This window comes from Drosophila nasuta, unplaced genomic scaffold, assembly GCF_023558535.2.
Source record: "Drosophila nasuta strain 15112-1781.00 unplaced genomic scaffold, ASM2355853v1 ctg14_pilon, whole genome shotgun sequence".
In the NCBI taxonomy this organism is placed as follows: Eukaryota; Metazoa; Arthropoda; class Insecta; order Diptera; family Drosophilidae; genus Drosophila; species Drosophila nasuta.
In genome coordinates, this window is record NW_026869386.1 from 1,046,436 (window position 1) to 1,102,983 (window position 56,548).

At 35.5% G+C, this 56,548-nt stretch overlaps 9 protein-coding genes and 1 long non-coding RNA gene across 15 annotated transcripts; 4 read left to right on the forward strand and 6 right to left on the reverse strand.

Moving 5' to 3' along the window:
- The first annotated feature begins 11,338 nt into the window (after window positions 1-11,338).
- On the forward strand, window positions 11,339-24,310 carry LOC132797547 (alpha-2A adrenergic receptor). 2 transcript variants are annotated; one of them, XM_060809299.1, is made up of 5 exons: window positions 11,339-11,848; window positions 16,050-16,676; window positions 18,575-19,239; window positions 19,297-19,550; window positions 23,906-24,310. In XM_060809299.1, exons 2-5 carry the CDS (start codon window positions 16,149-16,151, stop codon window positions 24,157-24,159), a joined length of 1,701 nt encoding a protein of 566 aa, XP_060665282.1. In that variant the 5' UTR covers window positions 11,339-11,848; window positions 16,050-16,148; the 3' UTR covers window positions 24,160-24,310. The 2 variants fall into 2 exon arrangements, with proteins under 2 accessions (XP_060665282.1, XP_060665283.1); XM_060809300.1 differs by lacking the exon at window positions 11,339-11,848 and adding an exon at window positions 12,601-12,749.
- Window positions 14,921-16,596, reverse strand: LOC132797551 (uncharacterized). Of its 3 annotated transcripts, none has more exons than XR_009633705.1 (3): window positions 16,505-16,596; window positions 16,191-16,450; window positions 14,921-15,200 (listed from the first exon to the last, which is right to left on the reverse strand). It is a non-coding gene; the product is annotated as an uncharacterized LOC132797551 (long non-coding RNA). The 3 variants fall into 3 exon arrangements; XR_009633706.1 differs by having other exon boundaries at window positions 16,191-16,436; window positions 16,505-16,594; XR_009633707.1 differs by having other exon boundaries at window positions 16,191-16,323; window positions 16,505-16,593.
- A 3,172-nt stretch (window positions 24,311-27,482) lies between the features above and the next one.
- On the reverse strand, window positions 27,483-29,416 carry LOC132797578 (NADH dehydrogenase [ubiquinone] flavoprotein 1, mitochondrial). Its single transcript, XM_060809342.1, has 4 exons — window positions 29,300-29,416; window positions 28,726-29,079; window positions 27,837-28,671; window positions 27,483-27,773 (listed from the first exon to the last, which is right to left on the reverse strand). Exons 1-4 carry the CDS (start codon window positions 29,343-29,345, stop codon window positions 27,578-27,580), a joined length of 1,431 nt encoding a protein of 476 aa, XP_060665325.1. The 5' UTR covers window positions 29,346-29,416; the 3' UTR covers window positions 27,483-27,577.
- Window positions 29,417-31,388: 1,972 nt separating this feature from the next.
- On the forward strand, window positions 31,389-32,147 carry LOC132797540 (uncharacterized protein ZK945.8). Its single transcript, XM_060809287.1, has 2 exons — window positions 31,389-31,751; window positions 31,827-32,147. The coding sequence occupies exons 1-2, from the start codon at window positions 31,550-31,552 to the stop codon at window positions 32,093-32,095; spliced, it is 471 nt and encodes a 156-aa protein (XP_060665270.1). The 5' UTR covers window positions 31,389-31,549; the 3' UTR covers window positions 32,096-32,147.
- LOC132797536 (F-box/WD repeat-containing protein 5) lies at window positions 31,484-34,539 on the reverse strand. The gene is given in 4 exon segments (XM_060809277.1): window positions 31,484-32,272; window positions 32,334-33,784; window positions 33,840-33,921; window positions 33,923-34,539. Coding segments are annotated over 4 exon segments (2,067 nt in total). The 5' UTR covers window positions 34,349-34,539; the 3' UTR covers window positions 31,484-32,164.
- Window positions 34,540-34,606: 67 nt separating this feature from the next.
- On the forward strand, window positions 34,607-35,717 carry LOC132797541 (uncharacterized). Its single transcript, XM_060809288.1, has 2 exons — window positions 34,607-35,110; window positions 35,254-35,717. The coding sequence occupies exons 1-2, from the start codon at window positions 34,907-34,909 to the stop codon at window positions 35,410-35,412; spliced, it is 363 nt and encodes a 120-aa protein (XP_060665271.1). The 5' UTR covers window positions 34,607-34,906; the 3' UTR covers window positions 35,413-35,717.
- Window positions 35,714-36,728, reverse strand: LOC132797539 (farnesol dehydrogenase). Of its 2 annotated transcripts, XM_060809286.1 has the most exons (3): window positions 36,388-36,728; window positions 35,884-36,080; window positions 35,714-35,829 (listed from the first exon to the last, which is right to left on the reverse strand). In XM_060809286.1, the coding sequence occupies exons 1-3, from the start codon at window positions 36,595-36,597 to the stop codon at window positions 35,784-35,786; spliced, it is 453 nt and encodes a 150-aa protein (XP_060665269.1). In that variant the 5' UTR covers window positions 36,598-36,728; the 3' UTR covers window positions 35,714-35,783. The 2 variants fall into 2 exon arrangements, with proteins under 2 accessions (XP_060665269.1, XP_060665267.1); XM_060809284.1 differs by having other exon boundaries at window positions 35,884-36,699.
- Window positions 36,729-38,825: 2,097 nt separating this feature from the next.
- On the reverse strand, window positions 38,826-42,419 carry LOC132797552 (Krueppel homolog 2). 2 transcript variants are annotated; one of them, XM_060809307.1, is made up of 5 exons: window positions 42,280-42,419; window positions 40,052-40,329; window positions 39,722-39,971; window positions 39,526-39,659; window positions 38,826-39,459 (listed from the first exon to the last, which is right to left on the reverse strand). In XM_060809307.1, exons 2-5 carry the CDS (start codon window positions 40,300-40,302, stop codon window positions 39,237-39,239), a joined length of 858 nt encoding a protein of 285 aa, XP_060665290.1. In that variant the 5' UTR covers window positions 40,303-40,329; window positions 42,280-42,419; the 3' UTR covers window positions 38,826-39,236. The 2 variants fall into 2 exon arrangements, with proteins under 2 accessions (XP_060665290.1, XP_060665292.1); XM_060809309.1 differs by lacking the exon at window positions 42,280-42,419 and adding an exon at window positions 41,739-41,893.
- Window positions 42,420-43,916, forward strand: LOC132797553 (protein-lysine N-methyltransferase CG9154). Its single transcript, XM_060809310.1, has 3 exons — window positions 42,420-42,666; window positions 42,724-42,880; window positions 42,937-43,916. The coding sequence occupies exons 1-3, from the start codon at window positions 42,523-42,525 to the stop codon at window positions 43,302-43,304; spliced, it is 669 nt and encodes a 222-aa protein (XP_060665293.1). The 5' UTR covers window positions 42,420-42,522; the 3' UTR covers window positions 43,305-43,916.
- On the reverse strand, window positions 43,254-43,989 carry LOC132797554 (prefoldin subunit 1). The gene is made up of 3 exons (XM_060809311.1): window positions 43,825-43,989; window positions 43,619-43,761; window positions 43,254-43,550 (listed from the first exon to the last, which is right to left on the reverse strand). The coding sequence occupies exons 1-3, from the start codon at window positions 43,852-43,854 to the stop codon at window positions 43,343-43,345; spliced, it is 381 nt and encodes a 126-aa protein (XP_060665294.1). The 5' UTR covers window positions 43,855-43,989; the 3' UTR covers window positions 43,254-43,342.
- Between the last annotated feature and the right edge of the window lie 12,559 nt (window positions 43,990-56,548).

Consider the following 56,548-nt stretch of genomic DNA (forward strand, 5'->3'; position numbering starts at 1 on the left):
ACTTGCAAGCCCTTGCTGCTTTTAAGCTGATACGTGTAAAAGTTCTTTTTATTATCGGTAAGATATTTCGATAATACTCTGTAATTGTCTTCAGACTTTATTTGAACTTTTGTTTCGTGAATGTTGCCCTTTACATGGGGTATTATGTGAAAGTTATCCTTGCCAATAAGCTCAATAATTTTGTTGACGAGAACATTGGAACTTTTTTCTCGAATATAAATAGGCGGAGGCTTTGGCTTCCTTTTCTCGACTTCAGTAGATTCGGCCGCCTCGACCTCATAGGCGTCTGCCAAGATTTTGAATCGGTTCGAGTTCATGTTCGTTTCTATTGCAGCTAGGCTAGCATTGCCACGGGTTATTTTGTGTTGAGAATTTAGAGGGCTCGTCTTCCTTTTAATTTAAATGTAGCGATCCATACCAGTCTGCACAGCCGGCTTAATATGTTCATTGTTTTTGTTCTGTTTTTCGGGCAGCGCAGCGACAGACGTAGTAATGTTTGCACTGCTAGCTGATGATGTCATTAAACGCGCTATCGATTGTTATGGTTGACGTTGTCAGCGAAATTGCGGTTCTGGTTACTGCGCTCTTAGGCTGCAGAGACATCGATGGTAGCGAGGGAGAGCATGAGCGCGCTCTATTACTCTCTACGTTTAAGAATTCGGTCGAGTTGGGGTAATTGACCGCACTTGATCAGAGCTTGCATTATTTTCGGTCGCTTTAAAGAGAAGTACGCGTTGTTTATTTGTTGTGAGAGCCGTCTCTCGTCTTGCTCACGGAGACGTTGTGCACGAATGTCGTTTTGACTCATTGTAATCGGGATTGATTAGTTAGAATTTTATTATTATTATTATTATCATGAAATTACCAGCAATTATAAAGTGCGGATAATTTTTGTTTGTGTAAAGCAATAGCTACAAAGGCCTTCTTCTTAAAATCTATTTTATAATATGAGATAACTTAAATAATGTGAGATAACTTAAATAGGTATTTACATATAATATATACAAATGTGTGCACTTATTCTAGTTATGTACAGTAAGGATAAACTTATATGCTGTTGTAAAGGTTTATGGATTTAAGGAATTGGATAGTTGTGGTTATATTCATAGGATCTAATATTTCTTCTAAAGTTTTTTGAAGGAATTTATGTCTGTGTTCAATGTAGGTTGGGCATTCAAGGAATATGTGAGATATGGTGAGGTTAAGGTTACATTGTTGGCATATGGGTGGAGGTGTTTTATCAAATAGGTGGCTGAGTGTCAGTTTAGTGTGTCCTATTCGGAGTCTCATAAATTTGATGGTCTCTAATCGAGAAATAGTTGGTTTTAAAAGTTCGTTATTGCTCTGTTTTTGTGTTAATAAGTTTGTAGTGTATAGATGTGTTGTTCCATATAAGGTAATTTTGGTCTTTCATGTGATTGTTGATGTATTTAAGGGTAGTAGTCTTTTACTGATATTAAAGGTAGTGCGGTTGCTTGCTTAGCAGCTAGGTCTGCAAGCTCGTTGCCTATGATGCCGGAGTGGCCTGGGACCCATATCAGAGTGAATTTGTATTTGTATTTATAGATAATTTTTTTGATTTCTAATGTATAGTATGTAGAGTTATTTGGGTTTTCAAGAGCTGTAAGGGCTGAGAGTGAGTCGGTGCATATAGCGAATTTTTCTGTTTGTTTTTCGGCATATCTACATGCGTGAAGAATGAATGCTCCGAAGGCTATTCTAATAGCTGAGTGGTATATCGTTTTTATTTTATTTAGTTTTGACTTGGGCGCCCTTCCGTATAGAAATAACCCATAATCAATTTTTGACATGATTATTGAGTTGATTACACAAATAATAGATTTAATGTGGCAGTTAAAGCTAGTGCTAGAGAGGCATTTTATAATATTTAGTCTTTTAAAAATTTGTATTACTAAATGATCTATGTGTGCGTCCCACTTATAATTATTAGTTATAGTAATACCCAATATTTTTAACGATTTTTCGTTTTTTAGATGGAAAGTGCTAAGTACTTTGAAGTTACATTTCTTCTTACGACAAACGTGTAAATATTTGGATTTAGGGATGGAGAGGCTGGCTCCAGAGTAATTGCACCATTCTTGAATGTCTGTGAGGAGGGTGGTTAAATTTATTGACGTGTCTCTTCTTTTGTGTCTATTTATAATTGTGTAGTCGTCTGCGTATGCCGTAAATTCGAATGATTTGGTAAGACCTATGATTCTATTGAGTTTGTTATAGGCAATTGCAAAAACGATTACGGATAATGGTGGTACGGTCGCTTGCAGCCACTGCAATGTTGGGTCGTCCTTGCATGTCAGGATCTTGACACCATTCATCCAGCCAGTGCCTTCGAATGTAGGCATTGGACTGTCTGGGACATTCTCCATCCTGACAAACAGTGCGTCGACCAGTTTACTATGGGTCAACGGCCACCGCTCTGCAGACATTTTCCCGTTAGGGTCCCCTCTGTCTATGAGAGCAACGGCGAGATGCCGCCTGGCAGTTTCAGCAACCGTTGCTCTCTGTCTCGTCTTGTTCGAGTCAGTGTTGGTGGAGCCAGGTGCTCGCAGCCTCTTGCTCACTGGGGCCCCTTGCTTGGGACTCTCAGCGGACCGTTGGCGCTTGCTTGCCATGGACTCCACCTTGTTGTTGGCAGGGCCGGTAGAACCGGTCTGCACTTTAGTGTCTTTTTGGAAGGGGGCTAAGTTGGTTTTCCCGCATCCACGTGTTGGCCCAGGCAAGCCTCTCCTGGTCCTTGACGGACAGGTTAGCTACGCCACTAAGCCTTGCGTGAATACGGGTCGCCGCCTTATTTTTGGCCTTCTCCTTCAGCCCCCCGTCCCCCGCTGCACAACCTTGGAGGTGCTGGCGATAGGCAGGGGTGACTGAAGAGGAAGACGTTCCCCCTCCACCGTAGAAATTGGCGCAGCGCTCTTTTGGTCCGTGTCGGTTAAGACCACAGCACCCGCGCGCACCAACCTCGAATTTTTGGTGGCAGTGTTGTTGTTGTTGATACGGCCTGCTCCCGCCGCCTCAGAGGTGTGACCGCTGGCGACACGCAGAGAGGATCTCTCCCCCCGTGCCCGCCGGTGGTAGCAGTCACGCGTTCCACCGACGTTTGGGCTGACATCCCAGCCCGGGTTGAATAGTTTAATGAGTCCATTCTGAGACCATTTTGGCTAATTTTGTTCTTGGGAGCCCCCCCATAGCGTTTTCAGTCTGACCGCCAGACACCTCGTACCATGGATTCTGCTACTTATCTTCAGACAGATGCCCGAAAGATAAGGAACAGAGTCCTCAGCTAGGATCTGCAGTTCCTGAAATATCGACGTATAGTAGAGATCTGCTACCCGTTGACAATGAGGTAATACAGATCCTACCCAGCCAGCACGCTCGGGGAGGGTTCAGCAGAGGATTTTGCCAGCCAAAAATCTGACAGAAAAAAATCACAAATTTTTCCGCCAATTTTTTTTTTTTTTAGAGGGTTCAGACCATAAATATGGGCGAATAACAAATTACCAACGAAGTCTAAAATGTTTTAAAAATATGTTTCAGTATTCTTGAAGTATTTTAATTAAAAAATAAAGTCAATTTAATGATACCGTACAAAAAAATGTAAAAATGCCGCACCTTGCGACTTTTTGCCCATAGTGCAGTGTGTTAAGACTGCATTCTGGTTGCGCATCCCTGGGTAGGTAGTCATTACGACGAAGACGTGATTGGTTGCTCAACCTTGTTAGACCTCTCGCCAGGTGGTTAGGGTGCAACAGTAGCTTGGTAAAGTACTTTTCCTTCTGTTCTGCGATCACTTCTTTGACTGGTAGGATGTTTAAGTCGCGTTGTATGTTTTCGTTGCGAACGTACCACGGTGCCCCGGTGATGGTTCTCAAGATCTTCGACTGAGCTCGCTGGACTACATATGTCAATATTACTATTGCTGGCATTCCCCCATAACTGGGAGCCGTATATCCATATAGGTTTTAGTACCGAGTTATACAGCAGGACTTTATATTCAAGGCTAAGGGGAGACCGAGCGTTGATAAGCCAATGAAGGCTGCTGGCTTTTAGCTTTAGGTGTGTTCTTTTGGCTTCAATGTGCCGACGCCATGTGAGTCTTCTGTCGAGGTGTACTCCTAGATATGTCACTTCGTTTGCTTGCGGGAGTAGAGTGTTGTTTAACGTTAGTGGCGGGCAGTTTTGCCTGTTCAGGGTGAATGTAACGTGCTTGCATTTTTGTTCGTTCACTCTAATTCGCCAATCCATTTTTCAACATCGACCATATGAAGAGCTAGCTGCGCAGTTGCTTGCCTCGGGCATTTTAATAAGCGCTTGGCATTGTAGTCTCCTGCTGCTATGAAGTGGTCTCCTAGTGAGTTGAAAAAACTGCATAAACTCATCTTCAGCTATAGTGAAGCGAGGGGGGCAGTATACAGCGGCTAGTGTAAGTTGGTTGCCAGTATTTAGTTTTATATTTATAGATGTGGCCTGTAGGTAGTTTTTAGCAAATTTGTTATGATAGTAGTGCTCAATACGGCTTCTGATTAGAATTCCAGTCCCACCATGTGGTTTACCGTCTGGATGATTTGTTGCATCGAAAGTATATCCTCGTAGTTGAAAATTATATTTGTTTGTAAGGTATGTTTCTGAAAGCAGCATTACGTCGATTTGATTGTCGAGTAGGAATTGAGCTAACTCAAGTTTATGCTGCGAAACGCCGTTAGCGTTCCACGTAGATATCCGTAGGGGACTCATTATTTGGATTGTTGTGAAACCAGCATTTGAATCAATAGATTTTGGTTTTGCTTTTTGGCTGCTCCGGCGATTGATGCTGCTGAGCCATGTTCGGTTCTTGGTATGCTGATTGCAGAAATTAACTTTTTGAGGCAAGGGTAGCCGGTCCTGATTTTAAAGCGCTTGCGTATGTCACACTTTTGTCAGGGTTAATAGGTCCTAGTGAGGATCTGGCTACAGTCGAGAAGAAAACTTCAGGGTTTGATCGGAGACTTTCAACGTTTTATTTTGGGTGCGGGCGGTAATTCTTTTTTGATGGATGCGGCTTTTCAGATCCTTATAAACTGGGCAACCTCTATAGTTAGCAGTGTGATTGCCACCGCAGTTGCCGCACTTTTTCGAGTTGCAGTCATCTTTGCTCGCTGGGCAGTGTGCGGAGTCATGAAGCTCTCCACAAACTACACACACCGGGCGCAGTTTACAGTATGACCTTGTATGACCATATTTTTGGCAGTTCGCACATTGTACCGGACCATTGCGTTTGTGCGGTTCCTCAACTGTAATTCGGCGGTGCAGCAGGAACTGAAGATTATATATAGGGTGCACTTCGTATTTCTTCAGGGGCCTATTTTCTGGCTCGAGCTCAACCTTAAAGAGTGGCTGCGGCTTTTTATCCCTGTTAAGGATATTGAAAACTGTCTTTGCGCTGAATCCCTTCTCTTGTAGTGCCTTTGTTATCTCTGCAGGCGTTACTTCGGATTCTATACCCTTAAGTACGACTTGCAAGCCCTTGCTGCTTTTAAGCTGATACGTGTAAAAGTTCTTTTTATTATCGGTAAGATATTTCGATAATACTCTGTAATTGTCTTCAGACTTTATTTGAACTTTTGTTTCGTGAATGTTGCCCTTTACATGGGGTATTATGTGAAAGTTATCCTTGCCAATAAGCTCAATAATTTTGTTGACGAGAACATTGGAACTTTTTTCTCGAATATAAATAGGCGGAGGCTTTGGCTTCCTTTTCTCGACTTCAGTAGATTCGGCCGCCTCGACCTCATAGGCGTCTGCCAAGATTTTGAATCGGTTCGAGTTCATGTTCGTTTCTATTGCAGCTAGGCTAGCATTGCCACGGGTTATTTTGTGTTGAGAATTTAGAGGGCTCGTCTTCCTTTTAATTTAGATGTAGCGATCCATACCAGTCTGCACAGCCGGCTTAATATGTTCATTGTTTTTGTTCTGTTTTTCGGGCAGCGCAGCGACAGACGTAGTAATGTTTGCACTGCTAGCTGATGATGTCATTAAACGCGCTATCGATTGTTATGGTTGACGTTGTCAGCGAAATTGCGGTTCTGGTTACTGCGCTCTTAGGCTGCAGAGACATCGATGGTAGCGAGGGAGAGCATGAGCGCGCTCTATTACTCTCTACGTTTAAGAATTCGGTCGAGTTGGGGGTAATTGACCGCACTTGATCAGAGCTTGCATTATTTTCGGTCGCTTTAAAAGAGAAGTACGCGTTGTTTATTTGTTGTGAGAGCCGTCTCTCGTCTTGCTCACGGTGACGTTGTGCACGAATGTCGTTTTGACTCATTGTAATCGGGATTGATTAGTTAGAATTTTATTATTATTATTATTATCAAGAAATTACCAGCAATTATAAAGTGCGGATAATTTTTGTTTGTGTAAAGCAATAGCTACAAAGGCAATAGCTACAAAGGACGTTGTGCACGAATGTCGTTTTGACTCATTGTAATCGGGATTGATTAGTTAGAATTTTATTATTATTATTATTATCAAGAAATTACCAGCAATTATAAAGTGCGGATAATTTTTGTTTGTGTAAAGCAATAGCTACAAAGGCCTTCTTCTTAAAATCTATTTTATAATATGAGATAACTTAAATAATGTGAGATAACTTAAATAGGTATTTACATATAATATATACAAATGTGTGCACTTATTCTAGTTATGTACAGTAAGGATAAACTTATATGCTGTTGTAAAGGTTTATGGATTTAAGGAATTGGATAGTTGTGGTTATATTCATAGGATCTAATATTTCTTCTAAAGTTTTTTGAAGGAATTTATGTCTGTGTTCAATGTAGGTTGGGCATTCAAGGAATATGTGAGATATGGTGAGGTTAAGGTTACATTGTTGGCATATGGGTGGAGGTGTTTTATCAAATAGGTGGCTGAGTGTCAGTTTAGTGTGTCCTATTCGAGTCTCATAAATTTGATGGTCTCTAATCGAGAAATAGTTGGTTTTAAAAGTTCGTTATTGCTCTGTTTTTGTGTTAATAAGTTTGTAGTGTATAGATGTGTTGTTCCATATAAGGTAATTTTGGTCTTTCATGTGATTGTTGATGTATTTAAGGGTAGTAGTCTTTTACTGATATTAAAGGTAGTGCGGTTGCTTGCTTAGCAGCTAGGTCTGCAAGCTCGTTGCCTATGATGCCGGAGTGGCCTGGGACCCATATCAGAGTGAATTTGTATTTGTATTTATAGATAATTTTTTTGATTTCTAATGTATAGTATGTAGAGTTATTTGGGTTTTCAAGAGCTGTAAGGGCTGAGAGTGAGTCGGTGCATATAGCGAATTTTTCTGTTTGTTTTTCGGCATATCTACATGCGTGAAGAATGAATGCTCCGAAGGCTATTCTAATAGCTGAGTGGTATATCGTTTTTATTTTATTTAGTTTTGACTTGGGCGCCCTTCCGTATAGAAATAACCCATAATCAATTTTTGACATGATTATTGAGTTGATTACACAAATAATAGATTTAATGTGGCAGTTAAAGCTAGTGCTAGAGAGGCATTTTATAATATTTAGTCTTTTAAAAATTTGTATTACTAAATGATCTATGTGTGCGTCCCACTTATAATTATTAGTTATAGTAATACCCAATATTTTTAACGATTTTTCGTTTTTTAGATGGAAAGTGCTAAGTACTTTGAAGTTACATTTCTTCTTACGACAAACGTGTAAATATTTGGATTTAGGGATGGAGAGGCTGGCTCCAGAGTAATTGCACCATTCTTGAATGTCTGTGAGGAGGGTGGTTAAATTTATTGACGTGTCTCTTCTTTTGTGTCTATTTATAATTGTGTAGTCGTCTGCGTATGCCGTAAATTCGAATGATTTGGTAAGACCTATGATTCTATTGAGTTTGTTATAGGCAATTGCAAAAAACGATTACGGATAATGGTGATCCTTGTGGGATTCCATTCTCAAGTGGTAAAGGTTGGGATTGTGTGTTTTGAATTTGTACGCAGATTTTTCGATTAGTTAGGAAGTTTATTATATATTTGATCATTTTTGGTCCTAACTTTTAATCAACAAGTTCATCTATGATAGTGTGAATTCCTATTTTGTCAAATGCTTTTGAGAAGTCTAGCGAAATTATAGAAAGGTGACTTTTTGTAGATAGTGTGGTGATAGTCAGATAATCTAGCGTTGCTAGAGAGTCAGATGCCAATTTACCCTTTCTGAAGCCCATTTGACGACTATCGAGTAGCTGGCTGTTGTTAACTAGCCACCATAGTCTTTTAGAAATAATTTTATCAAGGACTTTGGATAGACAACTATTTAGAGATATAGGACGATATGAAGGTATTTTTGCTTTGCTTGAATCTGGTTTTAATATTGGGATGATGTTGCTTATTTTAAATTGTTGAGGGATGTGTGCATTGAAGATATTGTTGTAGAGCTTGAGTAGCCTTAGCATTACCGAATCTGGTAGATTTTTTATACCCGCTACCCATAGGGTAGAAGGGTATTATAACTTTGTGCCGGCAGGAAATGTATGTAACAGGTAGAAGGAGGCATCTCCGACCCTATAAAGTATATTCTTGATCAGCGTCAACAGCCGAGACGATCGAGCCATGTCCGTCTGTCCGTCTGTGTGTCTGTCCGTCTGTCCATCCGTCCGTATGAACACCTAGATCTCAGAGACTATAAGAGATAGAGCTATAATTTTTTTTCAACAGCATTTGTTATGTTTGCACGCAGATCAAGTTTGTTTCAAATTTTTGACACGCCCACTTCCGCCCCCGCAAATCAAAAAATCGAATAACAAGCGTAATTGTAAAGCTAGAATTGCGAATTTTGGTATATATAATATCTATTATAGTAGTTATGATTCCTGATTTGGTTGCGATCAGATAAAAATCGTGGAAGTTATTAAAGAAATACTTTTGTATGGGCAAAAACGCCTACTTACTAGGGGTCTAATTTGCTTTGGCCGACAATCTGGTATATTGTGCCGTCTATGGTATATTTTGAATGCGGTACTATATCGATATACCAAATATACCATTTGGTCTATTTTTTAGTGTTTTTAGTATATTTTGTATTTTTTTATAATAATACCCCAAAATACATTTTTCGTATTTTTGTAGTATAATTGGTATGTTTTGAGAATAATACCGCAAAATATATTGCTTTTATTCAAAATGGGTAGCGGGTATCTCACAGTCGAGCACACTCGACTGTAGCTTTCTTACTTGTTTATCATTGGGTAACTGATTCGGTCTCTACCTGGTGTTTTGACTTTAAGTTGGTTTATGGCGCTTTTCAATTCAATAATAGAGAAATCACATTTTAAGGGTTGGGTTAGGAAGGAGGTACTGTGGGAAAAATTGTAGCTTATGTTTTCTTTGGGTGATCTGAAGGTAGGATGGAAGTTATTGTTGAGTGAAGCATTTGACCAGAATTCACATAGGGCTTTGGAGATATCATATTTGTTTGTATAAGTGTCGGATGTATTACTAAGGTTAATGAGACACTGAATCTGGAAGTTGGTTTTGAGGCCACAGAATCTATTGATTTTTTTCCAAATTGTTGGAATTGGAGTATGTGGATTTATGTCTGAGGTAAATTCGTGCAAGGCTTTACGTTTTTTTGTTTTATTTCACGTTTAAGTATTGCGTGTGCTTTTTTGTAAGTTATTATATTGGCAGTGTTTATATTATTACGTAAGTTTTTTTTTTTTGGTTTTAGTGTTTGAAGGTCAGTGTCCCATTATGGGACCAGTTTGGAAGAGATTGGATGATGTTGTGGAATGGATAAATGCCTTATGATGGAGCAAATGTGGGCGTTTCTTGGTTTATTTGTTAGCTGGGAGGCCTGTTGTCGGAAAGTTGTTTACTGAGTTTTTGATAGAGAGACCAGTTAGCTTTATCAATGTTGAATTTAGGCTTAATGGTGGAGGAGTCGGTTGGTTCATTTTCAAAGAGTTGGATTAGGATCGGGAAGTGGTCACTAGTGTCGATATGATTATAAGTATCTTGCAGTGAATGGAATGTAACTGGAGATTATAGTGAATTTGATTTTAGATTGTACGGTAACGGCGATTGAGTCAAAGCTTTTATTGCGAATTTGGGTTTGTTGTTGTTGTAAGGAGTTGTGAAGCCTAAGGATGGTTAGAGTTATTTATGTGGTAGAGAGTGAAGTTTATTGGGATGGGAATACTATTATTAGAGTGGAGGTGTGTATCTTGGATGGATATTATTTTGGGGTGGTGTTTTTTTATTAGTATTTGTAGGTGGTTATAATTATTAAGGTATCCATTTAAATTTAATTGTAATATTTTTAGCATTTTGAGAATAGGAGTATAGGTGGTAGCACAATAAATACACATCTGCATGCGACGACGGTTCTTTTTTTTTAAATCTAAACTGAAACTAAACTCTCCCACACCCAGCTGTTCACCCACCACAGGAATTTGTTATTGGTCAAATGCACACCAAATTCTACTTTTATCTAATTTTGGGTTGTTCGAATATTTTTGAATTCAGCACTGAGACAGTCGTAGCACATTTCATATTCAACGTAACGCTTGTTATCGGGTTGAGCTGATTTCTTGTTTTGATTTCGATTATTAAATTTTTTAGTTTTTAAATGTTTTTATATTGCATTTTAACAGACTGCTATTGATAGCCTTCGTAAAGAACAGTTGGCGGTGGAAAAGTTCAAGAGAAGGTGTTTTAGAGACGCATCAAATTCCTGCTACTGCTGATTCCATATACAAACATTCTAAATGTATAGTTCTGTACTACATACTTTTTATATAACGGTGTTTCGTAGTTTTAACAGATTTCTATTAAATTATTGTGTAGACAAACACACATGCAGTATCTTTTAATCTTAAGTTATCTGATAAATTCAGATTAATGATGTTTTACATTTATAATGGTATAAAATAAAATAAAAATAAATTATATGAAAGGTAATTTTTTTTAATGTATTAAAAATTATTTAAAATTTTGGCGCGTGACATACATATGTATATATTTTTTTTTTAGATTGCCATCATACGAAAGCTAAGATACGAAGAGTTGGCAATACTGCTTCACCTAAAAAAAGTTACTTGCCTTTAAATGTGAGATATAGCTCATATTCATAGCTTAGCCTATGAAATTAAAATCAAATTTTAATCATTATATAATATATAATATATATTATATTAATTTTTTTAAAAGACAAAAGTAGTTTTTTTGTTTTATTTACTTCATATTTTTAGATTTCAGATATTTAAGTCGTAACGAATGATAGCGAAAGTTTATCGGTTGGTCGCCCGAAAAAAGCTTTGCATTTCCTCGTAAAAGCTCTGTAATTTCCGATTCCTTGGCGCTCTCTCGCTATGGGTCTCTCGTGACTTTTAACTCCGGACTCGCCTCAGGCTTCTCAATCACCATAAATTTGACAGTCACACAGGACAGTCTTCTGCTGTAGTCTTTTCGTGAAATGTGCGTCGTCAAGAAGCTTTTTTTGCACACCGCACATTCAGTTTTATTTTAGTTTTGTTTTTCCAACATACAGAAATATAAATACATTTTATACACCTACATAACTACGACATTGCATAAAATAATGTTTCAACAAAAAAATAAATGTTTCAAGACAAATAAAATTATTTAAATGCTTTGCCAATGTACATATTTGATAAACTATAACAAAAATAAAATCAGAACAACAAATACGCATCCGCGAGATAGGAGGAAAATAGATGTGTTTGAAAATTGCAGTGCCTTCAATAATGTAAAAATAACAAAAAATTAACTGTTACACCAATTTCTAAGATGTACTTTACTTCAAATGAAGTGCGCATCAGTTAATGTGTAAGTTATTACGTATACACATACACACTGAGTCGTAATATGTGTATGTAGTATGTGCAGAGCGTGCTCCGTAAAAACATTGTGCTGTTGATCCATCTTTAGATACTACCTGTTATGAGGTTTTTTAGAGCCTCAATATGAGTGCGTGCGTAAGCACAGTAAACTTAAAAAAAAAACACTATATGTATATATTTATGTAATATATCTGTTGTTGGTTTTAGTATTATAGAATATACGGACAATAGCTGCACTGACTGCTACATATTTATGTACCCACAGCTGTATACTATAGAAACTTCTTTATTTGCGTTTGATGAATATTATACAATGCGGGGTAGATTCAAGACTCTTGGCTACTTGCTGGTATTCAACAATACATGAAAGCCCTTAGTATAAACTACCAAATAGATACATATGAAAAGACCGATATGTAAGAAAATTCGAGTATGTTTTATAAAAATTCCATAATAACTTTCAAATGATGTGGCAAAATACATGTCTGTATGCATACATATATACGTATTTGTAAATATTGTGAATTTTTAAAAGATTTACCAATACATTTTATTAACTAAATAAAATTTGCCTCATCAGCAAGAATCATTCAACAGGCTATTCTTACAAAATAATGCCAGCTTTACAAGTTCATGTTGATTTTAACGTACTATATTAAAATTCGCACATTTTAAACAGATTAATGCTACGTCAAATCATCTAGAAACAACAGCCACAAAAAACAGCAAAAAGCAAAAGTGTCGACGTTAACAACACTTGCATACCAAACATAAAAAATCCACGGCGGCTAAAATACTACCACCATGAAACTTGATACACACTAATGTCGACTGCTGTCCCAATCACACAAAATAACACAAGAGCAAAGCACAACACCGGCATCGAAGTAAGCCACACATACTCTCAAAGCTCGCTTTATACTAAGCTTTTGTATACAAAAGCATACATGCATACACTTACGCAAGCACTCTTGCGCATGATACAATTATACAAGGTAGTCCCGTCGGCAAAAGCTGTCCGTTATCTACATATACCATACATAAATGCGAGTGAAACGACTCCGCCTACTGAGTGCGAAAGAATCGACAGTAGAGATTTGGGATTAACCCTTAAAACCCTTAAAAAGCGTTGAAATGTTTTTTATAATTTAATTTTTTATAGTTTAGAAGTTGACAGTAATCGTTGTTTTTGTTTTTGATTACTAATTTTTTTGTTCAGGTTCTTCATTCTATCATAAAGTTCATACATATATAATATAATTGCAATCTCACATTTTTGTCTTGCACAAGGGTTAATATTTAGGGAAAAAATCGTCCACATACAACCTATCCCTTCAACAAGCGCGAGCGCACTGAACGTTAAGGGACTGAAACCGAACGAAAAGGCGCACGACGGGACTACCTTGTGTTATTGTATCATGCTCTTGCGCACATTGACAGCGTCTTAATCATTCCCTGTATCAGCAGATGAGGGTGACTCACGCCGTAACAGTCAACATTTTATTAATGCAAGCGCTATATCCAATGATGATATCAAAGTTATCCTGGCGATGATTCCAAACCTTAGGAGTTTCGTTAAACATTTGTCGTATTTGATTTGATGTAGTTAAAATCATGCAGTACGAAATAAGATTTAAGTTTACGTTAAGTTATCTTAACATATGCATATTCGTCTTAGCGAAGAAAATAAATATGCACATAGTTATCTCTATGTCATATTAGGATTATATATAATGCTATCCTGCTACATATTTTCTTTACACATTTATATTTCCCAGTCAAATAAAAATATCATTCATCATAACGAAATCAAAACCTATCAGCTATCGCCCAGCGGCCTTATAATATACACCTATTTCATTAAAATCGTGTTTATCAAAACTATTCAGAAAATGTTATTCCAGTTATAATAATTAACTTCGGAGCCCGTCTAATAAGATTCAGTAGCAGGCTATTTGCAACCAAATTCCAGAGGGAGAGAGATTACCCCACTCTGGTGAGTATCACTAGACGGTACTCATCGGTGGATCACTGGTGCCGTGTTGACTGAAGTAAGGCCCATCATAATGGTAATGTCAAGAAAGACCCCCCAAGGCATATGCTTTATAGTGGTCTGAATTTTTGATGCAGGCTAGAAGAGCATGGAGAGCAGTCTCGATAGACTTGCCCTTAGAGAACACATGCTGGTCAGGTCAGGTCAGGTCAAGTAGTTTCTCCAAATGTTTTAGCAAAAAGTCCTTCAGGCTGATTGCTCTGAAGTCATTGAGTCTCACACGATTGCATTGGGACGCCTTCATCACGAAAATGATCTTAGAGCTCTTCTAGAGAGATGGATTGCAGTTAATTGCTTTATTTATTATATTGTTGGTTATTAGATCAGCGAGAGGGGTCATTATCGGGAGCTGGGTGTCATTATTCTTTTAAGAGTTTCAACGCTACACTCTTTTGATTGGACAGCAGCTTATGGTCAGAGAAGGAAAGTCTGTCAAGGACTCTCCATTCGCCTCATGGGTACCTTTAGTTGATATCGTTAGATTGAGTTGGTCAGGTTATCTAGTCCGAGATCTGCCTCCACCTCTCTTGATCACGTGCTGCTTGCCAGGTTCATCGACATTCAACTTTGTTTGAGGCGGTTATTATCAGCCAGGACAATGTTGCATATTAGGATTTTGACACCGTTCAGCCAACCCGCTCCTTCGAAAATAGGCTTTGGGCTACTTATTATAATGTAAAGCGCAGTTCCCAAATGAAGAAAATTTTGCAAAAATGCAATATATTTCGCAAGTTTCACAAATTCTCGAGTGATCGTTTTTAGCAACCTAAATTTGGCACGGAAATGGAAAAAAAACACAAAAATCTATGGCCACACCAGTTAAACATTTGCCTATTAAATAAATGCAATTATTTAAAAAAAAATTAGATGAAATAATATTCCTATTTTTATGGCGACAATATCCCAAGCGCACATTATTTCAACTTCGTTGCACTATATTTTTGATTTAAAATTTCATATATAGTCTTGCGACTCCAAATTATTAATTAATGTTAATGTGTTTCGATTCATGAGAAAATGCCTCAGACGCTTTCTTTTTATTTTTTTTTTTAATTATTCATCTTTATAGTTCGCTTCACTTTGCGAATATGAATGGGAATATTAGGTTGTCTATTTTTTCACATGTGAAACTGCTTATTTGATATCCACATACATTCAAGAATCGGAGTATCGATTTTTTTGCTTTAAACTACGGAACGAAATTACGCCGCAAAAATTTAGCAAGGCCATTTTTTTATATGAAGTTGGGCGGAAAAAAGTCGATTTCACTCATCTGGAAACATGGCTTAAAACAAGAAAAAAACAGTCAATTAATGAATAAGAAATAAAATTTGTATAAACTTTTAATTTTTGAATGCCCTCAGTGTCGCCAGAGTTTGTGTACTTGTTTACTAATAAGCTGTTCGTGTGATGACACTTTAGTGTAACTGCTTGCATCATAGAATCGCATCATTGAAGCAGATGCACCTGGTCGAAATAGGGTATAAACAGAGTATTAGACTTATCTGTAACAGACGTAAAGTATCGTATGTATCGTTAATTTAAAAGAAAGGAGGCAATATCTTTAATACAACTTTATTTAACATTAAAGTTGCGCGCTAAGTGTGTCCGTAGACTTTTTCTGGTTAGTGTATAGTATATCCATACACATCCATACGTATGCTGATGCATGAACAAGGTCTCAAAAGCTATAGCTATTTACATACAATTTGTTTTGGACACCACTTGTTTATTTTTGCACGTTAAATAAGCTGGTTTTTTGGAAGCGTAGTTTTTATGCTACAGTATTTATTATTCCTTAAAATCTGGTTGCTATCGGATAAAAATTGTACTATGTATACATATGTATGTTTTTAAGAGATTATTTTATACCCAAAAAAAGGTTGCTGTATTCGGGATTTAAGTGTTTTGGTTGACTATCTGGTATATTTAAAACTCCATGCTATGTATTGAACGTGAGAGTATATAGATATACTAAATATGACGTTCGGTATATTTTGGTAGTTTTTATATATTAATTTGGTATATTTTAAGAATAATATCATATATATCTCTGAAATCTAAAATTGATAAATGAAATTCTGCTAAAAACTTAATTGTATTTGTTGTTTTTTTTTTTTTTTGTTTAAAACAGCTAAAGAGCCTATAAACTGAGTAAGCAATGAGGCAGCTGGACAAGCGCTACAACGATCGGCAACGCCAAGAATTAGTAATACACATCTGTTGTTGAAGAATGAATGACAACAACCTGCAACAATGGTGGGAAAATACATACCGTCGACACCAACAACTAGAAGCCACAGTCGATAGCAATATTAATATCGTAAGCCAAGGCAATATCAAAACCCAAGTTTTGCATTACACACTTCTTAACGAAAATTCTTATGATGGAGGTGGAAGTCTTGAACCTGGAGGTCATGATTTCGACTACGATAATTACGGAAATTTCACGATAACAAATTCTTATGGCCCAGAGGCTAGTGGAGACACTGAACATGCTATTCCATCGATAACAATCTTACTGTTAGCCATTAGCTATGGTTTGGTTGTATTCGGTGGGGTTGTAGGAAATTCTACGTTGGTACTCACACTGTGCTCGGCCTCATCTGTAAGATTGAGAAATCCACTGTTGTTGGGTGTATGCATTGCGGATTTACTAGTTACAGGCATATCAGCACCTGTCACACTCCTGAATTTAGCCATGAATCGCGGAACCAGATCTCTACCTCTCTTACTTTGCAAGCTTATACACTTTGTTCAGGTAAATTCTTTGATGCAAAAATAGTTCGAATATAGAATAATACTATTTCATTTAAAATATACTATAGAGTATATAAAATGATTTCCTAAATAACATCTATAATTTTTATCTTATCACAGCCAAATCATAAAGACAACTTATGATTGTACATATGTACATATTGTATATGTATATATGTATATACCAAATATGTATATACCAAATATATAAAAACAAGTAAGAAAGTTACAGTCGAGTTACTGTGATGAGATAAAAATTGTCGAAGTTATTAAAGAAATACTTTTGTCTGGGCAAAAACGCCTACTTACTGGGGGTCTTAGTTACTTTGTCTGACAATCTGGTATATTGTGCCGTCTATGGTATACTTTGAAAGCTGTACTATATCGATATATCACATATACCATTTGGTATATTTTTTTAGTATTTTTGTCGTATATTTGGTATATTTTGATAAATATACCGCAAAATATATTGCTTTTATTCAAAATGGGTAGCGGGTATCTCACAGTCGAGTACACTCGACTGTAGCTTTCTTACTTGTTTTGATTTGCGGGCGCGGAAGGGGGCGTGGCAAAAATTTGAAACAAACTTGATCTGCGTGCAAACATAACAAATGGTGTCGAAAAAAAATTATAGCTCTATCTCTTATAGTCTCTGAGATCTAGGTGTTCATACGGACAGACGGACAGACACACAGACGGACATGGCTATATCGTCTCGGCTGTTGACGCTGATCAAGAATATATATACTTTATAGGGTCGGAGATGCCTCCTTCTACCTGTTACGTACATTTCCTGCCGGCACAAAGTTATAATACCCTTCTACCCTAAGGGTAACGGGTGTAATTACGCTTGCAATTCGATTTTGTATTACATACAATTGCTGGAGGCTTTCTATTCTATGGGTACTACCCATTGGGTAGTGTCAACAGCCGTCTGCAGCCCGTCTGTTTGTCCGTCCGTATGAACACCTATCTCACCGATCTCAAAGACTAAAAGAGATAGAGATCAAGTTTGTTTAAAATTTATTACCTGCCTATATCCGCTTCCGCAAATGGAAAAAATCGAGGCTAGAATCGTGATTTTTGGTACGTACAATAATAAATACAGTATTTAAAATTTCTGAAAATTTGGTTGCAATCAGATAAATATTTTAGATGTTATTGAGGAAATATTTTTGTACTTCAATTAGGTTCCTTTGGCTGACAATCTGGTATATTTTGTACTCTATGATATATTTTGAATGTATGTAGTACAATAACGATATTGTAATCACGGTTGCCACTTTTGGTACAAATGTACCAAAACTGGTACATTTTTTATGCGTTGGTAAATTGGATCACTTTTTTCCATTTTGGTACATTTTCAATATGCCTGGTCTAGAATTTAAATTTTTCATAAAATTTTATGTTCACTCATATTATTTTAACAAATGGCTCTGTTCCACCAGACACAAATTTTGTATCAGTTAGAAATTGAACCATGACTAACACTGGAAAATATCTCATACAGTCGATTTGTCAATTGAGAAAATATGTATGCGTCAATCTAAGGTCTATCACTACGTAAACAGTTATATACTGTGAATCACAATTTGTGCAATACAAAAAATCTTTCGTGAAAATATTTGTGGTACATTTTTGGTAAAATTGGTACATTTTTCAAAATTTTGGTACAAAAAATTTTTTTTGATGGCAACCGTGATTGTAATATATTTTACGAATTGCTTTTATTGAAAATGTGTTGGGGGTATCTCACAGTCGAGCATACTCGGCGATAGCTTTCTTACTTGTTCACTATTATTTTAAAATAAAAAGTATATAAAACTAACATGATAATTATAATGAATACTTCGTCGACATTATACAATTATCCATACATATATTTTATATCCGCAGGTTATGCCAGTAGCCGCAAGTACTATTTCATTCTTCATGCTCTCTCTGGATCGTTATGCAACCGTTAAGCATCCGAGGCTGGCGCAATTAAGACAGCGTCGCCATCTGCACGTGTCATTGGCAATGCTTTCATGGATTACTTCAGCAGTCATAAGCATGCCATTTTTATTTGCGTATAAAATAATTGCAAAGTCAGTGATTATTAAGGGCTCTGGTGCAAGCACCAGTACAACGCCAAATCCCGTTAGCATCAGCTGCACGTCTGAATTAGGTGCTAACAATATGTTCATGTCATTTATCATATTTCATACGATAGTCGTATTTATTTTACCCGGTCTCGGCGTGTTGCTTAACCACTATGGAGTTCGTCGAAAGCTCTGTGCATTATCATTGACAGCTCGTGCGGCGCATGGTGAACTGCCGTTACCGATGCCGATACTGCGTCGTCAAACGCACATGGTTATTGTTACAGGATGTGCCAATGCTCAACACGCAGCATGCGGCGGAGTCACAACTGTAGATGATACCTCAAACGGCAATGTTGAAGGTCAAATTACAGTCAGTCCTGGAGATATTCAATTGCATAACTTAAAACCATGCTTGCCAGGATCTAGCGCGGCCTTGGAGCCCGGGTCCTATCGCTCCAACAACCCTATATCACCAAGGTAAAATAATTAGATAATTTCATATTTATGACTATAATTATACTTAACACCATGCAGAGCTATGAGGGAGATTCGTGCCCATTCACAACGGCAGCGTATTCATCGTTCAGGACGCGGACCCGTCACACCTGGTATACCTCTACCACAAACGTCGACGCTACGTTCCCGTCGAGATTTGGCAAATATGCTAGTTGCTTCCGCCTTCATCTTCATTCTATGCTGGGCGCCTCATGTCTTCTGTATATTCTATAAGAATTTTGGCTATAAGCAATACTGCAGCAAGGCTTCCATATACTTTAGTCTTTTACTGGGTAAGATACATACATTGTTTCAACTGTTTACTAAATATTTAACGATTAAAGGTAACCTTCTTGATCTATCTTTCTTACTCTCTATTAAAAAAGTTTTGAGCGTTTTGAATGGTATATTAGCCAGTTTATTGCTACAGTAGAAGTCGTATACCAAGACTACCTATTCGAAAATACAATTTTGTTCATTTGTACTGAAGGGGTCAATATACCCGCTACCCACAGGGTAGAAGGGTATTATAACTTTGTGCCGGCAGGAAATGTATGTAACAGCCATAAGAGGCATCTCCGACCCTATAAAGTATATATAGTCTTAATCAGCGTCAACAGCCGGGACGATCCGTATGAACCTCTAGATATTCGAAACTATAAGAGTTAGATCTATTATTTTTTTTCGACAGCATTTGATATGTTTGCAGGCAGATCAAGTTTGTTTCAAATTTTTGCCACGCTCACTTCCGCTCCCACAAAGTGATGAAAAACTCGAATAACTAGCGAAGTTTTAATGGTCAAGTCGCGAATTTTCGTATATTTTGGTGTATTTGGTTGCGATTAGATAAAAATTGTCGAAGTTATTAAAGAAATACTTTTGTATGGGCAAAAGCCTATTTACGAGGGGTCTCAGATTCGTTGGCTGACAATTTAATTTGCCCTCATATAATAGAGTGAATGGGAAATTTCAATCGAGTCTTTAGATTCTTTCTACATATAAACGGCTTCTTTTGCGCATTTCTACCATTAAAGTTGCTTTACCGGAGTCATCTCGCGGTGCTTTGCACTGTCTAATGACTCACATGCACTATTTCTGCTATTTTTCGATGCGAATACGCATTCTTAAAATGAGTTATGACGTTTTCGCGCTTCTCAATTATGTATTGTTTGCAGACGTATTTTACAATACCTAATATGTATATTTGATATCCGAGAAAAGTGTTTGAAAGTTATTTTTTCAATGTCTTCCCATGTAACTGCAAAGCAAGTAAACAACTCCAAAATACGTTTATGGACGGTTTTGTAATTATGATGTCGTCAGGGGAGTTGAACCAGTTTATGGCTCAGATATTTTTGAACAAAGAGCGTTGCACCTTAGCTTCAGCCGGTATTCGAGGACGTGCTATCGAAACTTATTACACTTACTTTTTATATTTACTATGTTCCACAAATTAATGCATTACAACATCAACAATGTGTTGTCGACGGTTCTGATGTTGCGGCAGTTAAAAGTTTTGATGCTATATACACTAACCAGGAAAAGTCTGCGTACACACTTAACGCGCAACTTTGATGTTAAATAAAAATAGTTGAATTGCATTTTTTTTTTTAAATTAACGACACATCTATTATAAAAAATTATAAAATTGTTTCAGGATATCGTCTCACGCGACATCTCTCAGAGAATTACCTATATAAATATGTGAAACTATTGAAAGAAATAGATGAAGTAACAATCTTTGCACATTCCTATGTCGACACAATCTCCAGCAAATTTTGTTTCAACGTGTTTGAAATATTTTTTTATACCCGCTACCCATAGGGTAGAAGGGTATTATAACTTTGTGCCGGCAGGAAATGTATGTAACAGGTAGAAGGAGGCATCTCCGACCCTATAAAGTATATATATTCTTGATCAGCGTCAACGGCGGATACGATATAGCCATGTCCGTCTGTCCGTCTGTGTGTCTGTCCGTCCGTCCGTATGAAACACTGGATCTCAGAGACTATAAGAGATAGAGCTATGTATAATTTTTTTTCGACAGCATTTGTTATGTTTGCACGCAGATCAAGTTTGTTTCAAATTTTTGCCACGCCCACTTCCGCCTCCGCAAATCAAAAATATCGAATACCAAGCGTAATTTTAAAGCTAGTTGCGAATTTTGGTATATTTAATAATAACTATAGTAGTTATGATTCCTGATTCCTGAAATTTGGTTGCGATCAGATGAAAATTGTCGAAGTTATTAAAGAAATACTTTTGGGCAAACACGCCTACTTACTAGGGTTCTTAGTTGCTTTAGATGACAATCTGGTATATTGTGCCGCCTATGGTATATTTTGAATGCGGTACTATATCAATATACCAAATATACTGTTTGGTATTGTTAGTATTTTTGCAGTATATTCGGTATATTTTGAGAAAAATATCGCAAAATATATTTCTTTTATTCAAAATGGGTAGCGGGTATCTCACAGTCGAGTACACTCGACTGTAGCTTTCTTACTTGTTTTAATTTTAAATTTCATATGCAGACGTGCGACTTTACAGTATTAATAAATGCTATTTCTCAATGTCTTACAGGCTTTTATTTCATAGTTTTTAAATTCATTATTTTTCATTTTTTTCATATGTGGAACCGTCAGTTTGACAGCTACATACATACATTCCATTCGGAGTGCTTAATTTATTGTGTGTATTCGATATTCTACTGTCGATGCTGTATTTTTTCCAAGCTGATTCGGAGCATTTCGGTCCCAAAAACACAATCATGATATTTCGGTTCCGCCACAACTGTGACCACAAGGTCGTACAGAAACACACTTACTCGGACACAAACACACAAGTTTATTGCAGCGGTAATCAGTCCTTATTGTCCCAGTTCATCCTATTTACTTTTAACAAATACAGTGAACCAAACCATGAAAGATGCTGTCCGAGCACCCTGTGATATTGAATGCAAAATGAATTTTATTGTAATGGTTACCACTGTGTTACGAAACAAGGAGCATTTGATTAAGCTTGAAAAATTCCAGTACCTGCTCGCTTTTGTTGCAGACGCAATTCAAATCCGCAAGGAAGTTAAAGTTTCCAATTAACAAATTGTGTGCCAGTGACCCTGAAGGATTATTTGGAGAGCTAGAGCCGGGTCGAGAAAAATTAATTAAATTTCTTAATCTGACAAAGTCTTCAGGTTAGCGTGGGGCCACCTCTGATAATTTGTTGTTGTCTATCTTTTCTAACGTTTTATGAGATGCTCGAGGCACACAAAAAAAACAAGGCGATTGCCAAGTTTTACCTGTAGCCTTGGATGGGATACACGAAGATACATCCAAGTTTAACGTTTTTGTCTCCAAAAGAGTTTCGCATGTTCATGAATGCATGATTTGAATAATTTGGCATCATGTGGCGATTCAAATAAACGTCTGTCCTGACTAAAGTCCAAGATGTGGACTGACGGACTAGAATTCGTGCATTTTACCAGTGCGAAATAGACCAAAGGGACTGCTTATCCTGTACACTTTCCTGTTCGACGTGGCAATTTACGAAAAAATTGTCTTAAAATACTTTGATATTTAACATTCATTTTAAATTGAACACTTATTTGGATTAATAAGTGATTTATTAATGAATACACCTCAGAAACAAGTTTATTCCAATTGTATTTTTAACGATCGTCAAGATTCTAGCTTGATCAGATTGAAGTAAAAAGTTTCCTTACCCTCAAAATTATTCTTTTGATTTATATTATGAAGATTAACAATTTGGCCGCGGCCCATAATTTTTGCACGCTACTCAGATCTCAGATACTGTAACAAATAGTGCTATAATTCATTTTGGCAGTACTTATTGAACTCTGACATGTTAAAACAACAAGTAAGAAAGCTACAGTCGAGTGTGCTCGACTGTGAGATATCCGCTACCCATTTTGAATAAAAGTAAAATATTGCGGTATTATTTTCAAAATATACCGAAAATACTAAAAATATACCAAATATTATATTTGGTATATCGATAGAGTACCGCATTCAAATTTACTATTACTATTACTATTACTATTACTATTACTATTACTATTACTATTACTATTACTATTACTATTACTATTACTATTACTATTACTATTACTATTACTATTACTATTACTATTACTATTACTATTACTATTACTATTACTATTACTATTACTATTACTATTACTATTACTATTACTATTACTATTACTATTACTATTACTATTACTATTACTATTACTATTACTATTACTATTACTATTACTATTACTATTACTATTACTATTACTATTACTATTACTATTACTATTACTATTACTATTACTATTACTATTACTATTACTATTACTATTACTATTACTATTACTATTACTATTACTATTACTATTACTATTACTATTACTATTACTATTACTATTACTATTACTATTACTATTACTATTACTATTACTATTACTATTACTATTACTATTACTATTACTATTACTATTACTATTACTATTACTATTACTATTACTATTACTATTACTATTACTATTACTATTACTATTACTATTACTATTACTATTACTATTACTATTACTATTACTATTACTATTACTATTACTATTACTATTTTTCTTCAATTACAGGATACTTTTATTCGGCAATTAGTCCAGTAATTTATTGGGCACTCAACAATAACACGCTACGACAATCGCCATGTGCTCCCATAATACGCCTGCGCTCTATGCAAAACTTTCTGCGTTCACGCTTTAGATCAAACACTGTACCGCCAGCAGCTTCTTCTACAAACGAGGCAGCACTGGGAGCTTTCAATCCGAAGTTGATTAAACTAACACCGAAGCAGTACAGAGCTCAGGCCTCCTCGCATTATCTCTACTAGTGTGATACTAAACTAAAATTTATATATGTACATATATGTATAATGTATTTTGTACTTTCAACTTCATAAGCTTTTTACCCATAAAATATCTTCTAATTTTTTTCTAAAACTGATTACACTTAGAATACATAATAACTATAATGAAAACATATATCAATTTATGTAACTAATTAATTTCACAAAAATCATATTTACATAAATCAGTGGTTGGCGCATCCCTTTTCCTTTACATCGTATAACACCGACGCCATAAGTTTTGATATGTATATGTATATGTATATGCATATGTATAATGTATATGTATATGTATATGTATATGTATATGTATATGTATATGTATATGTATATGTATATGTATATGTATATGTATAATGTATAATGTATATGTATATGTATATGTATATGTATATGTATATGTATATGTATATGTATATGTATATGTATATGTATATGTATATGTATATGTATATGTATATGTATATGTATGTATGTATATGTTATTATAATAATTATAATCGATACTACAGTGATGCACTGTTTCTCCAGATTCTCAGTTTAAAGTAAAGAAAAAATTAAAAAATATTTGCAAAAACCAATCTTAGCGAAACCAAAAACAAATTTAAAGAACTCATCTAGTGATTTCTTTAAAATGTTGTTTAGTCACTAAGCTGAATGAATAAAAAAATAATTGTACAATGTTCCTTCTCATAAATAAGCAATAAGTCAAGCTTAGCAATTCAAGATACACACAATCTAAAATCAAATAAAAATAAGGTTATTCAAATAAGAAACACTATTGGCATTGTTTGTTTTTTATATCTTATACATACATACATATGTTGTTATTATTGCCCTTTGGTCAAAATGCATTCAAATTTATCTTTCACTTTCACCATACTATTATTCTCCTTTTATTTTAAATTAGGCAAGTTCACCTAGACTTCCTGATTTCTAATTGTTTTTACCACCAAAAAAAATGTTAGTATTCTTTGAGTTAAAATTAAGTACTAAAACGCTGTTCCTAGATGTGCGAAGTCGAGTTTTTTTTTCCGCGTAACACTCTGTATTAAAAATAAATAAAAATATATATATTTAAGAGTATCGATACTTCGATACTAGAATGTATGAGTGTCAAATTAGCAGTTCCACATGCGAAAAATAAACAACCTATTATTTCGGAATTAAAAAATGAAAAAGAAAGCGTCTGAGCATTTTCTCGTGAAAAGAAAAGCATTAATTAATATTGCAAACAAGTTGCAATAATATGTGCTAGGGATATTGACGCCAATTTTATACCCGCTACCCATAGGGCAGAAGGGTATTATAACTTTGTACCAGCAGGAAATGAATGTAAACAGAAGGAAGGACGCATCTCCGACCCTATAAAGTATATATATATTCTTGATCAGCCGAGATGATCTAGCAATGTCAGTCTGGCTGTCTGTCCGTATGACACACTGGATCTCAGAGACTATAAGAGATAGAGCTATAATTTTTTTCGAGAGCATTTTTTATGTTTGCACGCAGATCAAGTTTGCTTAAAATTTTTACCACCCATTTTCGTCCCCGCAAATCAAGACAATTAGAATAACAAGCGTAATTTTAAAGCTAGATTCGAATAATAATTCGAATAATACAATAATAACTATAGTAATTGTGATTCTTGAAAAATTGGTTGCGATCACAGAATTGTCGAAGTTATTGCAGAAATACTACTGTATGGGCAAAAACGCCTACTTACAGTTGCTTTGGCTGACAATATGGTATATTGTCCCGTCTATGGTATATTTTGAATGTAGTACTATATAAATATACCAAATATACCATTCGGCGTATTTTTAGTATTTTGTAGTGTTTGGTATATTTTGAAAAAATTTTGTTTTTATTCAAAATGGGTAGTGGGTATCTCACAGTCGAGCACCCTCGACTGTAGCTTTCTTACTTGTCTTTAAATAATTACATTTCTTCAATATGCAAATGTTTGAGTGAGAAATATATTGTTTTTGAACAAGTTCAAAATTTTGCTCATCTGGGACAGCGCTTTAATCAAAAATAAATATTTTTGAGTTTTATTTTTTGCCCAAATATATATATGTATATATATACTAATATGCTATATATATATGTATATGTTATATATAATATGTAGGACTAATTTTTGATAGGATTTAAGATCTAATAGAACTTTTTCACAAACAAAATTTAATAATTGAGCAAAAAATAAGATAATAATCACTATAATAATGATATAATATAATAATCAATATATTATTATTATTTTCATTTTATGCTCAAATATAATAATTATTGGACAAGCCGTGAAGCAAATAATCATTTTTTTTAGCGAATTATTAAAACTTAAAACCAATATTGAGCTTGCATTTCAATTTAACGATTATTTCTGGAGCCTTTTTCTCATTTCATTAATTTGTAGCTACAGTATCAAAAATTATAAACTTGTGTAAACGAAAATAGAACAGATAGTTAATTCGGTGCACAGAAACATAAGTTAGCATTTGATAAACCAGTACATTGGTACTATTAGTTGGCCGACTATTCTAAGCAGATATACAATTTTGATTATACCGTTTGTTCCCTTAACATTTATGTATATACACATACAAATAATAGCCCACGCCATATTATAATATTGTTATCTATGCGTAGTTTGCATAGAAATCAAAAAATCAATGTTCTCTCTTTAAGGAACCTTACCTTAAATTATATGTTTTATGATAGAGGAAGTTGAAGAGAAGCTACACAGGACGATACTTCTAAAACTACACACATCTTAATAGAATTAAATTACCCAATGCTAGATCTTAAGAATATCGAACACTGTTAAGACTTTTGTCTGAAAAGCATTTAACTGTTAAATAGCTTACGCTGACAGCCTATTTAACGGCAGGAATAATCAATTGAGATTACTATACCATTAACTTTATAACTATACTAATATTTAGCATTATCATTTTGTACTCAAATCTAAAAACAAAATTAAAACGAGCATCTCTAAATGCTTTGATATTCCACAACTAAACTGCGATTCAATTGTTTATTGGTGGGCGTCACTGGCAAATAAAGTATTATTCAACACAATTTATACGAAATAAGTTAAAGTTTTGATTCATCGGTATATAATGTGCCGTATATAAATAATTTGCCAGTAATCTTCAACCAGAAGTTCATACCCAAGACTAAATCTAAAAATATTAAATTCGGTATTGAAAATTAGTAGTTAAATTGAAATATTATTGCGCATTTTTATGATGCATAAAAGTAAAAAAAAAAGTATCCTGTAACATTTGCCAAAAGCGTCGATATAATTTCCTGATTAAATCGCATAGTTTATTGGCATACACACATAGCACAAGGTTTCAAGAAAATTTATCGCATTAACTATAAGGTTGAATCAATTTTAATTGCTGGCGCGCTTTGTGTGCAGTGCATGCTGTTGCATTCGTTTCTCGATTTCAGGTCTGAAGTGGCGAATAAGGCCTTGAACTGGCCATGCCGCCCCATCTCCCAAAGCGCAAATGGTATGCCCTTCTATTTGTTTTGAAATCTCCCACAACATATCAATCTCAGCCGGTTGAGCGTCACCTTGAACAAACCTTTTTTTTTAAATAATAGTTTTGTTAATAACAAATTTAAAAAATAAAATTATTGTTACTAACCGCGTCATTATCTTATTCATCCATCCAATTCCTTCACGACAGGGTGTGCATTGACCACAACTTTCGTGTTTATAGAATGAGATCAATCGCGCAATCGCCTTGATCACATCTGTAGACTTGTCCATTACAATGATGGCTGCTGTTCCCAGTGACGTTTGTGCTGCAATCAAGCCGTCGAAGTCCATAATTACATCATCACACACTTTCTTTGGTATGATGGGTGTGGAAGAGCCACCAGGAATTACACCTAAAAGATTATCCCATCCTCCAATGACACCGCCGCAATGACGTTCGATTAATTCCTTTAGTGGAATGGACATTTCTTCCTCCACTGTGCATGGTGTATTAACATGCCCGGAAATGTTAAAAAGCTTTGTTCCGGAGTTTCGCGTACGACCAAAGCTAGCAAACCAGTTGCCACCACGACGACAAATTGTTGGTGCCACGGCAACGGTTTCAACATTAGTGACTGTGGTTGGGCAGCCAAAAAGACCCACATCAGCGGGAAATGGTGGCTTTAAGCGTGGCTTGCCCTGTTTACCTTCGAGTGACTCAATCAGAGCGGTCTCCTCGCCGCAAATGTAAGCTCCAGCGCCACGATGCATAAAAACGTCAAAGTCATAGCCAGTACCACAAGCGTCCTTGCCAATTAATCCGGCCTGATACGCTTCAGCAATAGCCAACTGCATGTTGGAAGCCTCATTGTAAAACTCACCACGAATATATATATACGCGGCTTGAGCACCCATGGCTCGTCCAGCAATAAGACAGCCCTCAACAAGTTTATGTGGATCATGGCGCATAATTTCTCGATCTTTACACGTGCCAGGTTCACCTATTGGAAAGAACACAATATATAACCAAATTATCATATACGAAGTATTCTTACCCTCATCAGCATTCACCACAAGATATTTGGGTCGCCCATCGCCTGGCTTATTCATGAAGGACCACTTCATGCCACTTGGAAAACCAGCACCGCCACGCCCACGAAGACCCGACGTCTTGATCTCATTAATGATCCAGTCAGGTCCTTTGAGCACAATCTCTTTGGTTTTATACCAATCCCCACGTTTCTGTGCGCCTCTCAAGCGCCAATCATGACGACCATAAAGGTTAGTAAAGATGCGATCTTCGTCAGATAGAGGCCCAAATTTGGTCTTCAATTGCGGGGGCGGAGTGCCTGGTGGTGGTGCTTGTGTGCTCTGCAGTCGGATCTGCACACTAGGCTGTAGAGCAGCCACTAGAAACAAAAATTTTGATCAATAGATTAAATAATGAAAAATTCGCAGAGAGTTCACAAGTTTGTTTTGATATGCGCAAAAATTACATAATTTGTTTTACTACTGCAAATGGAATTTGTCGGATTGTTTATTGACAATGTGTGCATAATGATGAGAAGCCCAAAATGAAATGAAGCACTTTCACAGCCATATGTATCTAAAATGCGTTCAATTATTTACCAAATTGTGGTCTCGCTATTAGATTAAATCGCACAAGTGCAGCCATTTTCGGTAAAAATTGACTGACAGCTGTGTCTTGTCAGCGTTGCCACGTATCAGAATATTTCCTACAAGGCTGCCATATAAGAATAATTTGTTGTACCATATTACACAAAAAAAGTAGAACATAAATTACAAAAAATTTTTTTTTTTTTTTAAAAAAGACCAATCAAAGCGAAGCCAGATAAGTTGTCAAATTTCTTCTGAACTCGCAAAAACAAAATCGTCCGCAATAAATTATTTCATCATTTATAACCTATTTCCACCGCACCCATAACCTCGGTTTTCTTTGGTTTTTTCACGTTCAGGCCGAATGTTAAACAAACAGCTGACATTTAAGTGCGCCAAGGTATGAAAATAGAAAAATTAAAATTTTATTTTGCTTTTTAAAGCAAATTTTTTATATTTTAGATGAGCCAAAAAACTCGAAAGCCGTCAATAGGCTATGTTGGTCGAGTTATGGGAGGAGAAATGTAGTGCCTTTTTTGGCCAATTCACAAAGGCGCTCCACAAGGGTGCCAAACTCCTCCCTATTAATTCGAAAATTATCTTCAAAAAATGATTCGTTGTTTCCAGGAACATCGCGCTCCGACAAACACATATGCTGTTGCTAAAAAGTAAATGTATTTATGTAAATATTACATTGCTGCCAGCAAATCTACTTATGTACATAGCCCCAAACTGATGGCGATTTCTTTACTATTGGCAATGGCCTATACTCTATACTCCGCTAATTTTCCCTCTACTTCGTCAAAATCCTCATAAAAATCCTGCAATTTAATAAAATTTTCCATTTTAAAATGCGCGTGCTTTTTTTTGAATTGTTCGCCAACTCGTGTTTACATTTGAACAGCTGACATTTCAGAGCGGCCATATTGAAAATTTTACCTTTGCCCATATTTCTCGGTTCGTGCAAATGGAAACCCCGAAACGGGACTTTAAAAAACGTAGAAAAACTGAGTGAGGTGGAAATAGGCTATTAGACTTAAATGTACATATATACAACCTTTTTTTCCATATAGCATTGACAACCGCATTGCAAATATTTTGGTATATTAATTGAAAAAATTGCGATATCGATGGAAATCAACTGATTATTTCACTTTCCAGTTTGGCGCCTACAAATTATTTGAAATTCTTTTATTTATTTCTTAAAAAAAACCAAAGTCGAAAAAAAGAAATTAAATAGATGAGGCATAAGAAAATGTTGCAAGAAAATCGCCAAAATATAAATAATAGAAAAAGCAACACAATATATATTTTTAAAATTATTGCACAAAAATTGATTTATATTTAATCATTAATATCGAGTAGAAAAATAAATCTCATAATATCAGGTTGAATATCATGGGTATAAACGCTGGTCCCAGATAAAAAAAATCTTTTTACTTTTGCGCAACTCCTTATAAAGCCCAGTTCCCAGATGCGTGAAATCGTGTTTTTTTCGCAAAATATGCAATGAATCTGATTTCTTTTTTTTTAATAATTGCATTTATCTATTAGGCAAATGCTTGAGTGGTGTGGCCATAAATTTAAATTTTTTTTACTGTTTCTGGTGATTCCCAACCAAAATTTGACAAACGGAAAATTTTGAGTGCGGTAGAATGTTACAAATTCATGAAATTGTATAAAGTGAGCGACAAATCGACACAGAATTATTTTTAAAAATCAGTAGTGCAATTTGCATAACTTTGCACACACATATCGGGCAATTGAAATAATTCCCGAAAAATGGCGTTCGATATTCTTACGTTTGTGTCCGATACTTTCACATAGCTCACGAATGTAAAAATCTAGCTTATTTTTATATGTGGCAAATGCAACATTTCAAGTATATTAAAAAAACGAGAAAAATCAGTTTTTACTGGTGTAGGGAACTGAAGACTTCTAAAAAAAATGCACTTGTTTTTTTTTTGGTTTTACTCCCCATAAGTCTATTAAGATTGTACTGGTCTGTTTTCTTCGCTTTTCATGCTTTCGGTTATCCTTTGTTTCCTTTGATTGATTTGCTATAATTTGAAATAATTTAAAACTGTACTGTCATCGAAAATAACTTATTCGATACAAATACCGATTACAGTTTCTACCTCAACCCTTCTTTCTATAATATATGTAGCTGCTAATCTAACTATCAGTAAGATTCCACTTTTAAAAAATTTTCAATTTGTTTAGCGCAAACAAGGTATTATTCTATCATTATTGCAATTCAAAATGGCAAATCAGCCCACAAGTATGGAACCAGGTTCAACAATAACAGAAACTATTGAAGAAAGTGATGGTTCTCAAAAATGCGAGGCTTCCGAAGGCGTACCCACATTACAATTGCGTTTGGAACCGCCTAGAGATGATCGGCGAGTGGTTTTCCATGAAGGTGTGTTAGATAACGAGCATATGAATCGGAAGAAATCCAAGTGTAAGCACGTACATATGTAGTTGCTCCAATGATTTTATGCTTACTCTCGCGGAGATTTTGTGGGTATTCTTTTAGGCTGTTGCATCTACAAAAAACCGTTGGCTTTTGGCGAAAGTTCTTCGGAAGAGGATGACGAGTGCGAGCATTGCTTTGGTCACCCCGAAAAACGTCAAAAAAACAAGAAGAAACTTCAAAGCTCTGTATCACGTCCATCTACTGAACATTTTGATGAACCTTCTACATCCTCTGAGGCCCAATCGCAGCTAAGCCAAAATAATATACGTGAAACAATCGATAAAGTACTGCCACCAGGCTTTAAGAAATCTGTGGAACCATTGCTATAGCCGAAAAATTTAATACACTTGCGAATAAATGAACATTACCAACATGAAATAATTATTAACTCTTTAAAGCTACAGAGAAAATTTTGAAATGTGACAATTTTTGGGTTTCAACTCAAACGATTCACTGATATCAATTGGAATATTGTACGTTTTCGCCTGAGCTCTGGATCGCCACACCTAAAAATAAAAAAACCTAATAGATAAGATCCAAGACAATTAATTTTTCGGATTAGCATACCTTGACAGTGTAATCGTCACTGGTTGTCACCAGCATCTGAGAGTCGCGAGGGTTAAAAGCTACACTATTCACAACATCAGCATGTTTAAACTTTGCCAAGCTGATGCCATAATAGCGATCCCACAAATATGCGTGTTGATCCTCAGCTCCACTCGCCACGTACTCATCGCACACATCAAGAAATATGAAAAAGCATTCAGTGCTAGGCGTGTAAGCTTTGTGAGCACGCAGCATGTTGCCCACTCGCTTCAGAGTCATTAGATCAATGACATGTATGTCTATTTCCTGGGCAATGGGTGGTGGTTCAAGAGGATTGGTTATATTATAATTCTTCGGCCATGGCCGCGTGTTCACATATAAGTAGCGATGGTCAGGACTTAATGACATGCCAATAATGTGGCCGTGCAAGTCGATCACTTTGTCTACTTGGTCGAAACGATCCTTAACAGATTCATAGTCCCACCAATCGGGATCATTCCGTGGGTTTTGCTGCTGCTGTTGCTGGGCGGCTCGTTTCGCTGCAATGCGCTCCTTAAGTGTTGGACCAGGATCTAGCTTTTTAGGGAAGTATACGCTGCGAATGCGTTTGAAACCAATTTGATGCGGTGTGAACGTCTTTGATCCAGTCGAAAAAATCAAATACTTGGGCATGCTGTTCTCCATTTCATCGTAGACTTCCATCACCGATTCGATTTCTTCTGCCTCTGGTTCAACGTCCACATCGATGTTTTCATTACCATCATTAAAATAAACATTTGTGGCAGCTTCAGCATCTTTTCTGTACTCCTCAAGATAGTGTATGGTGGAATCAGAGTTTTGAACATTTCTAGCCCTCGATCTTCGTGCATGGCTGTGTTCGTTTATATCGGGTAGATAATTATTATCGGGAGTAGCGGATCGTGTGCGCCGCAAACTAGCTCCATGAGAAACAGGATTGCCACTAGCAAACGATGTGGAGGGCACCTCTTCGCTGCAGTTGATAGTCGATGCTGAGCCAGTTTCTGATGACTCATTGATTCGTTCAAGTGGATCATTAGAATCGTCCAGCCACGGGCATCTGGCCACCATTATTGCGCGCACCGAACTAGCATTGCTATTGTAGAATTTATATAGCTGGCTCATGATGGGCACATGCTCCGAATCAATTTCTTGATTGGCCTTATTCAGCCATATGACCGAAGTACTCACTAGATGTGCCAACCAGTGAAGATCGCCTGAGAGAAGGTACTGATCGCTAAACCAGGTGCCAAAGATATCGTATGGTCTATTGACGACTCGACAGCGAAGATGGGATTCGGTGGCACCCAGATAAAAAACAGCTATCTCTCCAGAAGTGCTCTGTGGCGACCCAAAGTGAACACCGGATACCAATAGGAGTGTGTCACTTTGATTAAACTGCGAGTACTGTGTGTACTTCCAGCTGAACTGTTTCATATTGTGCGCATACTTTTCTGAAATGAGATCATGACTAAGATGAATAAAATTCACCTCACACAATTAACATACCTGTACATGGATGTTGTGCATTCCATACAATAACATAACCGTCCTTAGAGCATGTTGCGAACATTTCGCCGTTGTGAGAAAAAACTAACGTGCAACACCTGATGCGTATGTCCGTGATTGTACTCGCTACTCGGCTCCAGACGCTGCGCTTGCACAAAAGGAATGTGCATACTAAGGCGCTGGTATTCAGCTCTCCAGCTCGCAGCACCTGGCTTCAACGGTATGTTAGGTGATGCTCTAAAGTTTTCTTGAAATTTGTGTCGCCACAACAACTCGTCCTTGGCAATCGAGTTCCAGCGCCGGCAACAGAAGCTGGCTTGGAGTAAATCGTAAACACTTAGGCGAACAAAGACTTTTAACAGTGCGGGCTCCGGAAGTGCCCACCATCCAAAATCATTTTCGAAACCACTGTTGTCTACAGCATCACAGCATACATCAAATTCATCATCAGCAACAACACCTTCGTTTGCATTAGACACCAATCGTGCCTTTTTAAAGGTCAATTCCATTTGATTTTTTTTACCTTGTTTCGCCTTGACCTATAAATATTAAAAAATTAAAATTTTTTTGATGACTCGTAGTAATTTATGTGCTCAAATTGGTCCAGATCGGGATTTTGTTTATGGATATTGCTTAATTTAACGTTGAAAATTAAAAATAACTTTCTCTCAGTTTTTGTTAGTGTTATTGAGCAAAACAGCTGTGCTCATCTCTAGCTGTAACAGCTGTTCGAGAAATAGTAATCGACATCGAAATTATAAAACAACGAGTGTGTCATCAACAACTGTGGGGAAAAAGTCAGCAATGTTTCGGCTTATCAAGAAGATTCTTACATATTTAGTGCAATTATATACATACATGTATGAGCTTTTAATTAAAAGCTTTAGCTACATTTAAGCATCTTGCACTTTGAGCGTCAATCCACTTTTTAAATCCAAAGATTGTCATAGCTGCTATGCCGAAACATTAAAATTACATTATGAAAACAATAAAAAAATCGGACTGAAAAACTGCAAAACACAACAAACGTTATAAAAGATGGGACGTGATCGATTATTGCTCTACAAATGTCATTGGGATGCTTGCAGAGAAACGAAAAAGATTGGATACTTGTGGTGGACACCGGCAGCAAAACCAACATTAAATACTCAACCAGAGATATCTTCGCCAGGCGCAGAAGGCGGTTTGCAACTGCAACCCTTAGTTTATCAAAAACGTCGTTGCTAGCAATACTTCCACTAGAGAATAAGCAGCCCATACAACAAAATGATGTATGTACATATACAGAGTTTGGCAGTTGGCAATGCCACAACAGCAGCATGCTAGTCTGAGCATGTTGGTCGACCTTCGCGCTAACTCAATATGTGCAGTAAGCCTCAAAAGCCATTTATTTCTCCACTTTATCTTTCGGTAGCTTGGCTGCCCCATCAGAGCGTTTACCAATGGAGGAGAGTGCTTGCTGATAGTGCTTAATAGACTGGATAGTACAAAGCTTAGAGTTCCCACCAAACAGTCAACCTTTTTAGAGCGCTTCAAACGAATAAAAGAAGCAAAATACACGGTTTTATGTTGAAGAGGCAATGGGCTTTGTGGGAGTTTGTACCACTATCTCACATTAACCATACACAAAACTTGAGTAATAATCTTGAATTTCTTCATAATTTAAAATCTCAAAACTTGCCGCACCTTTCCTTATAAAAAAAAGCCTCGTCCATTTTTTATCTTGTAGCATATCTTGAGCACAACTTTGCAGGCGAGTTTGGACTGAAAGTACATATTTAACAACCGAAAGGCAAATGTGAATTTTTTGCTCCATTTTCGATGTTTTGTTGGCATGCGTCGATAGAACGAAAATAAAGTCAGAAATAAAATACAATACATCTGTGTAGTTTTTATTCACTTACAAGCATATGGATAATTTTAATTATTTTTGCAAATTTTTAATTACCTAAAATATCTCACCCATTGGCTTAATTGTGATCTCGTGTATCTAACAAAATAAGAATTTTAGTAGGTTGGAGTTGTTGAATAATGTTTTTGTTACCTGTACATTAGGCGGTGTACGAAGCGCATAAAGTATCGCATCCGCAATGTTCGATGGCTGTAACCTCGCCATATTTTTAACGTAAAAATGTATCTCCTCTGGAAAAATATTGGTATTGACAGCCCCCGGACAAATGCCTGTGACCCGCACCTTATTCGTGTGTAATTGAAACTCTTGTCGATAAGTTTCTGTAATGGCTGTAATAGCAAATTTCGTTGCTGGATATATATTGAACGAGGGTAAAACACCAATAAAGTTGAGCACTTGGTGGCCAGCGATGCTGTTGACAATAAAAACATGACCCTCAGTATTGCGACTCTTAAAATTGTGAAACACTTCACGTGTGCACCAAATGACCCCCATCAAATTGGTGTCGATAACGTCTCGCAGCTTTTGCGTGTTCCGTGCTGCAACTAATTCAGTTTCCCGAGTAATGCCTGCATTATTAAGAAGAACATCGGCGCCGCCAAGCTCTCGTTGTATCCAGTCAAATGTACTTATGACCTGCTCTTCCTTAGACACATCACAGCGACGTGCTATCAAGTTTTGTTTTAGATTGCTCGGTAGACTCTCACTTAACTCCTTTAACTTTTTTTCCCGTCGTGCCAACGCCACCACCCGTAAACCAGCCGCAATCATTGCACGAGAGCAAGCTGCTCCTATACCGCTGCTTGCCCCAGTGACGACAGCCAACTTGTTTTGCCACCGTTCCATGTTTCCAAGTAACTAATTGAGAATGCCTTATGCTACGTCTGTGGTAAGCTTAGGCGCACTTAAGGGGCTTCGTTTTGTACAGGTCAATGTAGGCTAATTTCTTGCAAAATAGGGAAATCCCTCTCTACTTTTATTGTTCCGATAAGTATAACTTTTTTTCTTATCCTTGAAGAACAAAATTAGAAAGAACATAACATTATTTATTTTTATTTTATAATCCATTTTTTAATGTATGAAACCTAATTCTCAGATACTGTAACAGTTAGAGCTATAATTATTACCGACACCGAAGGTAGAAACGCATTATAACTTTGTGGTTCAAGGAAATGTGTGCAGAAAGAAGCATCTCCGACCCCATAAAGTATATATAGATACATATTCTTGATCAGCGTTAATAACAGAGATTATATTGCCATGCCCCTCCGTCTGTATGAGCAGATCTATGTGCTTAGAGACTAAGAGATATACATACATATATATAATCTTTATTCGACAGCACTTGTTATGCTTGCATACAGATCAAGTTTTTTTTAGCCAAGCAACAAGCGAAATTTTGCAGTTATAGCTTATAATATTAGTATGTATGATTCATGAACATTTTAAAGCGTTCAGATACAAATCTTTGGATGACAATCTGGCACTCTGAGCTATATTTTGAATGGTACTTTTGGTATGCTTTCCGGTATATATTTTATATAATATTGGGCTGTTTTGCTTCTATGGAATTTTGTATCTTAAATAATATTTCTGATACTGAAATATTTGAATGGCCTGAAGGAGTAAGATTTGCTTCTGGCTTTTCGATAATCCCAATATATTTTCAAGAGATAGAAATCAAATCCGAAACACTAAATTTAATTCAAAATACAGCCAGTTCTTTTGACAGGTATGATTCCTAGTTCCTAGTTTGCAACGTTACATTATAGCTTAGTGGTATCTGTACAAATATCGAATATTTAATCTAGGTTTTAGGTTGTATTGCCATATAGATTCACTTACATTGATTATCGTGTAACAAAGAATGCGGTTATGCAAACAAAGCGTTGCTTTTTTTTTGAGTAAGCTAAATAGTCTTCCGGGCATTGGTTCGATTTCTTGTTGTGGCTCTACCTGCTCAGATTTACTTAGAAATATTTTTCCAAGAAAGACCATTCGAAAACATAATCGAATAGGAGCATGTCCAATAACTATTTGGAAATTCAAAATAGTTCATTAGCGTCAACATAGGCGCCCAAAAGGATAACTTTTACATTTGCAACATATCGTTAAAAATAAGACTTGAAAAATTGACTTTCTGATCGCCTCACCAGAAGGCCCTCCGCATGTCAATATGAGAGTTTGGGTTGTCTTATAATTCACGAATCCAATATTTCACAGTTTGTCCAAAATCGTTTACCCCTTTTGTATCTAAAACAAGTAAGAAAGCTACAGTCGAGTGTACTCGACTGTGAGATACCCGCTACCCATTTTGAATAAAAATAATATATTTTGCGGTAATATTCTCAAAATATACCAAATATACTGCAAAAAATACTAAAAATATACCAAATGGTATATGTGGTATATCGATATAGTACCGCATTCAAAATATACCATAGACGGCACAATATACCAGATTTTCAGCCAAAGCAACTCAGACCCCTAGTAAGTAGGCGTTTTTGCCCATACAAAAGTATTTCTTTAATTACTTCCACAATTTTTTTCTGATCGCAACCAAATTTGCAGAGATCATAACTACTATAGTTATTACTGTATATACCAAAATTCGTAAGTCTAGCTTTAAAATTACGCTTGTTATTCGATTTTTTTTGATTTGCAGGGGCGGAAGTGGGCGTGGCAAAAATTTGAAACAAACTTGATCTGCGTGCAAACATAACAAATGCTGTCGAAAAAAAATTATAGCTCTATCTCTTATAGTCTCTGAGATCTAGGTGTTCATACGGACAGACGGACATGGCTGTATCGTCTCGGCTGTTGACGCTGATCAAGAATATATATACTTTATAGGGTCGGAGATGCCTCCTTCTACCTGTTACATACATTTCCTGCCGGCACAAAGTTATAATACCCTTCTACCCTATGGGTAGCGGGTATAATAAAAAATCATATAAATATGAATAGACTGTGATACTATTTTTTTGGTAAAGGAGGTTCACACCACCTAATATGGCTGAGAATAGATTAATTAAAAATTATTTATGAAACTTAATTCCTTTGCAAGTCCGACGTAGAATTCAAATAAATTTATCAAATAAACCTTTATTGTTTGAACGATATAAACGATAATTTATATATGATATTGATAAATGTGGGTAAAACGCATTGTTTTTACTTTTCACAATGAGCTTTATATTAAGGTAACTGTCTGTATTAATATGTGTATTAAATAGTAATCTAATCAATGCTTTGATATACCACAGTTGTATAACGAAAATTCACAGAACAGTGCATTAAAATCCAGCGTTCATGACGACACAATTTCCAAAAAAACACCAAACTGTATGGACCCCAAAACTCATTGTAATTTGAGTATAATATTAATATTTGTTTATATTATTTAAACCGGCTTATTTATCTTAAAAAGATTTATTTTTCGCCACTTGAATATAAGTGGTAATGCAGTTCGCGGTGGCATTAATTTACTGCGATGGCGCCGGTTGGGGTTGCGGTGCCAGACGGTTCACGAAGCCAATGCCAACCCGAATGATTTTACCTACAGCGGGCGGCGAGCGAGAAGCCAGCGCCTCAAAGGTGATGCGCAGCTCTGCAAAAGCAGTGCGTGGGTACGGATTGCGACGTGAACTGTAGCGCATGACCAAATAGTGGTAGTAGATTATTGGTGTCATAAGACCAGCATGGCTCCTATTGAATTGAATAAAATGTTACCGATTAAAACGCAGAGTTCAGAAACGAATACTAATAACATACATAAAGGTCAATACAATGGCATAAGGCATAATGAAGATTTCGCAGAAAGCGGTGGCCTTTAGGATGTTTGCCGCCTGGAATTCCACAATCGAAATGATGAAACGTGCACCCCACCAAGAGTTTTGACCAATCAACTAAATAAGTAATTAATACGTTAATGTTATCTTTATATATCTCACTGGCCTATTATACTTACGTCCAACAATTTGAGCGAATAGCTGGAGGCATGTAGCACTGAGTAAAGCATGACGGGGATCAGCACTAGAAGCGTGGGCCGAACGCTGAAGAAGATCAACGAGTACATCATGTAATGGCATGAATCCTCAGCAAACAAACGTGCCAAAAACTCGCGACTGAAGGAAAAAGCCGGTACTCGCTGATGCAAACGCAGTGCAGAGATGGCCGCATTGGCCAGCAGCACCTTGCTAAACGAGCTCTGTTGTGAGCTAATTATAAAAAATCAAATATTAGAAATAAACATTTTATCAAGCAAATAATTGTCTTGAATTGGATATGAAATATTTACATAAATATGGGCAACACATAGCTAATGGTAAAGAAGATGACGAGCAGGCGAAGTGCCCACAGTGCCGAATCGATGCGATTAGTTTGGAAATGCTGAAGAAGCTTCGCTGGTGCATTCTGTGGCTGCTGTTGATGCTGCTGGTCCTGTTGCTGTTGTGATGAGCTATTTGATTGCCCCTGGCCCTGATCCTGTGAAGCAGAATCGTTCTGGGCGCTGTCAAAGCGGGTTGCTTGCTCAGGTATCGTACTCATGGCTCTTGTGATTTAATGATGCCAAATCTAAAAGTATGTGATAAACGCGTAAACATTAGAAGATGACAAGCTTCTGATTATTTATAGATCACTTATAATTTTCGTGAAGATCTAAATCAATTAGTTTTACAAGCGCGTAAAATTTCTTTAAATCTCTTAGCATATGCGAGTTGGAGAAGTACATACTTTTTTTACTTAACATTAAGATTAATATTTTTACGAGTTTGTAGCTACTACTGAAATGTATTCTTCTTGTCGGGTCTTAGATGTAAAAAAAAAAAATGGTAATGGAAATATAAACACAGGGAATAACTGGCTAATTTAAAAGCGAAACCAGTTGAATGGAAAGTTACATATAAATCTAGTTAATTTTGTGGTCTAAAAGATAATCTTCAATGTTGCATGTACATACATACATGTATGTAGCAATGGTAGTTTGCAAGTTTTGTCGTGCATGAAGTAACTTGAGAGAATAATAAAAACTAACAAGACGAGCAAGTTCTCGGATTTCAAAATTTAATTTAAGATTTCACCTCAACACAACAATTTGAAAGCTAGTTTTATTGCATGCATCTTTACTTCAATTTAAAGGGGTCAAACTACCAGCAAGAAATGCTGTTAATGAAGAAAAGCAATTAAATTGTTTGAAGGTAAAGGTAAATATGTATAAGCATATGTACATATACATATGTTAATAAACAGACTTAAATAATTCATAACTCAGTTATGCCAAGAGAGCTATTGACTTTATATAGCGTCAAAACAAATTTAACGGTTTAACGAACAAATTCTAAATAAAATTTCCAAATTAAATTTTAGCTTAGTTTCCTACATAAAAAAGTTCTAACAACATACCCGATTTTCATAAGCTAAAGACTGCTTACTCTAATAACAGCCAGATGCGTGTTGCTCAACTAATTACCAAACAGGTGACAGAGCCAGATAAGTTAGCACACATACATATATGTAGATAAGGCAAAAGAGAAAGAGAGAGAAGTGAAATGCTTAAGCAATTGCATAGTCAACTCGAATACGAATACATCGAATTAAGGTTGGGGCCAGCAATTCGTAGTTAATAACATACTTTGTATGTACATTGAGCATTTAAATATCTACTTTAGATAACGTACAATTTTACTTCAATTGGGTTATGTTATGTACCTAACCTCGGAGTAGGTTCATTCAAGGGATGGAGTAAATAATAATCATCTAGTTGCTTTACATTAACAGCTGACGATTCAATTCGGCTACTTCATTAATATCGGTATCGTCCCTCATATAAGTAGATCGGTACTATCAGTATCCAATGAACGATGTTTTAGCCGATCGACTTGTCTACACATCTGTTCCATATTCTTGTTCATTTAGTTAGGTTTGATTTATATTAAAGTCGACTAAAAATCAAATACTGATATTGATTGTCGAAGTGTACTTACATAGGTAGTAACTAAATGTGTGTCCACAAAAACATATAATGTCAGGCAGGCTACCTGACCGATAATGAGTGACACGTCAGTTACACTAACAATTGCTTTGTAGCGGTGTGGCTCTATTCACTGAGGTCTCAATTCGTTGACATGGACATTCTTAAACTGCTTTAATAAATAAACTAAATAAGCCAGCAATTTATGAAAAATGTATTTTGAACTTCACATGTTACTTACACATTTGAAAGTGGAAAAATTAGACCCGAATTAGGAACTTTATGGGCAACATCGTGACGAATCATTTCTCATATTTTGAGATAAACGTGGAAATTTAGATGAAAACAAAATTTTACACAGCCCAATCACATTATTAACCATTCAACAGTAGTTCTCTGATTTGTGGACTCACTTCAAACACTTATGTATGTACAATCATTTGATTTGTGCAGCTAGTAATAATTGGCATAGCCGGGGCCATTCATTGCAAAACATAGAATATCAGGATAGATTCCCACAATTACTACTTATTAGGCTATTTAAACCGACTTACCTTTACAATGATGATAACCCGCACCGTTCTCCTAGTGTTCAAGTTAAATTAAATAAAAATTGTCGACACGCAGTTTAGATTTAATAAATATATCGATAAAGGCACGCAGTACTCGTAATATCGATAGTTGATCGGCTGACAGCTATATCGCCAGTGTGTACACATTCATAAATTGCGAAGCCACCTGGTAATAGCTTCACTGAGATATATTCCTAAGGATTTCTATATATGTACATATAAGCGATGGATGATGATGACACTTCACTGCCAGCTGATACATTGGCTATTCTCCAACAATTTCTGGCAGAACGGACGCAGCGTGAGCATGATGAACAACAACTTATGATAAACGTGACTGGATTAGATGCACATTTCGAAGAGGATTGGGTAAGAAATGATTTTGAAAGTATGACAAACAGTAATGATTCTGTGCACATCTTTCAGCAACTCAGTCAGTTTTGGTACAGTGCCGAAACAAAACGAGCAATTGGCGATGCTTTAGCTAAAATTGCCAAAGAACACGATAACACAACATGTTTCCGGATAGCTTTATTATCATGTCCATCGCTCTACGCAACGATAAAAAAATTGCATTCGAATGGTAAGTACATATAAAGCTGCGTTCAATCGATCGATTAACATGAAGAAATCTTTCAGTCAATATATTCGAATATGATAAACGATTTGCTGCTTACGGCACCGATTTTGTGCATTATGATTATAATGCTGTAGATAGCAATAAGGATTACCTAAGTCATCAAAATCAATGCTACGATTTGATAATTGCGGATCCACCCTTTCTATCCGAAGAATGCATGAGGAAGATGTCCAAAATAGTAAATAACTTACAACGCCGAAGCGATTCAAAAATTGTATTTTGTTCTGGTGAAGTTGTTGAACCTTGGTTGACTGCCTATTTGCCAGTTCACAAATGTCGCTTCCAACCACAACATGAACGCAATTTGGGCAACGAATTTGTTACTTATGCAAACTTTAATTTCGATGAATACTTTGATATTAAATAACGCAAGAATGGATGTGGACTCCAAACACAAATGATTTTTTATTTAGTTGTTGCGTCCGCTTCCTTACGCTGTTGCACAAGCTCGCGCAGACCATCTTCTTGATCCTTCAGTGACTTTTGTAGAAATTCCTTCTTTTTTTCAAGCAGTTCAATTGCCTTGTCGCATTTGTCCTGCTTGCTCTTTAGCTCGTCACGCATATTTTGCACATCTGTCAACAGAAACATACGTCCAACAGACAAATATACTCTATAAGGAATGTTTTGGTTTAAAAGAGATTGATTTATGGATTATTCATTTTGATTACGACTACTCACTTTGTGTCGTCCGATAAACTGCTAGTTCCTTTCTCAGTTAGCGTATACGTCTGTTTACCTGTCTTCACCATATCACACTTCATATCAATCATGTTTATCTTCTTCGTAGTGTCCAATTTGTTAATTTGCATCTCAGTAAATGCCTGTAAAACAATTACAGATTATTTGTGAAAACAAGAAGATACTTTATTAGTTTTGTCAGTTACCTTTTTCAATTCCAAATCCATTTGTGCCATTTTTAACGAAGAGGACTCAAATATATTATTATTGGCCTTAAACGTTTTAGCTATGCAAGTAATTTTACGAAAATTTAAACAGCTGCTAATCTTAAGATTTTTTTACAGATTGGAATTGTAGACGATATATCGATAAAATCCATTCTCTTGATTTTAGGAAAATACATGTGCTTCAAGGTACAAATGTGCGTCAAGATAGCTTCGTAATTTTAGATTCAACTATCGATACAAAAAGTCGGATATGAAAATATTATTTTTTTCTGTTAGTTTTAGTTTAAAATCAATTAAAATCTGAATGCAAATAAATAGATAATTTAATTATCTTTCTATTAAATTTTATGCAGTGTTTATGCAGCAAATTCGTTTAAAAAATTGGGGTTATGGCCAGAATCTCGATTCTGACGAGTTCTTGGACAAGTACATAGTACAGGATTTGAAAAAATGTACTTTTCGTTACTGTACTATCCTCAGTTGCGCGAAATTGAATTTTTTTTCCGCGCAACTCCATATAAAAAAACGATGTTGCAAAATTTTTGCGACGACATGTTGTTTTGCAGTTCCCAGTACAAACAAATTTTTAAGCGAATCGATACTCCGATACTAGAATGTATGTGGATAATATCCAATTCGACGCTAACCTTGTACTAGGTTCGCATGATGCCAATTTTGTAATATCACAAAAATTGAATTTTCTCGAAAACTGCTCTACCGATTTGAATAAAACAAAAAAGCAAAATATTTTTTTATTTGATTCGAATAGAATGAAATAGAGCGACATGGCCGACAAGTTCTCTAAATATGAAGAATAATTTAATAGTATTAACACATTGTTTTGCCGCTAACAGTGTTCTAGTAAACTGTATATAAAATTGCGTATATTTATTAATTATAATAAATCAATCTATATGTAAATATAATATTTAAATGTAATATTAAATTATAGATATCGTTGTTTCATTTAGTTATTTTCTGCAAGTATTTAAAGTCCCGTCAAAGTCCAAAGGGTGTTATTTAACAGTAAAGTTTTCCGATTTAAGTCGGCTCTGGCCTGACTGGTTCCAGTTACTTAATGCATCTGCGAAATGAACTTGTTTTTACGGGTTAACAAAAGGTCAAATTTCTCAAAAACCGCTCTAAGGATTTCAACCAAAGTTGCTACATATCTTCCTTATAGTTGTATGTACGAACGCATAATGCGCACTTTGGCCGACAAGAAAGTAAAAAAAAAGTTATGGTCATTAATCGGCAACATTGTTTCTTTGTGCTCATTTTGAATGGGGCTGGAGCTGAGGTTATTGTACTTTTCCCGAAATATCTCGAGATATTTATGATTTTTTTGAGGGTATATTTATAAAACTATACTCTATAACTTGTCATAAGCCGATTTACTAAGTTTTTTTTATCCGATATTTTTGTATCGATATGTGACGCAAAAGTTGCGGAGCTATTTTGACGCACTTTGAGCTCACATCATCAATGTTATAATAATGGTTTTATAATAAATTCAAATTGAAATAAAAAAAAAGAAAATCAAAAGAGACATACTCTATATATGTGCAGAAAGTCATACATACACATATATAATTTTCAGAAATAATAATAATGCATTGATATTGAAAATTTAGTGTAAGCACTTGCATTATACAATCGCTTAATTTTAGTTGATGCGCTTGGTGTAAGGGTGTATAATAATAATTATAAGTATTTATTTTTACAAAGTCAGAGTTCACGAATCTGGCAACCCTTTAGGGCATGTGGCGCCCGAATATACTATATTTCAAATATATTAGAAAGGAATATTGCATTCATTTATATACATATGCTTAAATTTGTATCTTTATTTGTGTTTTTGTTTTTTTTTTATGTTTGTATTTCAAGAAGACTACGACGCCCCAGTGGCAGGGGCACATGGACAACCAAAAACTAAATTTCAGCTAAGTGTATCTCCACTACGAATTTTGTAGTTTTATATTTTATTTGCATTTTAGTGAAACATATTCAACACGGATAAATCTTATGTTATCTGCGCATTACATGAGGCTGGTACATTCGCGTCTATCACCACACACAACTAGGACGATTTAGAAACAATGAACATTAACAACCATTAGTCGACTTAGTTACATTTGTTTGTTGAACCCACTGAATTTTAAGGTTTCTAATATTTTCAACTATTTCGACCCACTATGTGATGTAGGAAATGACCATTTGGCTGGCTCTCTGTTAGGGTATCAAGTGCATTTCTGAGTATTGCAAATATACACATCAGAATGCAGTGTGCGTAAGATGCAATTTCGGATATTATCTTTGATGTCAAGTGGTCTATAAATGACCACTTATTTGGTGCTATATTTATATAATATTCGGGTATTTCTGTTATTCTGAACGAGTTAATTTTATTCGGCTTACCACATTGCGGCCACAATATTATTTTTTATTGTTTATTTTATTGAACTTTTTTCTTAAATAGTATTAGTTCTAGACTAGCATCAACATTTATACCTATGAAGTGTAAGCAACTCCATTCAATATATGGGGTCTGTCGCCTTCCATTCATTTTAATTCCTTTCTAGTGTTAATAAACACAAGTGAACAAAAGTTCATGGAACTCTTGAATCATTGGAGATGGTCGAAAAAATAAGCAGTAAGACTCACATTCGCTTTTAGAGAGCTAAGACGAAAAATGTTGCTCGATGGGGGTTGCTTTAATGTTATAGGCATTGGGCATTGGTTGTCCCCACTGTGTTTATCACATTTCCATTTATCTTATACATATCAATCGAAAATTTGGTGTGGAAGTAGTTGAGAGCTTACGAATCGTTATAGCTAGCGATAATATAAGAAAGAGAGAGAGAGAGTTATAATTTCGTTCGATAGACCTTGTAATTTTTGCACGCAGATCAATTTCGATTTAGATTTTTGCCACGCCTACTTCCGTCCGCGCAAGTCGAAAAAATCAGTTGGCGAATAGCGAAATCAAAGCTAGTGCCACTATTTTTGGAACTTACAATCATTACAGTATGTATCATTCCTGGTTGCGATGAAATGAAAATTATTGAAGCTATTTAAGAATTAAAATTATAATGCAAAAAACGGCTGCAGCTGTTGCTGTCTAAATTGTTTTGGTTGACAATCTGGTATATTGTGTTTAAGATATATTTTAAATTTAATTGTAAATATGATATACCAATTATAACTTTCAGTATGTTTTAGAATTTTTTGGGATATAGTATAAGTTTTTTTTAATTCTATACTGAACTGTTTTGATTTTATTTTATCCCACAGTCAAGCACACTCGACTGTAGTTTTCTTTATTCGTGTTTTAACGTTGCCTTCAAATGTGTATTATATTTAATACCATTTATATATTCCAAATCTTTGAATTATAGAATTATACAAAATTAATAATTTGTTTTTTTTTTTATTTTTTGATCAAAGAAAACAATAATCAGAATATAAATAACTTAACTATAACTATAAGACACCTCTGGCGAATATAGATAAATACCCTCATAAAAACTACCGCAGTCTTTACAGGCAAAAATCAACTAGCATTTGTTATTGAAAAATTAGAATATTGGATACAGAAAGTAAAAACATAGCTTTACGCTGTTTGGGGTTGACTTCGCGTTACTGGAAATTCTCTTTTCGCTGAAAGGTCTTTGAACTTTTCACCGTATAGTGAACTGGAAATGGGTTTGCGCATTCTTCCAAATTTCAATACAATTAGTGGTGGTGGCTCGACACCCCAACAAAATCAATTTTAATTCCGTTGCGAAGTCGGTTTGAGTTTGCGCAGTTGGAGCGTAATTTATTATAAATCTTAAAGAATTTTTTACATATACATATATGTACGTTATTTTTTCTTAAAGATTCGCTATTAAAAACTTAATTATTTATATTGTTAAATAAAAAACTGTAAAGATTATGAAATTAATGCAACAATGCCAAAACAAAAAACCAAAAAACAAGATACAAAATTTAAAAAATGGATCAACAAGTTTTTGATATTATTCTCATTTCGTCCTATTATAATACAGATTCAATACATTTTTAAAGAAGCGTTGCACAAACTACTGAGGTGTCCCAGCCACCCAATACTGGACTTGAACTCAGCTTTCTAGATACAATTTTGCAAAGATTTCACCGACTGAAAACATATTTGTCTCGATTGTGCAAGACATAATACGTTTTCAATGTTATCTAGGATTGAGATTACATTTTAGTGTTTTAAGAACATATTCACAGCAGCGAAGTACTTTGTAAAATCGTTTACGATTGTATTACTTTGTCGCCATCCTTACGACTTTACATCTTTTTGCATTCGTATTTCAGATTTCATTAGTTTTTGATATATTATATTTCTGTTTTTATTCCAGCTACCCGTAGGTTAGAAGGGAATTACAGCCTTGATCCAACAGCAAATGAATGTAACCCCATACCCCATATATAAATTCTTGATCAGTGTCAACGGCTGATGTAGGCATGTTCGTCTGACTGTTTCTCCGTATGAACACCCAGACCTGAGATATTGTAAGAGATAATCAAGAAACCAGTAGCAACCGTTTAGGAAATAATGTTGTATGATATATGTAATTTGTACTACTAAGTGCCATATTCTGAAAAGGGCAGTATATCGATTTACCAAATGTACATTTCGGTAATCAAATATTTTCGCAAAGCAGAATCTGTGTTACGCAGCTGGATTTTTGCTCTCACTTTCTCTGTCTATCTCGGTGTCTGTTATATAGATATAAGCGGTTTGGTACAATACAAGCACATTTTGAGTGGGCCAGTGACCCTAAGTAACGATATCCATAGTATTCTATAAAGTTGTATATAGTCATGGTTGGTGACAGGGGAGGGAAATGTTTACATTTATTCTTGCTCTTTGCACTTATTCTGATTTAAATGGAGTTTAAAGTACTAAGAATGAACCTCACAATCAAGCGAACTGAAGTTTCTAGTTTGCATAATACTATATGTCCTACACTGGTCCATATACATACATAAGTGTAAAGTAATTTCCATCGCAACAAAGCACGCGATGCGCATGGGAAGGAAAAACATCCATGACCGGTAAACCTCCCTTGGTTTAACTGTGACAACCCCCAAAAAAGTGACACAAAATGTTGGATCAAGAAAGTAAAAAGAAAATTGTAAGGTCGTTGAACTTTTCCTAAACTATGAGTGAAAGCTAAGCCGCAACACTCAACCTCCAGTAAGGAGGATATTTCATGAGTGGAACGCATGGCTTCCAAGCACACCCCCAAACAGCCAAAGGAAATTTTTCTGTTTTTGTATAAAGTTTATGAATGGGAGTGACTTGTAATTCAATAATACATATGAAAGCCACTTTGACACACATCTAAGTATTGGAAGACAGTACGCATTGGGGACTAAACATGATCTGCTTACAGCACTACACTAACTGACCAAAAATCCCTAAAAGCCATAGGAAGAAAATTTGGTATTATGGAAACTTTGACAGTTCGGTAGCTTAGATTTTAATATTTTTATTTACTACTCAATGTCAAATCACCACCATAATGAACCCATATTTATATATTGAATAAATTTCGTTTTCGCTGACAGGGACCTGATGCCAAAATTCTTTACAGGTGTCTTATCTTGCAATGAATTAAAATTCGCAATTTTCTATATGATATGAACTGACAAACTGTCGAGTATTTGACTTGGGTATTTGATATTACAGCTTCTTTTAATTCATGGAACTAGCAAAATAGTTTGAAGGAATTATCGAATAGATATGTATGTATGGTAGTCAGATAAACATGCAGCCTCGCCCGTGTCCACAAATTAAAACTTTAATATTTACAATCAACATGTTAGTAAGAGTGCATTTACATTTTATTTAGCGATTTAATATACATATTTCAAGTTGAAAAACTGCCCAGTCAAATTCTGTAAAGTATGATATGTTGTGTAAAAATTACAAATATGTACATAGATTAGATTGCGAAAGAATTTTTAATTTTATGGAATTTCTTATATATTGCAAATAACATTCAAAATACTAATATAACAAAATATTTGAAATGTAAATTTAAGCTTAAATACGCTATGTTTATTTTTATTCACATTCCTTTTACCAAATATTTAAGTGTAAACGAAATAACATGTATTAATTTACCAAATTGAAAATAAAAACAAGTAAGAAAGTTACAGTCGACTGCTCGACTGTGAGATACCCGTTACCCATTTTGAATAAAATAAATATAATTTGCGGTATTTTCTCAAAATATACCGAATATACTGCTAAAATACTAAAAATATACCAAATGGTATATTTGGTATATCGACATAGTACCGCATTCAGCATATACCATAGACGGCTCAATATACCAGATTGTCAGCCAAAGCAACTAAGACCCCTAGTAAGTAGGCGTTTTTGCCCATACAAAAATATTTCTTTTATAACTTCGACAATTTTTATCTGATCGCAACCAAATCAGAAATCATAACTACTATAGTAGTTATTATATATAACAAAATTCGGAACTCTAGCTTTAAAATTACGCTTGTTATTCGATTTTTTGTTTTGCGGGGGCGGAAGTGGGCGTGGCAAAAATTTGAAACAAACTTGATCTGCGTGCAAACATAACAAATGTTGTCGAAAAATTATAGCTCCATCTCTTATAGTCTCTGACTCTCAAAAACTCAAGATTGCTCATCGCAGATAAACATTCTTTATAGTTTTGATTGGGTATTTATACCCGCTACCCATAGGGTAGAAGGGTATTATAACTTTGTGCCGGCAGGAAATGTATGTAACAGGTAGAAGGAGGCATCTGCGACCCTATAAAGTATATATATTCTTGATCAGCGTTAACAGCCGAGACGATCTAGCCATGTCCGTCTGTCCGTCTGTGTGTCTGTGTGTCTGTCCGTCCGTCCGTATGAACACCTAGATCTCAGAGACTATAAGAGATAGAGCTATAATTTTTTTTCGACAGCATTTGTTATGTTTGCACGCAGATCAAGTTTGTTTCAAATTTTGCCACGCCCACTTCCGCCCCGAAAATCAAAAATCGAATAACAAGCGTAATTTTAAAGTTAGAGTTGCGAATTTTGGTATATATAATAATAACTATAGTAGTTATGATTCCTGAAAATTTGGTTGCGATCAGATGAAAATTGTCGAAGTTATTAAAGAAATACTTTTGTATGGGCAAACACGTCTACTTACTAGGGTTGTTGCTTTAGATGACAATCTGGTATATTGTGCCGTCTATGGTATATTTTGAATGCGGTACTATATCAATATACCAAATATACTATTTGGTATATTTTTAGTATTTTTGCAGTATATTCGGTATATTTTGAGAAAATTATCGCAAAATATATTTCTTTTATTCAAAATGGGTAGCTGGTATCTCACAGTCGAGTGCACTCGACTGTAGCTTTCTTACTTGTTTTAAGATTGTTTCAGTTTATGTTTTTTATTTACTGTAAAGCTGGTCGTCAGAGAATTACCCATATGGGCAAATCCTACGTGTCGCACGCTACATTCGCACGATTTTAGCTAATGAAAATCAATTTTTTGGGGGGTTTTTAAAAGATTTACCGTAAACTTTTGTTATGTGTTTAGAGTGAATTGAGAGTACTTTCGGAGGGTATAAGATTTAATTTCACTGGAGTCACTGTTTTGAAAATAATTAATAAAATTGTGACGTGTCGCACGCTACACAAAGTGGAAGTTAGTTTCAAAATTTTCATTTCAAACGCCATTTTTAGCGAATTCTGCAAAATAAACCCTATGACAGTTAATATCCTAAAGAAAGTTAAGAATATAAGAAGACAAAAACCGATCGTTTGGTCTTAATAATGTTTATAGATTTTTAGCAAAGCCGTAAACCAATTGTGTCTCACGCTACACTTTTTCCGCTAGCATTAACATAAGACAAAAATCTTTTTATTTAAACTAAACATTATTTATTATATTCATTAATGTGCTTAACAATTATTTCAGCGTGATTTACTTTTGATTTGTATGTGAGCCCAAGCAAACGCAAAAAATTGTGAAGAATACAATAGGGATTTGAAGGTGTACGCAGAGCACGAATGTAAGTAAAATTATGAAAATTATAATGAAAATTGGGTTTGATAAACATTTGTGCATTTATAATGATCGAAATTTCTTTTTTGCTTTAAATTCTTAAAATTCGATATCTACATTAATGTTCCATATAAAGAAAAATTACACAATGTGAAATTTAAAAATTTGTCGCTGGTGGACTGTTTCTGGGATTTGACCATATTTAAAAGTTAATACCGCAATATTTTCATTTTATTGAAAATGGATATTTGCTACTTATTGTACAATATCATTTGTTTTCTTTCTCCTTTCTGCCTATGCATCGACCACAGAAACAACATTCTCAACGGCCTTACCGTTACCTTGGTAATCCTAAAGAGTTTTATTGAATACAGAGCGGTATTATAGTTAAAATACCAGATACAAAAACATACCATTCGTAGAAAATATACCATACCACTACACTACTTAGTGTGATGTGATTTACCGAAAATTAGTTAAAATTAGTGTTCAAATGTTTTACAATAGAATCTGCATTGAATTCATTTGATTTGATGATTCCTCGATTTCTTTATTAACTTGGAAATTATTACGTTTCAGAAAATTAACCTTTTAACGAAACCGATAACTTATCAAACGACCCACTATGTATGTATAAAGAGTCGAAAACTAAACTCAAAATTGATGCAAGTTAGTTGAGAAAACACACAAGTCGGCCACGCGCAACTATAAAGCAAACAAGATCAACAGCACATGCATGGACGTACAGGCGGACAATAAAGTCACTTTACGTACACATGTATGTATGTGCATATGTATGTATACATATATGAATACTTGACATGGTCTATCCGCGAGAAGGGAGAAAAGTGAGAAAAACAACAAGAGTGACATGTGTTTGCAATAGAATGCAATTCAGTTCTGTTTGGAGGACGTGCCACAAAGAAAACGACCATTAAATGCAAGAGGATGTGCAATGATTTTCAACGCACGTGCCGACGGTCAATGAACCGCAAAAGAAACCAGATGAACCGAGCGGAAACACTGTTAGTTGTGAGGGAGGCAGACGAAAATGCAGCAATGAAAGCGTGTGAGACTACAATCATATGTGTATATACATACATACATATGTATGTATGTATGCATGCACATATGTATGTATGTATGCATGCACATATGTATGTATGTGAATTATATACGAAAGAGGAGATTGGACATGCTACGGATTGACGTACTTTTTGTTGTTGTCGTGTGTAATGCAGTTCTTATTGACGCAGTCTGTACGTTGGTGCCGACACTCCCCTTGCCACTGTCATTGCTGTTTTTGTCCCCAGTACTGGAGGAACTTCGACGAAAATTGTTGTTAAAGTTAGGTGCGAATTTATGTATGTACATACATATGTACATACATATGTACTATCAGCATTCGCAAAAAATATTTGGTATGAAGGTGTGTATGTATGTATATATGTATGTATGTATGTATTATTGTCAAATTGGCAAAAGAGTGCTTTTACAGCAGCATTAGTGACGCTCCAAGTCATGGCGAATTTCGAACATTGAACGCAGTGATAGGCATTGAATTCAGTTCAGTCGCAGATTGACTGCGAAACGATGAATACGGGAGCGCTTCACCGCGCTGTGTTTTCGTTTGTATACATACATACATATGTATGTATGTATGTATGTACATATTGCATTTGCTTTTGTGTATGCAGATGCATACGCATATTATATATATAGTATATAGTATATAAAATAGCATTGAAAATATATATGTATTGTATGATACATACATATATGTAGATCTAGATCTTAGAGCCTATAAGAGATAGATATATAATTATTATTCATCACCACTTATGCTTACTCAAGTTTGTTTAAAAATTTTGCAAAACGATTTTTTGTACTTACAATAATAATCACTGTTGTTATGATTTCTGAAAATTTGTTGCGATCAAAAGAAGTCATATACGAAATACAATAGTTTTACATGGAAAAAAATCTTCGGCACTACTTGCTTTAACTCTATGGTATATTTTGAATGTAGTTCGGTATATTTTTGTATGATTTTCAATATGGTATATTTTAAAATGAAGACCACATTATTTACATAGCTATTAATAAAAATCGTTAGCAGGAATCTCACTCGACTGTAGCTTTCTTAATTGTTTTGCATCTCTGAATCTTGTCCAAACTCAAAACGTGTCATTCGATTTACAAAGACGCACTTCGGTTGGTTAAAGAACATTTGCTTGGTATCTTTACATCAGCAAGCATTTTATTGTAATTTGGTTCTAAAACGCGACATCCCACAGTCTAGAAATTATTAGCAACAACCGTTAATAAATTTCTTTCAACTTTGGGATTCTGAGTAGTTGATTACCACATAATGCATTTTTTAATATAATGAAATTCAATGAATAGTGGAATGATTATCAGAACACCTCAATACACGCATTTTGCTATGCAGAAACATTCATATAGACAAATAAATAATTTTACAGATTTCGTATTCATCGAATACTGAAACAAGTTTGAGTGCAAGGCATACCAATAAAGAAAAGCAAGAATAAACAAATGCATACTCTCAACTGGGTATTTTCTGCATGTGCAGCATTCGTCGAAAACAGAGGCACTACCTCTTCATAGCTGTTTAAAACCGATGCACGTCCGCCATGCGAGCAGCTTTAGCTCTCAATTCATCCGCTGTCTTCTACATACATACATTCATATATATGTAGTATATACAATGACAATGTTGCAGACAATTTGGGTGTGAGTTTTATTTTCCGATTATTTTTTTTTAACTCTTTGGATGAACTGCGTTTTCTGTTTCTTTCTTTTTTTAAGAGGGATGAAATTCGAATTTGTTGCGACGCCTACAAACGCCCCCCGTAACTGCTGCTACATTTGTGTAAGTATGTATATACATACATATGTACACATACATGTACGTAGTACGTAAATAGACTGCAACGCTGGTAGCAGCTACCGGGAGCCTCAGACAATTAAAAGCGTGCTGCACTGTTGTCCTCTTGGATGTCAATGTCACTGCCACTGCCCCAACAACTACTGTTTCTGATTTCTTTTGCTCAACAGTTCTGTTGATATTGGTTGAAAAAGTCAGTGTCAGAGTTGAGGATTGAACATTGGAATTGGATGCTGATTTTATTTCTTAATTAATATGCAGCGGAATAAACAATTGTAATGTCAGTTTTATGTATTTTTCTAGGTGAAAATGAAAAGCAAAACCGATAATACAGCTGATCAGCCTGACTAGTATTTACATACATATACCATTGTACCAACAAATTTTGATGCTCCAATAACATTGTCCATCATCAACTAAGATTGGTAAAAATTCTTAAAACTTGGTTTCTTGCACATTTCACTTAGATGTTTGCACATTTAATTTGTTTTCTAATAATTGTCACTAAAGTTAAATGAATAAAATGTGCACACATTCCTCGTCGACTATTTCTATCACCTTCAATGGATTTATGGATTTTTTAAAGTAATTATTGATTGATGCCTTAATAAAAACGTCGTGGCAGAGACAAACATATTTAATAGCTTATCAATTTGGATGTGAAATATTTTACATTTTAATAGTTGACATAGAAACCCATTAAGATGATCTACTGCAAAAACTCATGACTAACGATCGATGGTGGACCAAAAATCGAGCTCTACTAAACTTATCCACATATCAAATGAACAAAAAATATCCATTAAAGTATAGTTTATCACTCGCCCTCGAATTTGAATTTGTATCAAAAACGTTCACTTCTTAACTCTCCTGATGATGATAAAGTACACTGAATTCGTCACACAACTTTCTAGGAAGCACAGCAAACATTTCAAATATCGTTCTTAGGTGGTTTTACCGATGATTTTCAACGAGTTGGCAACCCACCACCGTTATGGATTTCCCAAAAGATTAGACAATTTATACTCTTACTTAACTTAACCTAACCTAACATAAAATATTCAAATTATAAATAAGAACGGTTTTGTTTTGTTTTTTAATAATGTAGGTTTTTATTAATTTTTGATTAAATTAATTATTTGAAGGTGAGCAGGAACACATCAGTTTGAAGCTTTACTTACAGAAATCTAATACACATGTATGTATGTATGTACACATGTATGTACAGCATATAATGCCATTTTTGATGAAAATTCTCAAGAACGTCCATATATAATACATATATATGTATAAGTATGTAAGTATGTATGTACGTACATACTTACAATTGAGTATACACAAGAAACACCGACAGCAAAGATTGCGATCCATGCCAAGTACCAGAGTAAAGCAACATTTACAAAAATGTCGCAAAATCCTACCGCCGACGACTCAGCTGACGTTCGTGTGCGTAGTAGATAATAAAAATTTTATTGAGTAAGTTGAGCGCGTTGACGTCGCTGTCGGTGTCATTACCGCGCCAGTCGATTATAACGTCAACGCTGCTCTCGACGCTAACGCCAACGCCAATGCCGAAGCAACAATAGCAATAGCCGAAAGTAACAGTACATAAAAAGAACAACAGTAAACAAAATAATTTTGTTGTTGAATCACAAAAAGAAAAACATTTGCTTCAGCGTTAACGTTTCCCAGTATGTACATAC

Bases quoted from the DNA above. Each gene is read 5' to 3' on its own strand.
- LOC132797540 (XM_060809287.1), top strand. From the start codon at position 31,550: ATGGCAAATCAGCCCACAAGTATGGAACCAGGTTCAACAATAACAGAA. The intron at 31,752-31,826 runs GTAAGCACGTAC...GTATTCTTTTAG, and splicing joins GAATCGGAAGAAATCCAAGT to GCTGTTGCATCTACAAAAAA.
- LOC132797547 (XM_060809299.1), top strand. From the start codon at position 16,149: ATGAATGACAACAACCTGCAACAATGGTGGGAAAATACATACCGTCGA. The intron at 16,677-18,574 runs GTAAATTCTTTG...TTATATCCGCAG, and splicing joins AGCTTATACACTTTGTTCAG to GTTATGCCAGTAGCCGCAAG. The intron at 19,240-19,296 runs GTAAAATAATTA...AACACCATGCAG, and splicing joins AACAACCCTATATCACCAAG to AGCTATGAGGGAGATTCGTG.
- LOC132797541 (XM_060809288.1), top strand. From the start codon at position 34,907: ATGTCATTGGGATGCTTGCAGAGAAACGAAAAAGATTGGATACTTGTG. The intron at 35,111-35,253 runs GTATGTACATAT...ATCTTTCGGTAG, and splicing joins AGCCCATACAACAAAATGAT to CTTGGCTGCCCCATCAGAGC.
- LOC132797554 (XM_060809311.1), bottom strand. From the start codon at position 43,854: ATGGCACAAATGGATTTGGAATTGAAAAAG. The intron at 43,762-43,824 runs GTAACTGACAAA...ATTGTTTTACAG, and splicing joins TGGATTTGGAATTGAAAAAG to GCATTTACTGAGATGCAAAT. The intron at 43,551-43,618 runs GTGAGTAGTCGT...CATTCCTTATAG, and splicing joins AGTTTATCGGACGACACAAA to AGTATATTTGTCTGTTGGAC.
- LOC132797553 (XM_060809310.1), top strand. From the start codon at position 42,523: ATGGATGATGATGACACTTCACTGCCAGCTGATACATTGGCTATTCTC. The intron at 42,667-42,723 runs GTAAGAAATGAT...CACATCTTTCAG, and splicing joins CACATTTCGAAGAGGATTGG to CAACTCAGTCAGTTTTGGTA. The intron at 42,881-42,936 runs GTAAGTACATAT...GAAATCTTTCAG, and splicing joins AAAAAAATTGCATTCGAATG to TCAATATATTCGAATATGAT.
- LOC132797578 (XM_060809342.1), bottom strand. From the start codon at position 29,345: ATGGCTGCACTTGTGCGATTTAATCTAATAGCGAGACCACAATTTG. The intron at 29,080-29,299 runs GTAAATAATTGA...TTTTGTTTCTAG, and splicing joins AATAGCGAGACCACAATTTG to TGGCTGCTCTACAGCCTAGT. The intron at 28,672-28,725 runs GTAAGAATACTT...TCTTTCCAATAG, and splicing joins TGTGGTGAATGCTGATGAGG to GTGAACCTGGCACGTGTAAA.
- LOC132797539 (XM_060809284.1), bottom strand. From the start codon at position 36,597: ATGGAACGGTGGCAAAACAAGTTGGCTGTCGTCACTGGGGCAAGCAGC. The intron at 35,830-35,883 runs GTAACAAAAACA...TTATTTTGTTAG, and splicing joins GTACACCGCCTAATGTACAG to ATACACGAGATCACAATTAA.
- LOC132797552 (XM_060809307.1), bottom strand. From the start codon at position 40,302: ATGAGTACGATACCTGAGCAAGCAACCCGCTTTGACAGCGCCCAGAAC. The intron at 39,660-39,721 runs GTAAGTATAATA...TTACTTATTTAG, and splicing joins ATTCGCTCAAATTGTTGGAC to TTGATTGGTCAAAACTCTTG. The intron at 39,460-39,525 runs GTATGTTATTAG...TCAATTCAATAG, and splicing joins GCCATTGTATTGACCTTTAT to GAGCCATGCTGGTCTTATGA.